The sequence below is a fragment of the Hypanus sabinus genome, chromosome 10, assembly GCF_030144855.1.
Source record: "Hypanus sabinus isolate sHypSab1 chromosome 10, sHypSab1.hap1, whole genome shotgun sequence".
NCBI classification, from domain to species: domain Eukaryota; kingdom Metazoa; phylum Chordata; class Chondrichthyes; order Myliobatiformes; family Dasyatidae; genus Hypanus; species Hypanus sabinus.
The window spans coordinates 79,511,091-79,583,179 of NC_082715.1; the positions used below are offsets into that span (position 1 = coordinate 79,511,091).

The 72,089-nt window shown below is 46.9% G+C and overlaps 1 long non-coding RNA gene across 3 annotated transcripts; it reads right to left on the minus strand.

Annotated features, from left to right (window-relative positions):
- Positions 1–1,650: 1,650 nt before the first annotated feature.
- On the minus strand, positions 1,651–37,295 carry LOC132400798 (uncharacterized). 3 transcript variants are annotated; one of them, XR_009514372.1, is made up of 4 exons: positions 37,009–37,295; positions 36,552–36,656; positions 27,532–28,594; positions 1,651–2,220 (listed from the first exon to the last, which is right to left on the minus strand). It is a non-coding gene; the product is annotated as an uncharacterized LOC132400798 (long non-coding RNA). The 3 variants fall into 3 exon arrangements; XR_009514371.1 differs by lacking the exon at positions 27,532–28,594; XR_009514370.1 differs by lacking the exons at positions 27,532–28,594; positions 36,552–36,656; positions 37,009–37,295 and adding exons at positions 11,068–11,190; positions 12,645–13,082.
- Positions 37,296–72,089: the final 34,794 nt, after the last annotated feature.

A 72,089-nucleotide genomic window follows, 5' to 3' on the forward strand; every position in this document is an offset into this window, starting at 1 on the left:
AAACAGACCGACTCTTACACACACACACACAGACCCACTCACTCACACACACACTCACACAAACACTCACACACACACAGACCCACTCACACACACACACACACACTCACACACACACACTCACACACACACACAGACCCACTCTCACACACACACACTCACACACACACACACACCCACTCACTCACTCACTCACACACACACAAACAGACCCACTCTTACACACACACACACACAGACCCACTCACTCACACACACACACAAACACTCACACACACACAGACCCACTCACACACACACACACTCACACACACACACTGTCCCACTCTCACACACACACACACTCACACACACACACAGACCCACTCTCTCACACACTCACACACACAGACCCACTCTCACACACACACTCACACACACACTCACACAAACACTCACACACACACAGACCCACTCACACACACACACACACACTCACACACACACACTCACACACACACACAGACCCACTCTCACACACACACACTCACACACACACACACACCCACTCACTCACTCACTCACACACACACAAACAGACCCACTCTTACACACACACACACACAGACCCACTCACTCACACACACACACAAACACTCACACACACACAGACCCACTCACACACACACACACTCACACACACACACAGTCCCACTCTCACACACACACACACTCACACACACACACAGACCCACTCTCTCACACACTCACACACACAGACCCACTCTCACACACACACTCACACACACACAGACTCACTCACACACACACACACACACACACACACACACTCACACACACACACAGACCCACTCTCACACACACACACACAGACCCACTCTCTCTCACACACACACACAGACCCACTCTCTCTCACACACACACACACACACAGACCCACTCTCTCTCACACACACACACACACACACAGACCCACTTTCTCACACACACACACACACACACACTCACACACACACACAGACCCACTCTCACACACACACACACACAGATCCACTCTCTCTCACACACAAACACAGACCCACTCTCTCACACACACACAGACCCACTCTCACACACACACACACAGACCCACTTTCACACACACACACACACAGACCCACTCTCACACACACACACACAGACCCACTCTCTCACACACACACACACACACACACACACACACACACAGACACACACTCTCACACACACACACAGACCCACTTTCACACACACACACACACACACCTCGACGGGTGAGGTAGCACCCGTGCAGGGGAATAAACAGTTGGTGTTTCAGGCCAAGACCCTTCATCAGGACTGGAAAGGAAGGGGGCTGAGGCCAGAATGAGGAGGTGGTGGCAAGGGGAGGGAGTGCAAGCTGGAAGTAGATAGGTGAGACCAGGTGAGGGGTGAAGGTGGGTGGGAATGATGTGAGAAGCCTAAGAGGTGATGGGTGGAAGAGGTCTACCCCACTTCCTTTGCAGTCCTGATGAAAGGTCTCATCCCAAAACATCAACAGTTCATTTGCCTCCACAGATGCTGAGTTACTCCAGCATTTAGTGTGTGTTGCTCTGGATTCCGGTAGCTCTGGTGTCTCTGTGTTACCAGTTTCTCAGCACCCTGGAATCTACGTGAGGGGCAAGTGACAGCCAACTGTAACATCGCCAACTGCTGCGGGAAGCTGCCCCTCATTGGGGTCTCACCACGTCCCAGTTAAACCCTGCTAAGATTCTAAATGATAACCAGGCGTACAAACTGACAAACAGAAGATCTTTATTGATAAAAGCACTTTGGAAAAGCACCGTCCCCCGTGGCAACCTCTTCTGCAGAGATAGTCAGATGTTGGGGCAGGCTTTAAGCTGTATGTCAACAACACACACACAGCAGCAGTTCTTAAAGGGATACACACCCATCTGAAGCAACGCACACAGGAGGCTGGGAGAGCTCAGCAAGCTGTAGTGTAGCAGCTAACATAGTGTTTTACAGCACCGGCAATCAGGGGGTCCGTTCCTGCCACTGTCTGCAAGGAGTTTGTACAGTCAGCCCACGACCACATGAATTCCTGAGGATGCTCCGGTTTCTTTAAGGAGTCCAAAGACCCACGGGTGAGGGTTACTGTACTGTGGGCATGCTACATTGATGTCAGAGGCTGCTTCCCGGCTCATCCTCGGACTGCCCCGGCTGTTGACACAAACAGCACATTTCAGTCACAGGAAATTCGACAAATGTTAGAAATCCACAAAATGCTAGAGGAACTCAGAGGGCCAGGCAGCATAGTCAACGTTTCAGGCCAAGACCCTAGATCAGGACTGGAAAAGAAGGGGGAAGAAGCCAGAATGAGAAAGTGGGAGGAGGGGAAGGAGTACAGGCAGGCAGGTGACAGGTGAGACCAGGTGAGGGGAAGGTGGGTGTTGTGGAAGGAGGAATGAAGTGAGAAGCTGGGAGGTGATAGGTGAGACCAGGTGAGGGGAAGGTGGGTGGGCGCGAGAGGGAGATGAAATGAGAAGTGGGATGGTGATAAGTGAATGAGATAAAGGGTTGAAGAACACCTGACAGATTTCACTGTATGTTTTGCTGTTCATGTGACAAATAAAGCTAATCCTTAATCTTTAATCTTTTAAAGGGAGCAAAGAAACAGGTGCCCCTGGTGAGTTTAAAAGGAACGCCTGAGCCAGATAATGAACCGTCAGGTTATCTGAAGAGTTGGATACTGGATTATTGGAATATATTGTTTCTTAAATAAGGAGACTAAAATTCCACACGTTGCTTCATGGTGTGACCTCACCAGTGCCATGAGCAGCTGTAGTAAGATGTCCATACTCCTTCAAGTCAATGATAATAAACTTAGATTGGACTTTGAACTGTCAGGCATCATCTATGGAGAGGGATAAACAGATGAGATCCTTCACCTGGAAGTAGGTGCCGCTGATACAAGTTCCCTACAGACAGTGGTGGGAATTGAACCCTGACTGGGGACATGGTAAAGCGTGCCATCTATCCCAGAGCCTTGATCCTGTATTCACCAGGTTCAATTCAATTGTAATATTGTGGAACTTTTGAAAAATAAAGTGAATTTTGCCCTGAAATGCCAAATGTTTATTCCCCTCCATGGATGCTGCCTGACCTGCCGAGTCTCTCCAACATTTTGCGTGCATAGCTGCAATTTGTTGGAATAACATGCAATCGGCTGGAAAACGTGCCCATCTGACACAGCTGTGTACTGAGAGTGCAGGATTACTGGAGGTCTATGGGCTCGGAATGGAGGCTATTCAGGAAGGAGCTTGGTAGATGATTCCTGAGCGAAAGGGTTACTTGGCGAGGATACGTTTGCCGGTGTGGACTGACCAAGACAGAGATGGCCGAAGGTCAGAGAATGGAAATGTATCGTGGAATTGGAGGACTGTCTGTGTGTGCGGGAGAGGGAGGAAAGCAGCTCAATTTGCTGTTGCATTCTGCCACTTGTTGAGCTCTGTGTTAGCATCGGACTGCGTGGCAACACGTGGGGGCTGGCTTCTGGCACATTGTTAGGTTGTGTTGGTTGTTAACAGAAATGACACTTTTCACTGCACGTTTCGATGTCTGTGTAATAAGTAAGTCTCAAATTGAATTAGAATCTGTCCAGCAGCGGTATTTTGCGGGATTTGAAAGCTGGAATTCTGGAACTGGATAGATTGGTAGATCAGAAATCTGGAGAAGAAGGTGAGAAGTCGTTCCCATGGATGGGTAGATGGAGAGGAAAGGTTTGGAGGGAATTGGACCAAACACAGGCATCTGGGACTGGCTGAGTTAGCCAATGGCTGGCATGGGTAATTTAGGCCGAAGAGCCTGTTTTCATGCTGTGCCCTCTGTAACTCCAGAGAAATCATGAAGTTTGGGGTCAAGAAGACAACAGCTGAAAGGAAGATGGGCCACCAACACTGGGCTGTTGAATTTGGAAAGAGGAAGATGGATAGTCAGGCGCTGTTGCCACACTTAAGATAAGTTTAGATACGCACATGGATGGGAGGGGAATGGGGGGCTATGGGCCAGCTGCAAGTCAATGTAACTAGGCAGAATAACAGTTCGCATGGACTAGATGGGCTGAAGGGCTCCGTAGTGCTCTGTGCTTTAAGTACAGAGGTCAGAAAGGTTCAGACAGTCATCAATGAGAAGCAACACATAACATTGATCAGAGACAGGCCTCTCACTCTCAACTCTGGTTCTTCGGCAAAGAGCCCCACTGAAACTCTCCTCATCTTTCCACTGGCTCTGCAGCAGGGCATCACCTGACCCAGACCTTGTCACAGCAAGTTTCCGTTCTCCCCCCTGTATATAAGCAGTAAATCTTACAGTGAACCAGAAGCAGCCTGGGTGTGACCACATCTGAAGCATACTCTCTTTTATTTGTTGGTTTAAGTGCAGGTTGCCAGGCAACGACTGCATCAGGCCTCTCCCTGGCTGCCTGTTGAGATGCCTGTGAGTGGTGGGAGATAAGGCCTCTGAAATCGATAAGCTGAGGGAAGTCTGCATCACAGAGATAAAGACAAGAGAACGCTGTGCACACATACCTGGGAAGAAGGCGGAGGCGACTGCACTCAGTAATGGTTCAGTCAAACAGATGAGCATAACAGAGCCGACGCTGTCCAAATATTGATTCCAGGCAACCACAGCAGCCTGAGGCCTTTACCCAGCTCACTGGTTCTGAGCGCAATCTGTCACTGAGGACCCTCACCACCTGGTACATGCCCTCTTCTCATTGCTGCCATCAGGAAGGAGACCATAAGACAATGGAGTAAAATAGGCCATTCAGCCCATCAAGTCTGCTTCATCATTCCATTATAGTCAATGACTTGGCCTCCACAGCCATCTGTGGCAATGAATTCCTCAGATTCACCACCATCTGGTGAAAGAAATTCATATCTCTGTTCTAGAGGGACGTCCTTGTATTCTGAGCTTGTTCCCTCTGGTCTTAAACTCCCCCACTATAGGAAACATCCTCTCTCCACAACCTCACTATCTTGACCTTTCAACATTTGATTAGTTTCAATAAGATCCCCCTCATACAATGAAGTACAGGAGTCTGAGAACCTACACTAAACAATTTAGCAACAATTTCTTCCCACCTGCCATCAGGTGGCTGAATGGTCCACGAACCCTTAGAAAATAACACACTATTCCTCCTTTGTACGTTTTCTGTAACATAGCAATTTGAATGCCTTGCACTGTGCTGCTGCCACAAAACAACAAATAGGCCAATAGGCAGGAAGCACATGAGTCCATGAGCCTTAGGTCTCATACCACCAGGTTCATCAAGAAGGAGTTATTATCATCAAGGAGGAGTTCTAAAACCATCAGATTCATCAGAAAGGAGTTACTATCATCAGGAAGGAGTTCCACACCATCAGGCTCATCGGGAAGGAGTTACTATTATCAAGAAGGCGTTCCACATCATCATGTTCATCAGGAAGGAGTTCCACACCATCAGGCTCATCAGGAAGGAAAGATGTGAAATACTGTATACATATTCCTCAGTATCCATTCAGCATTCACGTAAATGTCTTAATCTGGTTTTAAGCTGATTCAGAGGGCAGATTCTCCAGCACAAGAAGTTCTGGGGGATTCTGGAGTTGAATATCAGAGGCCAGACAAGGATTGTTCACAAGACTACTGATGGTTATGAGGATAAGTGCTAACAATCCACTGCCAGCATTTCTCAACAAGACCCTATCCCAAGTACCTCAAAACTGAATGAGCAAACAAATCACTTATATCCACGTCAGTCCATTGCCTCCTCCATAGTCACAATGAAGGGTCTCAGGTTCGAGGAGCAACATCTCATATTCCGTCTGGGTACATTGATTTCTCTAACCTGGTAATTTTTCACCCTCCTCCTTCTCTCTTTTTCCATTCCCGATTCTGGTTTCCCACCCCTTCTCTTCTCCTCACCTGCCCATCACTCTTACATGCCCCTCCTCCTTCCTGATGGACTACTTCCCTCCCCTATCAGCTCCCTACTTCTTCAGCCCTTTGCCACTTCCACCTATCACAGTCCAGCTATCCATCCCTCCTTCCCCACTCATCCTGCTCACCTGGCTTCACCTATCACCTTCCAGCTTGTACTCCTCCCCCTCAGCCTTCTTATTCTGGCATCTGCTCCCTTCCTTCCCAGTCCTGATGAAGGTTCTCGGCCTGAAACAGTGACTGTTCGTTCCTCTCCACAGATGCTGCCTGACCTGCTGATTTTCTTCAGCATTTTCTGTGTGTTGCTCTTTGATTTCCAGCATCTTCAGAACCTCTTGTGTCCATGAATTACTAGTCTGGCTTCCTGTATTTAATAGACGCTCTTGCTCAGATGTTTTACAGTCACCTGAGGCGGATGACAAGCCGTCAGGACTCCACCTCAACCGAGAGGTTGTTCATCTGACTGTGGCACTCCCTCACTCCTGTATTGGGAATGGCAAATAGATTGTGGGAATTCCCGGAGCAGGGCTCGAATCTTTGAGGTGGGAAAGCGCGACAACCAGCAGGCATAGCTGACATTCCAGTGGCTCCATCCATGGAGTTTCCTGGAATGTTTTCTCCCATTAAATAACTGTGTGGTATCCCTGTTGTAGTGAGAAAAGAACTTGAAACTGCTTTATAAAACAATTCTCATTTCCCACTTCAAATGGGTTATTTAAAGTTACTTCCATCTCACTCTGGATCAGAGAATGCAGCTTCGTTCTCCTTCCTCTGAAACTCTGGGGTGCTTGAGCTTTATCTACCCAGAGACTCTCTGATGACTCCTCTTCTACATGGCATCTGGGATTCTGCACCAAGCTCTTTATTGTCCATTTCCCATTATCTTTGGAAGGAGGTGCAAGGCCATGGGACCACGAGACATATGGGCAGAAAAAGGCCATTCGGCCCAATGAGTCTGCTGCACCATACCATCATGGCTGATTTATTTTCCCCAATTCTCCTGCCTTCTCCTCCTAACCTTTGATGCCGTTATTATCACCTATGACCCAATGACTTGGCCTCCACAGCCATCTGTAACAATGAATTCCACAGATTCACTACCTTCTGGCAAAATGCTCCTCATCTCTGTTCTAAGGGATATCCTTCTATTCTGAGGCTGCGCCCTCTGGATGCAGACTCTCCTGATATTGGAAACATACTCTCCATACTCTATCTAGGCCTTTCAATATTCAGTTTGTCTCAATGGGATCCCACCTCTTTCTCCTAAACTCCAGTGAGTACAGGCCCAGAGCCATCAACAGCTCCTCATTCCTGGAATCATTCTCACGAACTTCTTTTGGATCCTCTCCAATGCCAGCGCCAGCACATCTTTTCTTAGATAAAGGACCCAAAACTGTTCACAATACGGCAAACGTGGGCTGACCAATGCCTTATAAAGCCTCAGCATTACATCCTTACTTTTATATTCTAGTCCTCTGGAAATGAATGCTTACATTTCGTTTGCCTTCTTTACCATCATCTCAAACTGCAAGTTAACCTTTCAGGAATCCTGCACTATGACTCCCAAGTCACTTTGCAGCTCTGATTTCTGAATTTGCTCCCCATTTGGAAAATAGTCTACATCTTAATTTCTTCTGTAAAAGTGCATGACCATAAACTTCCATATACACTCTTCCATCTTCCACCCTTTGTCCATTCTCCTGATCTGTCCAAGTCCTTCTGCAGATACGCCACTCCCTCATGAATATTGGGCAAAAGGGTATCTTCACCCAATTACCATAAACACAAGAGATTCTGCAGATGTTGGAAATCCAGAGCAACACCCACAAAACGTTGGAGGTAGTCAGTGGCATCTATGGAGAGTAATAAACTTTACATATTTCAGCCAAAACCAGTGCATTATAAATTCTCAGCATTACCTCCTGATGAAGAGTTTTGTTTACACTCCTCCCCCCATCTTCTTACTCTGGCTTCTGACTGCTTCCTTTTCGGTCCCGTTGAAGAGTCTCGGCCTGAACCACAGGCAGTTTATTCCTCTCCATCTCTGCCTGATCTGCTGAATTCCTCCAACATTTTGTGTGTTTCACACGATTACTTGCTGAAGTTTTTCCAGTGCTGTATCTGTGCCTGCAGCTCCCTGATTGAAGCATTCCCTGGGCTAGTGACATACAAAAAAATGCTGGAGGGATCCAAGCTGCTGGATACAAATGGAATTATTTAAATTGCTCGAACTCAGATTGAGAAATTGGGGTTTGCTTTGAAGCAGCCTACCTTTTTTCATGATGACTGCTGCTCTTTGCAACCTGTACATCAGAGTTCTCTCAGTCCCTGAAAACAATCACAGCTACCTGAGCACCATAAGCACAAGGTGGGAAGTTGTGAGTGTGGATGCAAGGGACTGCTAAGGCACATTAGCAGCTTTTTTCTCTGCGCCATTACAATCAAGACATTTCAAACCCCAGACATACTTTTCCTCAAATTATAATAGTGTTGGAATACTCAGCAGCTTTAGAATATTTGTAGAACATAGAACTGTACAGCATTGGCCAGGCCATTAGGCCCACCTTGTGCCAATCCCAGTTCCAAACATCAGATGAGGTGCTATCTATCCAATGGTCATCCTTTGATCATTATATCCTCGAGCTAAATTTGCAATTTGCTCACCACTGAAACAGGCTCACGGCAGATGCCATCTCCCTGGCCCTACAATCGTCTCTGGAGTTCTGGACAGTAGCCACACCTATGTCAGACTACTGTGTATTGACTTGAGCCCCACCTTCAATATGACAACTCCAGGCAAACTTGTCACCAAACACGCACCCTGGGAGTCAATGCCTCTCTCTGCAATTGGATCCTCGACTGCCTAACCAACAGACCATCCGTAAGGATAGTCTTAGAACATCATAGGCCATTCAGACATCCAGTCCGTGCCAAATTATTACTCTGTCTAGTTCTATCGACCTACGTCTGGACCATAACCCTCCATATCCCTTCCATCCATGTATCTACCCTAATTCCTGACCTTTTCAACCTTTCCCTGTAACTCAGATCCTCAAGTCCTGGCAATATGCTCGTAAATTTTCTCTGCATTCTTTCAATGTTATTGACATGTTTCCTGTAGGTAGGGTCACCAAAACTGCATGTAATAATCTAAATTAGGCCTCACCAAATACTTATACAATTTCAACATAACATTGTAACTCCTGTACTCAATACAGAAAGGCCCTGTGGCAAAGTCTTTCCTTATGACTCTATCCATCTGTGACTCCACTTTCAAGGAATTATGGATCTGTATTCCCAGATCCCTCTGTCCTACCACACTCCTCAGTGCCCTACTGCTCACCATCTAAGCCCTACCTGGTTTTGTCCTGCTAAAGTCACGGCATCAAATTCCATCTGCCATTTTTCCAGCTGGTCCAGATCCCACTGCAAGCTATGTTAGCCTTCCTCTCTGTCCACTACACCTCCAGTCTTGGTGCCATCTAGAAATTTGCTGATCCAATTAACTACATTATCATCCAGGTCATTGATATAGCTGACGAACAACAAAGGACCCAGCTCCGATCCCTCGTCATAAGCCTCCAATCAGAGAGGCAACCATCTACAACCACTCTCTTCTGTGAAGCCAGTGTCTAATCCAACTTACTACCTCATCTTCAACGCTGAGCAACCGAACTTTCTTGATCAACCTCCCACATGGGACCTTGTCAAAGGCCTTCGCATGGATAGGCAGCAACACCCACTGACATGATTATTTTAAACATGGTGCTCCACAATGTTGTGCCCCGTACACTCATGACTGCATGGTCGGATTCCACTCGAACTCCATGATGCTACCATAGTAGGCCTCATCTCATGCATCAGAGAGTCAGAGTACAGGATGGAGATGGAGAGATGACATCATGACAACAGGCTTTCTCTCAATGTCAACAATCAAAAGAGCAGATCGTTGACTTCAGGAAGGGGGACAGTGCAGATCTTCCCCTCTACATTAACGATGTTGAGATTGAGCGGGCTGAGAGCTTCAAGCTCCTTTGAGTGATTATCAGCAATAGCCCATCCTGGTCCAACCACGTCAACACACAGCCAAGAAAACTCACCAGCACCTCTACTTCCTCAGGAGGCTGGAGAGATTCCTCACTGGTGCTCACTAATTTTTTTACTGCTGCGTCATAGAAGGCGTGCTGTCTGGATACATAACAGCTCTGCCCATGATCGCAAGACACTGCAGAGAACTGTGGACACAACACAATGCATCACAGGAGCCAGCCTCCCCTCCATGGACTCTGTCTTTACTTCTCTCTGCTTTGGTAAAGCAGCCAGCATAATCAAAGACCCCACTCACCCCAGACATTGTCTCCCACCGAGTAGAAAGTACAAAGCCTGAAAGCACGTAACATCAGGTTCAAGGACAACTTCTGTCCCACTGTCACCAGGCCCTTTAATGGGCCTCTTGTATGATAAGTTAGACTCTTGACCTCACAGTCTATCTCGTTACGATCATTTACCTTTGCTGCACTTCCTCTGCATTATTACTGTTTTACCTCATTCTACTTCAATGGAGTGTGCAATGATTGAGGGACGTCCTTGTATGCTGAGGCTGTGCCTCTGGGGTGGGTGGCAAGAGGTGATACCAGGCTCCATGGTTCTGGAGGGGAAGGGTACAAGCAGCAGGTGGGCTGTATCCTGTCCTTACTGCGGACTATCCGCACCTCACGCTCTCTCTGGCGAAGCATCCTTACAACACAGGGAGGCTGCTTCAGGCCAGCTGTCAACGTGTCACCCTTCAGCCTGTACGTTCCTCTTGGCTTAAAGGGCTGGAGTTGGCTCTGTTCAGGCTGTTACTCAACCAGTCAGAAGGGTGACTGGTGTAACCACTGTGCCACAAACGGTCAACCCTGAGTTACAACAGTCCTTGGTGCTGTGCCAAGACAGTGAGGCCAAGTCACGGGTTCCTGCTTCCCTTTCACTGGTATTCATACACAGCTCCAGTCAGAGGCAGGTTTATTATCACTGACATGTTGTGAAATTTGTTATAAATGGGCTCACTTTCAAGGACTCTACAACTCGTGTCCTCAGTTTACTTACTATATTTGTTTGTTTGCTTGCTTATATCTGTGGAGTTTGTCCTCCTTTGCGCATTGGTTGTTTCTCAATCTTTGTGTGTAGCTTTCCATTCATTCTATTGTATTTTTGTTCTACTTTGAATGCCTGCAAGAAAATTAATCTCAGGGTATATGGTGACATATACGTACATTGTTAGTATATTCACTTTGAATCTGGAACTGTTTTGTGGCAGCAGTACATGAACTAAACTATAAATTACAAGATGGCGCTACTGAACAGGTGCAACAGCTTTCTGGTGGTCAAAAAGCTGAAAAATCTGACTAAAAACATCATAAAAATGTTTTTGCTAAGGAAAGTTATGTTAAATTATTGCTGCAAACTGTGAAGGGGAGGCGAGTTCAGGGGAGGAGCTGAGACGGTGTATTGCAGAGCCGTTGCAGATGGAGTTCTGATACCCGTACAGCAGGCCCAGGAGCGAGGTTGGATCACCTTGGGTGCTGAAAGGAGAAACTGGGACCCCGGCAGAGAAGTTCCGATACTCATTCTACAGGCCTGGGTGTGAGGATGGATCACTCTGGGCACCGAGCTGATATGAAGAGCTTGAGAGCATCTTTGGGCTGGGTGACAGAATCTGAGCCCGGAGCGAGTGACTGAGCACTGTGATCTAGGCCCAGAGTGTTTCACAGCAGCGGAGCCTGAGTCCTAGTGTGAGGTACGATACATTGTTTAGACAACTTAAACACCAGACCCGATTTCACTCGCTGTCTGCAATTCTCACCCCTCTCTCCTGGGCACCAGAGCCTTTCACTGTTCCATTGTTAGGTCAAGTTAAACACCAGACCAGATAGACTCACAGACAAGGTGTCAGGATCTGAGAGATGATTTCACTCATTCTCCGCAATGGTTACTCCTCTCTCCATGATGCTGAAGACTACCGTGGCTGCTGAGCTCCATAGGCTCCATATCTCAGAAAGGATGTGTGATCATTGGGGAGGATCCAAAGGAGGTTAACGAGGATGATTCCAGGAATGAAGGGATTAACATATGAGGAGCACTTGGCAGCTTTGAGCCTGTACTCACTGGAATTTAGAAGAATGCAGGGAATCTCATTGAAGCCTACCAAAAGTTGAAAGGATTAGATAAGGTGGACATGGAGAGGATGTTTCCTCTGGTGGGGGTATCCAGAACTGGAGGGCACAGCCTAAAAATTCAGGGGATCTTTTAGAGCGGAAGTAAGGAGGAATTTTTTAGCCAAAAAGTGGTCAATCTGTGGAATGCTCTGCCACAGACCACGGTGGAGGCCAAGTCTGTGGGCGTATTCACAGCAAAAGTTGATAGCTTCCTGATCGGTCAGGGCATCAAGGGATATGGTGAGAGGGCAGATGTATTGAGTTGAATGGGATCCGGGAACAGACGTGATAACATGGCAGATCAGAATCAATGGGCTGAATGGTCTAATTCTGCTCCTGCATGTTACGGTCTTATGGCCTCCATGCCCGCTAATATGAGGAATTGCTAAGCCAGGCTTTGGGCCTACTCCGAGTTGCTCCGGGTTTCAGATCTGAGGTCTCAATTCGGTTCAGAATGCTGTTGTTTACCTCAATTGTTTGTATGATTTGTATTTTTTTCTCTTTTTCTTGCACATTGGGTGCTGGTCTTTTACTTTAAGTCTTATTTCTTTTTTTCTCTTTACTTGAGGTCTTTCGGGTTTCTTGCTTTGCAGCTGTAAGCAAACAAATCTACATATTGTATAATTTATACATTCTTTGATAATAAATGTACTTGAATCTTGAATATATTAAAAGTAATTAAATAGGCCAAGCATAAAGAAAACAATAATAGTGAAGTTGTGTCTATGGGTTCACTGTCCACTCAGAAATCTGATGGCACGGGGGAAGAAGATGTTCCTAAAACACTGAGTGTGTGTCCTCAGGCTACTGTATCTCCTCCCTGTTGAGGACATATCCTGCTGGGGAGGGGTGGGGATTTTTAATGACAGATGTTGTCTTTTTGATGCATCACCTTTTGCTTGGGAGGCTAGTGCCTCTGATGGATCTGACAGAGTTTACAACCCTCTGCAGCTTTTCTGATCATGTGCGATGGCCTCTCCATACCAGGCAGTGATGAAGTCCTCTCCCCTTGACACATCAGGAAACCGGGAGGAAGGCTCAGTCACCCACTTCCTTGGAACCCAACCTCCCCACTTCTCTCTGCCCTCCACATCCTTGGGACAAGATCAAGGATGCTTGAAGGCTTATCAAAGAAGATGTTGTTGGTTGTGGGGGAAGTTCAACCATAGGAGGAGTTTCTGGCTGCCTCGGTCCTAGCAGAATATATAAGTATTTCGATGGTCGAGGTCTGATTAGGGATATTCAACATAGCTCTGTGATTGGTAGATCATGTTCAACCAATCCTATGGAGTTTTTCAAGGAGGTTCCTAGAAAAGTTGATGGAAGGAAGGTGGTGGATGTTGTCTACATGAACTTCAGCAAGGCCTTTGACAGAGTTCCACGTGGGAGGCTGGTCTCAAAGACCATGAGAAATAGAAGGACTAGGTCATTTGAGTCGCCTCTGCCATTCAATCATGGCTGACTTATTACTTACCATCCCTCTCAACCCCATTCTCCTGCCTTCTCCCCATATCTTACGATACTCTTTTTAATTACAAAACTATTAATTAATTAAGATTTCTGGTAAGAATGGTGGCACATTTGTCCACGGTGGTTTCTACAGGGTCAAGAGAAGGTGCTATTTAAACGCATTATTAATGATTGCAAGCTGCTGCTATACGTTAAGAACTGAAAGGACTGCAGGTCTACAGCATCAGCAAGTTGCTCGCTGGCAGACATGATGAAGGAACTGCACAAAGGCTTATGCTCTAATTGCGAGTGGCTGCCTTGGTTGCTTTTCGTGTGATCGCAGAACTCTTTTGGACATTGTTAATGTGGAATGCCGTATGTTCAACTCACTGACTTATTGGTGGAGAGCAGGGGCGGATGGCGGGGGATCTGCGTGGCCTCGATCATAGTGAGGAATAGGGCTGAAGCCGCAGGGACGCCTGTTTGCAGCCGCTGAGAGAGGCGTCAAAGTCAGAGCACTCCACCGGGGACAGTGTGGTGTCCAGGACAAAGTAGATGCTGTTCGCTCGGCACTGTTGAGGTCGACTGCAGATTCTGGCAGCAGTCAGTGGCCTTGAGGCCTCAAGCCAGGGGGTCTCCTGTTTACAGCCATCAGCAGAGAGGTATCCATGCCGGTGTGCTCTGCCGGGGGTAGAGTGGTGCGTGGTGCCACACTCAGGCTGGCGTTGGAGCTGACTGTGGTCAGACAAGCTGTACTGTGGTCAACTGAAGATTTCAATGGACTGATGGGTCTGGACTATATTTTGTGCCATTGTACTTTGCTGATGTGTGTGTGCTCGATTGTGATACTGGTGGAGCTTGTGGTCTTCTGTGCTTTGTGCTGTGTGTGACTGTCGGTCCTGCACTTTGCACCTTGACCCCGGAATAACCCTGTTTTATTTGGTTGCATTAATGTATGGTTGAATGACAATTAAACTTGAAATTGAATTGAATATCAATCTTCACCTTAAATATACCCAGTGGGTTGCCCTTCACTGCCAGAAGGTTCAGTAAATCGGATTCGATATTGGTTTCACAGGAGAAACCGGAGAGTGACAGTAGATGGTTGCCTCTCTGACTGCAGGCCTGTGACTAGTGGTGTACTGCAGGGATCAGTGCCGGGTCCGTTGTCGTTTGTCATCTATATCAATAATCTAGATGATAATGTGGTTAACTGAATCAGCAAATTTGTGGATGATACCAAGATTGGAACGTAGTGAATAGTGAGGAAGGCTATCACATTTTCGCAGTGGAATCGGGATCAGCTGGAAACACAGGCTGAGAAATGGCCAATAGAATTTAACGCAGACAAGTGTGTGTCGTTTGACTTTGGGAAGACAAGCCAGGGTAGGACTTACACGGTGAGTGGTAGGCCACTGAGGAGTGCGGTAAAACAGATAGATCTGGGAATACATGTCCATTATTCCCTGAAAGGGGCGTCACAGGGAGTAGTGAGTTTCTGCAACTCTGACCTTCATAAATCAAAGTATTGTGTGGAGGATCTGGGATGTTATGTTGAAGTTGTGTAAAGCCTTGATGAAGCCAAATTTGGAGTATTGTATGCAATTCTAGTCACCTACCTACAGGGTATAAATATGACTGAAAGAGCACAGAGCAAATTTACAAGGATGTGGCCAGAACTTGAGGACCCGAGTTACAGGGATAGTTGAATAGGTTAGGGCTTTATTCCCTGGGTTGACAGAGGTGTAGGTAGATGGGACAAGACAGAATAATGGGGCGGCATGGGCTGAGGAGTCTATTCTGGGCTGCTGTGCTTAGTGAAGCTATGACTCTATGACTATAACAGCTTCTCTGTGGCTTACCCATCAGCAGGTCTCACCCCTTCCTGCGTAACAGCCTCGTGTTTCTACAGTACTAATGAGAGTTACCTGTTGCCAAGGTTACTATTTGCGTAGATCAAAGTCAAAAGTCAAAGTCGAGTTTATTGTCATCTGCCGAAGTACGTGTGTGCACAGGTGCAGTGAAAAACTTCACAGCAGCGCCTTCCGTCGTTTAAACTCCGCTCGCTAGCAAAACATAAATCATACACAATTTTTACAAGAAAGAAGACCATTAGAAGAGCAAAAGCACAGTCCATTTATACTGAACTGTAGTGATTAGGGTTGTGCCAGTTGAAGGGAAGTGATGGCCTGGGACTTCAGGCTTCTGTACCTCCTCTCCTGCCTGATGGTATCTGTGAGAAGATGGCATGGCCTGGATGCTGGGTATCTTTGAAGATGAATGCATCCTCCTGTAGATGCATGTGGTTGTGATGTATTGGGCTGAAGCCTCTAATCTCTGCAGTCCTCATGCGTTTGAATTGCTGTACCAGACTGTGATGCCTCCAGTCGGGGCACTTTCCACAGTATCTCTGCAGAGATTTGTTAGTGTTCAGGCTCTGTTGCTCCTGGCGGAAGGCAGCTGCAAGAAGGAGACATGACGGGGGTTCACAGTGCACGCGCTGTGTCTACCTGGCCGCCAGAAGCCAGCTTGGTCACTGAGGAGAAAGACAGACTGCCAGTGCTGCTAGAATCTGTTAGAGGATCAACCACCGCTATTGGGGAGTGGGGGGGGGGGGAGGAATTATCAACGTTTTGGGTCAAAACCCTGCATCAAGACTTGAGAAGACAACTCCTAAACTGAGAACTTGCGTTGTTGCAAAAGTAAACAGCAAACCGCCCTGGTGTTTACTGTGAAGCAAACTCCTATAAACACACAATGACACAACGCACAGTTTGTTTACTCCAAGCAAGGATCTCTTCCAAAAGGTTAAAAGTTCAAAGGGAATATACACTCAGCTAAAAATCTGAATTCATAGAACACATAATAGGACAGGCCCTTTGGCCCACAGTGCGGTGCTGACCTTTTACCCTACTCCCACATAGCCCCCCATTTCTCTATCATCCATGTGCCTATCTAGAGTCTCTTCATTGTATCTGCCTCTAGCACCAGCTCATTCCACACACCATTAGACCATTAGACATAAGAGCAGAACTAAGTCATTGTACTAATCAAGTCTGCTCTGCCATTCCATCATAGCTGAACCCACTACTCTCTGTGTAAGAACTTACCTGACATTCTCCCTGGACCATCACCTTAAAATCATGCCCCCTCATATTAACCATTTCCACCCTGGGGAAAAGTCTCTGGCAGTCCACTCTATCTATGCCTCATATCATCTTGTACATTTCTATCAGACAACCCCTCATCTTCCTTCACTCCAAAGAGAAAATCCCTAACTCGCTCCATCTATCCTCATAAGACATGCTCTCTAATCCAGGCAGCATCTTGGTAACAACAACACACACAAAATGCTGGTGGAACACAGCAAGCCAGGCAGCATCTATAGGGAGAAACACTGTCGACGTTTCGGGCCGAGACCCTTCGTCAGGACTATCGTTAGTCCTTCGTTAGGCTTGAGGCCTAGTCCCTCACTACAACCAAGGTGACACTGCTGCTTCGCCACCTGTGTTGTCACCAAACAAGGGAAGCAGGCCTTCAATGTCCAACAGGGTCTTGCAATCACAAAAGAAGCATCCAAGACAGTCACTACACACCACCTTCCGCCAACTGGAAGGCATGAACTCCAATGCTTCTGAGTAGCAGGCAGCAGCATGATCTGCACCAAGGCCAGCTCTTCTGAACCAGTCTGGCTCTTCCTGCAGCCCAATGGCCCAACTCGAATCCTTTGGCCCGAAGGCCTGAGGGGTTGCTATACCCCCCATAATCTTGTGTACCTACATCAAATATCCCCTCAATTTTCTATGTTCTAAGAACTAAAGTTTCAAATTATTTAACCTTCCCCTATAACTCAGGTCCTCAAGTCCCAGCAATATCCTTTTAAATGTTCTCTGTACTATTTCAATCTTATTTACATCTTTCCCATAGGTAGGTGACCAAATCTGCACACAATGCTCCAAATTAGGCCTCAATAGCATTTTATACAACTTCAACATAACATCCCAAATCCTGTATTCAATACATTGATTTATAAAGGCTAATCTGCCAAAAGCTTCCTTTATGACCCTATCTATCTGAGACTCCACTTTTGAGGAATTATGGATCTGTATTCTCAGATCCCTCTGTCCTTCTGCATTCCTCAGTTCCCAACCATTCATCGTGTAGGACCTACCCTGGCTGGCCCTCCCAAAGTGCAACACCTCTTTGGAAAATTCTCCCCACATCCTCATCATCTCACTGCAGATACAGTCACTGACATCCAAGGAGCAATTTACCTATTGAGCTACTGAGAAGTACGGTTTTGCGACGTGGGAGGAATACAGATGGCCAGAGGAAACTCATACAGTCACAGGGAGAACGTGCAACATTCCCCTGATCCTCCCTGAAGGCATTCTCTCATAGTTATATGCAGTAATGAAACACAGAGGAACTTTCTCACAAGCATGCCAGAAATGACTGAGCATTGTCCCTTCAACCATATGTGGAATAATTCAATTGGTTTATTATTGTCACGTAGAACACTACAGCACAGTATAAGCCCTTTCACCAGGATGTTGTGCTGACCTTTGAACCTACTCTAAGATCAATCTAACCCATCCATTCTACATAGCCCTCCATTTTTCTTTCATTAATGTGTCTATCAGAGAGGTTTTTTTAAATACCCCTAATGTACATACCTCACATGTACCAAGATATAGTGAAAAACTTATCCTCAATGTTGTTCACACATAAGGTAAAACAACACCAGAATGCAAAATAATGTGTAACAGATTAAGAGAAAGGGCAGTGCAGGGAGGGCAAGGTTGTAATGAGATAGATTATGAGGCCAAGAGCCTATCTTATCGTACTAGGGGACCATTTGATAGGCTTATAACTGCAGGATAAAAGCTGTCTTCTGGGTCATACTTTTGTATCCTCTACCCAGTGGAAGAAGGAAGAGAGAAGGTTCAGGTGTCTTTGATGAGAGTTAATGGAGGGGAGGCTGGTTTCCATGACATACTGAGCTGTTTCGACAACTTTCTGCAGTACCTCATGGTCACGAGCGGAGCAGGTGCCATAGCAAGCAGACGGGCATCCAGACGAATGCTTTTTTCTGTCAGATGGAAGATGTGGGAAGGAGTAGGTCGATTCTGCTGGCTGCCTTACTGAAGCAGCGAAGTGTAGACAGAGGTGCTGTATTAGTGATGAGTTTGGTCTCAGTCACTTCCAAACATCTTCACTGACCAAAGTTTAACTTTTCCATCTGCTAAGTCTAATTTTTTCAGAACTAAATTATTGGTTATTTTTGTGAAGTGACCTTTCTTTCATCTTTCTGTTTCTGTTTCCAATCACACCCCGAAGCCGTGTGGGTGGGTAGGTAAATGTCCGTTGCAAATTACCCGTATGTAGGTGAGTGGCAGAATCTGGAGATGTAATACAAAAACATATCATATTCCCTCATCTTCCCTCTCCCATCGGGCAGAAGGTACAAAAGCCTGAAAGCATGTATCATCACACTGAAGGAGAACTTCTGCCTCACTGTTGTAGGACTACCGAATGGTTCCTTAGTACGATAAGATTCAATGTTTTTGAAACAGCTTTTTCCCCTCTGCCATCAGGTTTCTGAACGGTCCATGAACCTGCAAAGAACTGACTCACTATTCTGCCTTTCCACCATGTATTTATTTATTGTAACTTACAGAAATGTTTATGTCGCACTGTCCATCACCAGCCAGGACATTTCTACCATCAGAGAGGAGGTACATGAGACTGAAGACGTACACTCAGCCTTTTAGGAACCGCACTCTGAGTGGTCGCAAAACTGCCTGACGTGGAGTTTCCCGTGCACAGGGGTGTGGATCAGCCAGCTCCATCACGGGCAGCAGCCTCCTCACCATCGAGGATGTCTTCAAAAGGCAATGCCTCCATTGTTAAAGACCTTCATCATCCAGCACTTGTCCTCTTCTCATTACTACCATCCTGAAGACCCACACTCAACAAGTCATCTTCCCCTCCACCAACAGGTTCTTGAGCGGTCCATGAATACTACCTCGCTATATTGTTCTCTTTGATTGTTTTATGTATCTTACTGTAACTTGTTGTAATATTTATGTACTGCTGCTGCAAAACGACAGCTTTCATGATGCGTGTCAGCAGTAATGAACTTGATTCTGGTTCTGATGGTGAGTGGATGGGAATGTGGGGGAGAATTAGTTCACGTAGGATTGGTTTAAATGTGTGGTCAGCATGGAGTGGCTTTTCCTTCATCCGTCCACTCTATCTGCCTCTTTCTCTCATGTGCTCGGGAAGATCTCAAGTCCAACACGTGCATATTTGAAATGTGGGGGGAAGCTGGAAGTCCCCGGGAAACCCAGGCAGCGCGGGGGGAGAATGTCCACACTCCTCACAGACAGCGAGCGGCAGGAATTGCTGGTGTTGTACGTCATCACACTCACCACTATCCTGCCGCCCATTACAATCCTGTGCCTCATCGTTTAGCTGCACTGAACTCTTTTGGTAGCTTATTCTGCAGTTATTGTTTCAGCTCAATGCACTGTGTAATAATGTCATATTATGAACAGTATGCAAGACAAGCCGCTCACTGTATTGTGTTAGATGTGACAATAATGAACCAATAGCAGACATCACCCCAAGGTCACTTCTCCACTTTCTGTGTAAGCACCCTCTCTGATAGGAGCCTTGAAGTAGGCCGAAATTCTTCCTGCACTTGCCACCACCATCCCCTTGAGCCACTGGGCCTCAAAGTAACCACAGGAAGGCCCAGTCAGCTGGAGAAGAACATCGGCAGCCGGGTGTGGGGATGGGTCTGACTAGTCAGAAACTGATCATCCCTTCAAATGCCAATGCCTGGTGATCTTCCGGACACTAAATACAAGGCGCTGGTTCACCATCACAGCATGCCCAGAAGATAAAGATTTGCTTTATTCATCACATGTGCGTTGAAACATCAAAACACACAGTGAACTGTGTTGTTGGCATCAACAGCCGACACAGTTCTGGGGCAGTCAACCTGTGCTGCCATGCTAACACAGCATGTCCACAACTTACTAACCCTAACCCGTATGTTTTTGGGATATGGGAGGAAACCAGAGCACCTGGAGGAAACCTGTACAGTCACATGGAGAAGGTACAGATTCCTTACAGGCAACGGTGGGAATCGAACCATGGTCGCTGTCACTGTAAAGCATAATGCTAACCACTACACTACCATGCCTTTCTTAAAGATAGTATAAAGCTGAAAGGTTAGCTTTATTAGTCACATGCGCAGTGAAGTGCATTGTTTGCTTCAATGACCAAGACAGTCCAAAGATCTGCAAGTGTGGCAATGCTCCTGGCACCAAACCACTTCCAAATGTGGGAGGAAACTGGGGCACCTGGAGGAAACCCAAACATTAACCCTGCACCCAACATTCAAGTAAATTTGTTATCAAAGAATGTATAAATTATACAACCTTGAGATTTGCTTGCTCACGGGTAGCCACAAATCAAGAAACCCGAAAGAACCCAGTTAAAAAAAGAATAAAAATAAAAGACCAACATTCAATGCACAAGAGAAAGAAAAAAAAATACAAGTGATGCAAACAAATGAAGCAAACGACAGAACTCCGAACCAAAAATGAGTCCTTAGATCAGAACCACAGAGCAGCCTTGAGTAGGCCCAAAGCCTTGCTTCTCTGTTCATCATATTGGTGGCATGGAGCAAAGCAGCATAAGCAGTCTTCACAGCCTCAACACCATGGAGATGACTACTATAGAGAGTGAGAAAAATCAGCTCTTGCCTCTGATCTGGGCCGGCTTTTAAATTATCCAAACAGCACGTTGTTCCTCCCACTAGGAGCTAGGCACCACTGCTTCAAAAGGCCTTGGGCCTAGACCACACTGCCCAATGACTCACTCTGGGCCCAGATTTCATCCCCCTGCCTGAAACTCCTCTCAAGCCCTTCAAATCAACTCGATTCAACCTTGCACCTGAACAAGTTATATGAGCATTGAAATCAAATTTCCCCTGACAGAACCCCGACTTCTTTTTACAGCACCCACAGTGATCCAAACTCGCTCCCAGGCCAGCTGTACGGCCAAGTACACCAATTCGTCCCCTGAACTCATCTCTCTGAATGCGGTGATAATTTAACACAATTTACCTCAGAGAGGGTATTTTTAGTGATGCTTTTGGTCGGATTTCTTTGCCTTTTGACTACCAGGAAGCAAGCTGTTGCACACGTTCTGTAGTGCCATCTTAACTGGAATGACAAACACAATCGATACAATTACAGAGAAGGCTGATGCACCATCAATAACTCACTCTGAGACGTAAGGCGAGATATCAGCTTTTATTGACTGGAAGAAAGAACAAGCAGTAGCTGACCACCATACTACATCCTGGAGACTGAGGCCGGGCTCAGGCCTCAATCGCCTTTATACAGGGGTCTGTGAGAGGAGCCACAGGAGCAGTCAGCAGGGGGCGTGTCCAGACAGGTATATGTAGTTCACCACAAAGGCAGTGGCTGTACTTCGATTGGAATTTGAGGAGAATTGATGTGTCAGCAAAGACACTCGCACATTTCTACACATGTACCACAGGGAGCATCTTAACTGGCCACATCACCGTCTGGTATGGAGGGGCCACTGTACAGGACTGGAAAAAGCTACAGAAAATTGTAAACTCAGCCAGTTCCATTATGAGCTCTAACCTCCCCAGCACCCAGGAAACCTTCAAAATCAATGCCTCAAGAAGGTGGTATCCATCAGTATGGACCCCCATCCCCCAGGACATGCCCTCTTCTCATTGCTACCATCAGGGAGGAGGTGCAGGAGCCTGAAGACACACACTCAATGTTTCAGTAACAGCTTCATCACATCTGCCATCAGATTTCTGAATGGATAGTGAATCCATGAGCATTTCCTCAGTATTTTTCCCTCTCTTTTTGCACTGCTTATCTGATTTTTTTAATATACAGTCTCTATTGTTATTTATAGTTTTTATTATCATGTACTGCTGCCGCAAAGCAACAAATTTTACGACTTACGCTAGGGATATTAAAACTGATCCTGAAACAGTTGTGGTGCAAACTCCTTACAGGCCCGGACAGTACAACCGGGGGAAACTCACACTGTCCCCAGCACATCCTCGCACTGTGTTGGTCGTTGACATAAACAATGCATTTCATTGTCTGTTTCGATGTACATGTGACAAATCTTTAATTCTGTTGTGATTCCTGCACTGAAAGGTGTGAGGAGAGGGGTGTACAATCGAGGAGCTGGTGGCCTGTGAAAAGCTGTGAAACAGCACCCCTCTCTCTCTAATGAGGGGCAGTCTAACAGAATCACCAAGGGTGCCTGCCACCCTGACAATCCCCTTCTCTCTGTTCTGGGAGAACATCCAGGAATGTGAAAGTCCGGCCGACCAGACCTAAACACACACACTGTAGTTCACAGCAGCTGACAGTGATGTCCACATCCAAACAGCGATAAATACGATGCCCAGAGTTTATTTTTACATTCAATGATTTGCAAAATGGAGTCAGGAAATAAGGTTAATTTGCGGTCAGACTTTGCATGTGTAGATGGAAACCCCCAGGTCTTTTTCGGAAGGCACACTGACAGCTGTAGTTTCCAGTGTAACTTCTGTACAGATCTTCAGGACTAAACAACTGCCACGTCCACAACGCCCTCGAGAAAGGCAGAGGTCTTCCTCTGACTCTCACAGTATCGATCAACAACTCCTGCAAACTTATGGTTTAAACTACAACCACTTCAGTAACCACCCACCAACCTACACTGCTCCCTCAGTAAACCCCTCCCCACACCCTTCCCTCTCTATGTAAACCCCCTCCCCTACACCCCTCTCTCTAACCCTGTCCCCTACACCCCTGTCTCTGTAACCCCCTCCCCACACCCTTCCCACTCTCTGTAACCCCCTCCCCTACACTCCTCTCTCTATAAACCCACTCCCCAAAACTCCTCTCTCTGTAACCCCCTCCCCACACTCCTCTCTCTATAAACCCACTCCCCAAAACACCTCTCTATGTAAACCCCCTCCCCTACACCCCTCTCACCAACCCTGTCCCCTACACCTCTCTCTGTAACCCCACCCCCTACACCCCTCTCTCTGTAACCCCCTCCCCACATCCCTCTCTGTAAACCCCTCCCCTACACCCCTCTCTCTAACCCTGTCCCCTACACCTCTCTCTGTAACCCCCTCCCCACACCCTTCCCTCTCTCTGTAACCCCCTCCCCTATACTCCTCTCTCTATAAACCCACTCCCCAAAACACCTATGTAAACCCCCTCCCCTACACCCCTCTCTCTAACCCTGTCCCCTACACCTCTCTCTGTAACCCCCTCCCCACACTCTTTCCTCTCCGTTACCCCTCCCTATACCCCTTCCCCTCTCTGTAACCTCTCTCCTACACCCCTTCTCTCTCTGTAAACCCATTCCCCTACACCCCTCCCACTCACTGTAACCCCCTCAGTGAATGTGTGTGTGTGAGAGAGCAAGATAGTCTGTGTGTTTGTGTGAGTGTGAGAATGTCTGTGTTTGAGCGTGTGAGTGTGAAAATGTCTGTGTGTTTGAGTGTGTGTGTGTGTGTGTGTGTGTGTGTGTGTGTGTGTGTGTGTGTGTGTGTGTGTGTGTGTGAGTGTGGGTGTGAGTGAGAGAGAGAGAAAGAGAGAGGCTAACTTTACTGGCAGTTTCACATTGATTATTTTGGTGAACATATTGTTCAGGGAACGACTATTTCCCAGCTAGCACTCAACAAATCTCCCGGCTGTAGAACAGCTGGAAATCCCATTCAGTGTTAATGGTTTAAATCACACACAACCAAACACGAAACAAATAACCAGAGGGGATGGTTCTATGGAGGGCTGTGCGTTGCCAGGGGAACGGTGACGCAAGTCTGTTCCACTTATACTCGCTGGCAGGCTGCCAAACCCGCTCTTGATGACTGGGGTAAAGACTAATCCTCGCCCAGGTTTAACCTTCCTCTGTCTCAGTTCTCTCAGCAATGTCCTTTCAGAACCAGCCATTCAAAGGGAAAGAGATTCCAATGTTTTCCCAAAGCAGAGTGAGATTTTGCCTGGAATCAATTCCCGGGAGTAACAACCTCAGTTGAGATAGGATGGGGGGGGGGGGGAATTAGAGAGAAGGGGAGGGGGGGTTACAGAGAGGAAGGAGTGTAGGGGAGGGGGTTACAGAGAGGAAGAGGTGTAGGGGAGGGGTTACAGAGAGGAAGGAGTGTAGGGGAGGGGGGTTACAGAGAGGAAGGAGTGTAGGGGAGGGGGTTACAGAGAGGAAGAGGTGTAGGGGAGGGGTTACAGAGAGGAAGGAGTGTAGGGGAGGGGGGGTTACAGAGAGGAAGGAGTGTAGGGGAGGGGGTTACAGAGAGGAAGGAGTGTAGGGGAGGGGGGTTACAGAGAGGATGGGGTGTAGGGGAGGGGGTTACAGAGAGGAAGGAGTGTAGGGGAGGGGGGTTACAGAGAGGACGGGGTGTAGGGGAGGGGGTTACAGAGAGGAAGGAGTGTAGGGGAGGGGGGTTACAGAGGACGGGGTGTAGGGGAGGGGGTTACAGAGAGGAAGGAGTGTAGGGGAGGGGGGTTACAGAGAGGACGGGGTGTAGGGGAGGGGGTTACAGAGAGGAAGGAGTGTAGGGGAGGGGGTTACAGAGAGGAAGGAGTGTAGGGGAGGGGGTTACAGAGAGGAAGGAGTAGGGGAGGGGGGTTACAGAGAGGACGGGGTGTAGGGGAGGGGGTTACAGAGAGGAAGGAGTGTAGGGGAAGGGGTTACAGAGAGGAAGGAGTGTAGGGGAGGGGGGGTTACAGAGAGGAAGGGGTGTAGGGGGTTACAGAGAGGAAGGAGTGTAGGGGGAGGGGGGTTACAGAGAGGAAGGTGTGCAGGGGAGGGGGTTACAGAGAGGAAGGAGTGCAGGGGAGAGGGTTACATTGAGGAAGGGGTGTAAGGAAGGGGTAACAGTGAGAGAGAGGGATAAGAGTGAGGGATAACCTGCCTTTTGGGGTATCATAAGGCAAGATGGAGTTCAGTGAGGTAGAAGCTGTGAGATCGGGATGGAGGGAGTGAGAAAGAGAACAACACGGCTTTTTAGTTTATTCTTCATTCCACTGGGATTGATATGGAATAGTAGCTGGCTCTCCAACCAACAATCCTCCCTTCACCAGAGAACACAGTCCCAAAGTTTCCCTAGTTTAGAGTGCTGAGACAAAATGTCTGCTGCCTCCATGGCCGCTGCTCAGCCCGCTGAGCTTTCTGGGTGTATTGGCCCTATCTGCCTCAGCTTGTTTCTGTGCTCAGTTAGACCATAACTTATCAAACCTTACATCACTGCCTTCACAGGGTTAAAGTCATGTTTACTGTCCTCACGCACGTGTGTGTGTGTGCGCACGTGCAGGTGGAATGAAAAACTTGCTTATATAGAACAGCACAGTACACAACAGGCCCTTTTTTTTAACCTACTCTAAGATAAATCTAACCCTTCCCTCTCACATAGCCCTTCATCTTTCTGTCACCCTTGTGTCCAAGAGTCTCTTAAATCTGCCTCCGTCTCTACTACCTCTCCTGTCAATACATTCAATGGGCCCCCCCCCACGCTTACCTACCTCCATCATTCCCTCCTATACTTCACCCAGTCATCTTACAGTTATGTCCCCTTCTACTCGCCATTTCTGCTCTGTGCCCTTCCTATAGCTTCCACACCCTTTCTTTAACAAGGCGACCAGAACTGAGCACTGTGTGGCCTAACTAGAGCTGCAACAGAACGTCACAGCTCTTGAACTCAGTCCCCCACCCGTTAATGAAGGCCAACACACCATGCATCTTTTTAACCACCCTATCAACTTGCACGGTAACTCTGAGGGATATTGATGTGAATCTCAAGATCGCTCTGTTCCCCCAACTGCTAAGAATCCTGCCGCCAACACTGAGCTCAGCTTTCAAGTTTGACCTTGCAAAGTGAATCACTTCACACTTTTCCAGACTGAACACCATGTTTGCATCAGTATCACAGGCACCTAAAATCGTATGAACAGCTTTCACAAGAAAAACGTGAATTAACCATAAATTATATACAATTTTACATCAGGAAGAATGCAAATAGAACAAAAAAATGATGCCCATTTTAGGGCAACGTTAACCCAAGTAACTCCTGCCAACCTCGTTACTGTCATGTTTAACTTATCCTTGGCCTTCACTGCCTCTCAGGGAAGAAATTTCAAGGTTTCCACAACATTTCGATCGTGTTTGGAAGCCTAAGATCTTGGGGCTCTGGAGATGAGCAGATCGAGGGTCGGTGTCACGGCCGGAGACTCGTGTGTCATCAGGGAGGCCAAAAAATCATTCGCTGTGGGCCTGAAGACCTGAGGTCTTTGCGATCTCTGAACACAGAGCTCATAAGAAGCGACGCAACAGACTTTTAACATTGTAAACCAGTGGGTTGTTGTTATGTCTCCCGCTCGCTGTGAAAATGGGGGACACCTCCCTCTCCCTTGCCAGGGAGAGAGAGAGAGCCTGTGGGTTGCCAAATGTCAGATGAAATCTGAAGCCATTGGGGTAACTTTGGTCTGTGTCTTTGCTATTGCTTAGCACACGCTTGGGCTCAGTTATGGTACCAATGCGAGTTTCTTTTTGCTGGTGGAAGAGGGGGGAGCTTGGGGGGGACTTTGGGGTTCTCACGTTTAACTGTCGTTCATTCTTTGGGGCACTTCGCTGTTTTTGTGGATGTTTTGCTAAGAAAAAGCATTTCAGGGTGTATATTGTATACATTTCTCTGACATTAAACTTGACCTTTGAACATTTTTGTGAAGAAGCACCCCCCGACATAACCACTCTAATTTCAGGGTTGCACACTTTGCCCCACTGCCCCCCACAGTCACCATCTGATGACATAGTTTCCATTTACCTTGGGAGAGCTGGGTTTAGTCCTGACCTCTGCTGCTGTCTGTGGGGAGTCTGCACGCACTCTTCTTGATTAAGTGGTATTCCTCCTGTCTCCTTCCACATCACAAAATTGTGAAGGATGATTCAGTTGGCCACTGTAACTTGCCCCTCATGTGTGGGTGGAATTAGGGTAAGGTATATGAGAGAAACATAAACACAAGAGATTCTACAGATACTGGAAATCCAGAGCAACACACACAAAGTTCTGGAGGAGCTCAGCAGGTTAGGCAGCATCTATGGAGAGGAATAAACAGCAGATGTTTTGGGCCAAGTCCCTTTATCAGGACTACGTGAGAGAGAATAGGTTATAAGGAAATGGAATTCTGACCATTGACACTGATCTGATGGGCTGAATGGCCTCCTTAATCTTGGGAAATATACCATTCACCCCCTCTGGGCCTGTACTCAGTGGAGCTGAGAAAATGGGAGAGAATCTCATTGAAACCTTCTGAATATTGAAATGTCTAGATGGAGTGGGTGTGGAAAGGATGTTTCCAATAGTGGGTGAGTCCATGACCAGAGGGCACAGCCTCTAAATAGAAGGATGCATCTTTGGAATTGGGATGAGGAGGAATTTCTCTTAGCCAGAGGTTGGTGAATCCATGGAATTCATTGCCACAGAGGGCTGTGGAGGCCATCACTGGGTATAGTTAAAGTGGAGGGTAATAGTAAGGGTGTCAAAGGTTACAGGGAGAAGGCAGGAAAATTGGGTTGAGTGGAAAAATAAATCTGCCACGTTCGAATGGCATAGACCGATTGGACCAAATGACCCTAATCTGTTCCTATGTCTTATGATGATATAGTCTTAATGATATTGAGCCCCTCAGTTAGAGGACGGTGTGGTTTTAAAGTCCAGGAAAAGGCCTGAGGTGGACAGGCAAACAAAAACAAAACAGCCTGCACACTCCACCACGTAATAACAGACCTCAGCGGCTGGCCTGCGGTTGGCACTGCAACTAAAGTCAATCTCAGCAATGATACGTGTGGACGAGGCTCAGGTAGTGTGCCGGACATTCCCCCGATACCTAAAGACACAAAAACACCAGAAGCACATGGTGAAAATTCACATAAGGTTCCTCCTTAAAAAACTTCCCAACTTTTAAACCCCACTCATTTCCTGTCCAGAAATCCTTTGGTTTGACCTGGTGCCACTTTATTGTTGGTGTGGAATGCCATTGGAATGTTCCAATCCAGATTCAGATTTATTTATCAGGTGTACATCAAAACATACGGTGAAATTCATTGCTTGTGTTAACAACCAACACACTGGAGGATGTACTGGAGGCAGCCCACAAGTGTCACCACACATCTACCACCAGACAGCAAGCTCAACAAGACACACAGCAACACCAACAACAGAACAAAACAAGCCCCTTTATCACCCACGCGCCCCTCACCCCCTACTCTCACACACAAAGACAGGCCTCCAGCTCCAGAACATGCTGCTTCTGGGCCGCCAGTCTTTGGCCTTGGACTTGCAGACATCAGGCCTCTGACATCCAGGCAAGCCAACGTGGGGGCTTCTATGTCCAAACTCGCCGACTACAGTTTTCAACCTTCAGGTTCCCACCTCTGGACTCGCTGTGCCCAGGGCTTTGGCCATCAGCTTTTCCCTCCGTCCTCTGCCAACGTCTGGGTGTCAACCCCAGGACTCGACAGTCAATGGGTTTGACCTTTGGGCCTTGATCCCAGGGCTCACCGATCACAGTTTTGCCCTTCGGGCCTTGACTTCCAGACTCACATGCCCCTCCAAGGGGGGGGAGGGTCACCAGCCCCTGTGACGCCCACCTGGGAGCCACATAAATGCAAGTAGACATATTCACCGATTCTAGGAATGGTTATAGCTGCTTCTGAAAAGGTGCCCAAGAAATTAGGAAGACACAATCTGCTGGAGGAACTCTGTGGACCTGTGGTGGGGGGAGGAGAGGAATTGTTGGTTTTGCCAACATATTGACAATTTCTTTTCCTCAGCTGAGTTCCTTCAATAGATTGTTTGAGGGTCCTCTCACGTTTTGGTTTCAGAATATTAACGGGAGATACAAAAAATGGAACATGGAGTGGCGCGGCACAGTACAGGCCCTTCGGCCTACAATGTTTTGCCGATACTTTAAACCATTCTAAGATCATTGAACCCTTCTCTCCCATGTAGCACTCCATTTTTCTTTCTTGAAGTTTTAAACATAATGAAGAAGAGAGGAATGATTCCCTAAGACCATGACATTGGAGCAGAATTCAGCCATTTGGCCCACTGGGTCTGTTATTCTGTTACATCAAGGCTGATTTATTGTCCCTCTCAACTCCATTCTCCTTCCTTCTTCCCATAACCTTTGACATCCTTACTAATCAAAAATCTCTCAACCTCTGCTTTAAATATAGCCAATGATTTGGCCTCCACAGTCATTGTGCATTGAATTTCACAAATTCATTACCCTCTGGCTAGAGAAATTCCTCTTTATCTCTGTTCTATTCTGAGGCCATGCCATCTAGTCTACCCTCCCCCAACCCCACTATTGGAAACATCCTCTCCATGTCCACTCTATTTAGACCTTGCAGTATTCAATAGGTTTCAATGAGATTTCCCCTCATTGTAATAAGGAGGCAGCAAGAGCTCCTTACTTTAACCCTTTGTTTTCCAAGATCATTCTTGTGAATCTCCTCTAGACCTTCTCCAATGCCAGCACATTAAGGTTCCCAAAAATGCTCACCTTAAGGACTCCAATGGATATCAAGCACCCTACAAGCCAAGAGAGTAGGACTAAAGTATAGTATGCAGATTAGTCCCAGCTGTCACTCAACAACTGCACACTTACGTGCCCCCACCCTACTGACTTGATCTGAGTGCCGGACGAGGAGGTATGCCCTAACCCATGACTAGGTGGGGATGCAGGGAGGTTTGAAGGTAAATTAAGTGGATATAGAAAGGAAGGTTCCACTAGTGGGAGAGTCTGGGACCTGAGGGCACAGCCTCAGAATACAAGGATGTCCCTTTGGAACAGAAATGAGGAGGAATTGCTTTAGGCAGAAGATGGTGAATCTGTAGAATTCATTGTTGTGCAGGCCAAGACATTGAGTATATTTAAAGTGACAAATATAAAATACTGAAGGAACTCAGCAGGTCAGGAAGCATCTATGGAGAGGAATAAAGAGCATTGATAAAGTGTCTCAACCCAAAACATCCATTCTTTATTCTTTTTCATAGCTGCTGCCTGACCTGGCTGAGTGCCTCTGGCATTCTGCACGTGTACTCTGAGTTTCTGCAGAATCCCTTACGGGATATTTAAAGCAGAGTTTGATAGGTTCTTGATTAGCAAGGGTGGCAAATGGTTCAGGGAGAAGGCAGAGGAATGGGGTTGAGGAGGATAATAAATAAGCCATGATGGAACGGTGGAGTAGAGTTGATGGGCCGAATGGCCCATTTTTGCTCTCATATCTTGTGGTCTAATGGCTTTAATTCCAGCACCCAGGCGCGTGGCAAATCACAGTTCCCGTCAGGGACACATTGGAAGTCAATCCTCAGAGCAGTTTGTAGATATCCGTGGGAAGTTTATGAAGAGGAGGTGGAATGAGGAGAATTTAATAATCATGAAAAAACAAACAGCATCATCAAGATTTTTTTCCTGAGATGTACCAGAGTAGAAGTTACGAATATTATGTTCTGGTTGCTGCTGGGGTTCTCCAGCAGATCGGGTCCTGGGCATCAGCATTTCCAAGGATCTGCCCTGAGTCCAACAGATTGATACAATTACAAAGAAGGCACGCCAGCTTTATTAGGAACTTGTCACCAAATTACTACAGATGTTCCGTGGAGAGTATTCTGACTGGTTACATCACTGTCTGGTATGTGAATGCCAATGTACAGGATTGGAAAAAGCTGCAGAGGCTTGTAAACTCAGCCAGCTCCTTGGCGGGCCCCAGTCTCCACAGCATCGAGGACATCCTCAAAAGCTGGCTTCCAACAGCAGGGACCATCACCATGCAGGGCACTCCACCTTCTCATTACCACCTACAGGGAGGAGGTACAGGAGCCCAAAGACACGCACTCAATGAATTATGAACAGCTTCTTCCCCTCCGCTCCATGAACACTACCTCACTTTTCCCTTTTACAGGATTTGTTTATTTGTTGGAATTTATAGCAATTTGCATGCCTGCCACAAGCCAACAAGTTTCATAACTCATGTCAGTGACAATAAACCTGATTCTGCTTATCTTCTAAACTGTGTGCATACTGCAGAGAGAAATATCAAAACCATCTGCTCCTGTGGCTTATTTATAAAATAGACCATAATCCATGATTTTTCACCACGTGCTTATGTACGTGTGTGTGTGTGTGGGGGGGGGGGGGCATGCTTATACGTGCTTTTATGTATGTGGGCAGATGTACATGTGTGTATGTGTAAATGAGTGTGTGTACACATGCATGCATGTGTATGTGGTGTATGTATGCACATGTGTGTGGTTTTTACATCTGCACTTGTGTATGTGCATGCGTGTGGTGTGTGAGTGCATATTTGTGTACAACTATGTGTACACACATGAATGTGTGTGTGTTTCTAAGTGTGCATACTTTAGTGTGTACAGCGTGTGCAGGCATGCACAGTACAATCCCACGACCTCATGGCTTGACTTCCAAAGGCTCTGCACAGGGAGCAGGCAGCCATTTGCCATTACATTCAGTGCTGTAGAGGAGCTTTGTGACACGGCTACTTTGTTCAAGAGAGGAAGTGGTTAAAATGTGTCACGCTGGTGTTGTTGAGACACAGCCTGTAACTCAGCAAAAACAGGGAAGCAGCCGCTTGCTTCGAAATAGGCTGAAACCTGAACCCCTCCCACTGCCAAATATGTTGAGAGGTGAATGAGCTGTTTTTAAACTGTAAATAAAAAAAGGGCCCAGTGACTCATGTGATTGGATTCATCATACTGACAGTCCAGGTTCGGAAGTGAAATTTGATTAACAACACAAATTTATTTTGTTTTACTTTCAAACTGTCTCTCCTAACCTAAACAATCACAGGAGGTAGTGGAAGAAAAAAATTGGGGAAAAGAAAGTTTATTTTTGAAGCTCTTTGATGAACTATGAACAGCCCCTTGTTTTAGCCTGTGAGAGTGACAGTGGATTAATAGGGGAAGGTTGAACAGAGAATATTCTAGAAGTGCCTGCCTACTGGCAACAACAAGCTAATGGAAACCCACATTCTTAGCAGCCTGGCTGCATGCCCAACAAGAGCGAGTGCGAGCGAGCGAGAGAGAGAGAGAGAGAGAGAGAGAGAGAGAGAGAGAGAGACCGGCATCAAAAGAAATCCAACCTTAATAACACATTGCTGACGTTGTAAAGTTTCCATGATGGTCCATTACACCTCAGCCTTGTTTGCTATTTCTAACACACTGCTGTTTCTGCTGTCTTTCCTGAACACAATGCCTTAGACAAGAGTTTACCAACCCTCCAGGGATTAGGACTTAATGTCTTGTAAGCATTAAAAAATATTTGGAATGTCAGAAGGAAATTCAGTGCAGAGCATTGTTACAGTATATTGGACACGTTCCTTCAATATTTTGTATGAGTGTCTCCCTTTATTGAAAACGAGGGAGGGATCAGATTTCAGATGTGGGTAGATGTGGTATGTCACCAAAGCATTTTATATAGATGTACTGTGGAGAGCATTCTGAATGGTTGCATCACCATCTGGTATGGAGGGGCCACTGCACAGGATTGGGAAAATCTCAGAAGGTCGTAAATTTAGCCCCCCCCCCCCCCAGCATTGAGCAATCCTTCCAGAAGGCGACATCCATGGTGAAGGACTCTCACCACCCAGGACGTGCCATCTTCTCATTACCACCATACAAGAGCCTGAAGACACGCACTCAATTTTTTAAGTCTTCTCCTCAGATTTCTGGATGGTTCATGAGCCCGTCAATACTACCTCATGATTTGTTCTTTTTTTGCCCTACTTATTTTTTACATTTCTTACTGTAACTTGCAGCAATTTTTTATGCCACAAACAACACATTTCATGACATAAGTCAGTGATGGTAAACTTGATTCTGACTCTCATCAAGATTCATTTATTTATCAGATGGACATTAAGATACCGAGTGAAGTGTGCTGATTGCATGACGGCCAACAAACCTAAGGATGAGTTGGTGGGTCACAACGCATTCCAGTATGCCTACCATGGTGGGTAAAACAACACAGAACACAACAGACGACAAAGCAAGCCCTGTTCCACCTCCATGTGAGGAGGAGGCACGCGGACCGGTGAGTTGACTAGGCCAGAGTTCGGGGTTCTGCCGTCGGCTTGTCCGGGAGTCAGTGGTGAAGACCGAAGGCCAAAGGTTGATTGGAAGTCGAAGCCAGGTGACACCACTCTGACCGGAAGGAGGGGCGGGAAGATAGTGCATCCAAAGCTCAAAGGAAGTTTATTATCAAAGGACATAGATGTTATCATCTACTACCTTGATTCATTTTCTTGCAGACAGTTACAGGAAAATAAAGCAATACAATAGAGTTTATGAAAGATTATACACCACACAGACTGACAGATGGTCAATGTGCAAACAAGGACAAATTGTGCAAAAACAATAAATTTAAAAATAAATAAATAACATTGAAGACATGAGTTATGGAGTCTTTGAAGGTGAGTCTCTCTAGGTTGTGGAGTCAGTTTGGTTATGAGGTGGATGAAGTTATCTGTTCTGGTTCAGAGGTCTGACGGTTGAGGGGTAGTAACTCTTCCATGCACTCCTAGAGCAGCCTGCAAGGCCTCCTCAGAGCAGATGGTCCTTTTTTTCGTAAAGCAATGGAAAGAAACAGGTGGAATTTACAGTTCACCTACTAACGGGTACATCTTTGGAACGTGGGAGGAAACTGGAGCCCTGGAAGAAATCCATGTGCACACAGGAAAACCATACAGACTTTCTTACAGAGGATGCTGGAATTGAACTCTGAAATCCAATGCTCTAATCGCATTGTCCTAACCACTACAGCCCTGAATATTGACTCAAAGTTTGCTTAGAGCTTCCCTGCTTTTCCCTGAAGTGGGGCCATTCTACTTAAGATGGTGCCTAGCCGCAACCTCAGACAACGCTGCGGCTCAGATTTGTTTTTTATTAGGTATGTAGGGATGGTATTGAGTTCAGGGACAGGAATGTGGGGGAATTGGAGGACAAGATGGAGTTTGTCCGATTGTACATGTTCGCAGGCCAGCAGCGTGGGCTGACCGGAGATTGAGGCCAAACTTTCAGGGTTCTGTTATCAGTGAGTCCGGCATTTGAGGCCTAGAATTCAGTCCCTCATGTGGCGGCCTCAGTCATCATCGGGATCTTAGGGCAAGGCCGAAGATCAAACCCCTAAGATCGATCAGAGGTCCAGATCGAAGCCCAAAGGTCCATCGGAACTCCAGTCGAGGCCTGATGGCCAAGACCCGAGTCTTTGAATCTCTGCGGGTCCAGCGGGGAAGTCGGGGCTCAGTGTCTGTGAGTCCACTGGAGGCTGGAGACTGATAACAGCCTGTCCTTGAGTTAGAGCAGTGGCCCCCAACCACCGGGTCGCGAGGAAACGATATGATTTGGCGGTATGAAGTGATATGAGTCCCCTGCACTACAGCTGACTTGTTTCACAGCTGTTTGTTGCTTGGTACGTTCTGTTCTGCAGTATGTGGGCTGCCCCAAGCACAACGTTGGGTGAACTGGTTGTTAATGCAAGTGGCACATTGCACTGCATGTGGCGACGTACGCATGATAAGTAAATGCGAATCTGAGGGAGAAGTTGCAGGCTCACACTCGAAAGGCACCTTAGGCAGAGTGGCACTCCTGCCGTACCGTTCTGAAGAGCGGGGCACGGTTTCTTTTACGCCGAAGGATCTGGACCATCTCTCGGAGCTGCCAACATTTGACTTAGGGATGAGTCAAACAACACTGTCTTCCAACGCTGGCAGAGACTCAAGAAACTGACTCCGTGGTTTTTGTTTTAAATAAAACATCTCCTGAATATTTGATGTTATTTTTCTTTCTCTCTCTTCCTAATGACTGCACAGGCATCTATCAACCTTCCCCCACCCTTTCAGATTTCACGAGCCCTCCACTTGATCTGCTGGAGAGACTTGAATTATACATTGTGAGCGCGCCACTGTGCCCAGCCTTGTTTACGAGGAATCCTGGCAGCGGACAAGTACAGGCTTCCTTTGAGGCCTTGAGCCCCCTCGACAGGGGCAGGGAGGAGGGAGCTACAGGCTGCTGGAGGAAGTGGCCTTGTGCCAGAGAGGCAGATTCAGAATTCCCTTGGCCCTTCCTAAATTCCCTGCCACAAAGCCATTTTCCAGTCCTTTTGACAACGCTCAGCATGCCAACAGGTAATGCAACTGCACAAGCCTAATCACCACCACACAGCAGCACCACGAGTGCAAGAGATGGGTCTCAATTAGGAACAGCCTCTTCCCCTCCGCCATCAGATTTCTGAATGGACCATGAAGACTGCCTCTCGCTTTGCTTTCTTTCTGGCACTGTTTGTTTGTTTATTTATTTGTTAAATCGTTTCTTGTTGTCACTCAATGTGATATTTTATGAATTGCCCTGTACCTCACTGCTGCTGCAAAACAACACGCTTCACGATAAACGTCGGTAATAATAAACCGAACTCTGACTCTTGGCCGGATACGCCCACCGTTTACAACATCCATAGATGCTGCCTGACCTGCTGAGTCCCTCCAGCATTTTAAAGGTAAAGATGAAAGATTTGCTTTCTCCGTCACACGCACATCGAAACATTCGGTGAAATGCGTTGCTTGTGCCTGTGGCCAACACAGTTAGTGTGGTGTGGACAGCCACACCACAACCATTTTGCACAAGAACCGACTTTGGTTTCCTCGTTCTCATAAAAAGGAGTGTGTCATTTAATTTCATTTAGAGAAACATCACAGTAACAGGGCCTTCAGCAAAATGAACATGCACCACCCAACTACACCCCTGTGACTAATTGACCTACTAACCTGCACATCTTTGCAACACGGGAGGAAACCAGCGCACCCAGAGGAGACCCACGCGGTCAGAGGGAGAACGCATAAACTTCATTCAGGAAACGGCCAGAGAAATTTCTATAAACAAATACTAAGTTAAATTTATATTTACCTTATGAGTACAGCCTATATGACGCTTGCCACAAGTAAGTATTTGATTGCATCCGTTCCTACTCGTGCATATGACAGCAATATTGACTTTGACCTTGAGGAGATGGTGAGGGAGTGCATTCAGGGACCCCACTCATCTCTTCCCCCTAAGCTCAGAATCTCTTACCATAGCTGGGTGTGTGTGGAGTTAACTGGCTCAGTCTTTCTCCAGGTCTTGCTGAACTAGGGACACAATAGTTAAATGGGAAAGTAGGGATGAAACACCCAAGTGTTCTATGTTGATCAATGCACCCTATCAGCTGATGTTAGCACTACATACCATAAATAATGACTCCACAAAGCCACTGCTGTCGCACTAAAAGGGCCTCTCTCAGCTGCTGGCCAGTGGCCAAAGGCTCACATAGGCACACCATTCAGTGCATAAACAAACCTCGCTCTCATCTCCAAGAGAGGCTGTCGCCCCAGTTCCCACTGTACGAACTACGAGGCATGCAATGCAGGAAAAAGGGAGAGAGACAGAAGGGGAGAGAGTGGTGGGGTTAAGGGATGCGAGGAGGGTAAAGAAACTCCCAGAACCCGAGGCGACAGTGCAGCTTTTATGGAAGATGATTCAGGCCTTTTTGTAGGTCATGGCTTTTAATGGTCTGATCCCTGTTGACAGGCGCTGAAGATAGATTTTTTTCCCTTCACAGATTAAATGCAGAAATGCTCTTCCAGTGCCCTCCCTCTTCCTTACAGCCACCACCACTTAGCAGAAATGCTAACAACAGTGAGATCAGCACCTAAAAATAGGAGCTGCTGATTTCTCCCCCTCTCTCTCACTGTGACTGATTCAGTGGGATGGGGGGCTGCACTGGGAATGGGATTAAGATTCTAAATGGTGTCAGGAAGGGCAGCTTTAAACTATTGATCCATCCCTTGGTCCTTGATAAACTGACCTCTGCAAAGAGGTCAAAGGTCTTCCCTAACAGTGCATTTCAGCACAAAAGTGCAGACGCAAATGCAAATGCTGGAAATCCAGCGTAATTCACACAAAATGCTGGCGGAACTCAGCAGGTCAGGCAGCATCAATGGAGAGGAATAAAGAGTTGGTGTTTTGGGCCGAGACTCTTCCTCAGAACTCCTGATGAAGTCATACCCTGATGAACTGCCTGGGCCCAAAACATTGACTGTTTATTCGTCTCCATAGATGCTGCCTGACCTGCTGAGTTCCTCCAGCAGTTTGTAGGAGCTATTCCATTGTAGAGGTGTTAGGGTAGGCGGAATGGAGTGCAGACCCTAAACCCAGTTTCTAACGAGTTTAACCTTTGTGTCATAAATGCACTTTATTATTTGTTAATATATTTGTGTAGGGTGTGTGTTATACGTATTGTGTTGTGCACCTTGGTGCAGGGGAACATTGTTTCGTTTGGTGGTGTACATGTGTCGGGTTCAACTTGAACTTACCTGGAATGTGTGGCGCTCTTGCGGGCTGCCCCCAACACACCCTCAGGCACATCTTCCGATCTACACGTGATAAATAAATCTGAATCTAAAAAGCTCTTGCATTAACAACTGATCCAAGATTAATGGAGCAAGGATTTAGAACGTTAAGATCAGTACACTATTAACTGGTTGGCACAGATCTCTCTCCGTGTCTTTCTACTCACTAATATGCTTCTGCTATCTGCCAATACCTGCGATTATGCATCTTACAGTGCACTTTCAGCACCCTATTATCCATCCTGGGTTTGCAGTCAGGAGGTGCTGTCAGCCGTACTCCCAGCTTCTTGCAGGTGGGCTCTGTGTCTCACGCTGGACAGGGGAGTCTACATCGCATGTCTGACAGATAGCTCCCTTCAAACAACCCTACAAAAGAGTCCTTTCAGAGACTCATAGAAATAATCGAACTGAACTCTTGCAAAATCATGTATTGAAAGCAAAACAGAGATAAACACAGACAAGATTTACAAGATCAAAGTTCAAACTAAATGTATTATCAAAGTACGTATACGTCACCAATGCAAGGAACATTTTCTTGCAGACATTCACAGTAAAACTAAGAAATACAACAGAAACAATGAAAAACTACACATGAACAAAGACAATCGAAGTGTAAAAATACAAACTGTAAATAAATAAATATAGATAAATAGACAGATGTAAATAGATAGATAAAGCTGAGAACATAAGCTGGCGAGTCCTTAAAAGTCAGTCCACATAAAGATTTAAAAAATTAAAATCATTTAAATTTTTAGTTTGACTACAATTAAATTGTGAAGTGTGGCACCACCCATGTTGAATTTTTTATGCAAAAAGCTTGGCAATAATTAGGACTCCTCCATTTCATTAAAAATTCACTTGCACCTGAATGCAAATCTTATTTTGATGAGCCCCTTCCTTCCCTGCATATCAATGCACACAGGATAACCTCCTTTCCAGGTAATCTACTTTATTTAAAATAAACCAACCTCGCAAGATGGCAGAGAGCATCTAATATTAAAACTGTTTCTCCAGCCCGTAGAAGGTTTCACCAAAATTCTTTGTCTACCAGTAACACAGTCAAAATGCTGAGGAATTCTGCAGGTCTGCAGCATTATTGGAGAGGAATAAACTGTTGATGTTTTGGACCGAGACCCTTCATCAGGACTGGAAAGGGAGGGCGAAGAAGCCAGAATAAGAAAAATGGGAGGGGGGGCAAGGAGTACTTGCGAGAAAGCAATAGGTGAAACCAAATGGGTGTGGGAGGGGGCTGATGTGAGAAGCTGGGGGTGACAGGTGGAAAAGGTAAAGGGCTGAAGGGGAAGGAATCTGATTGGGAGGAGAGTGGACCGTGGAGAAAGGGAAGAAGGAGGGAAAGTGTTAGGCATGCAAGGAGAAAAGAAGAGGTAAGAGGGGAAAATGGAAGAAGAGAGAAGAGGGAGAACGTACCAGGAGTTTCAGAAATTGATGTTCATGCCGTCACGTTGGGGGCTACCCAGATGGAATGTGAGATTTTGCTCCTCCACCCTGAAAGTGGCCTCATCTTGGCAGTCAAGGAGGTCATGGACTGACATGTCAGAATAGAATAGGAGTTGGAATTAAAGTGGTTGGCCACTGGGAGATCCTGCTTGCTTCAAACTTCTTTGTCTGTCAGTGTCATCCAGGGTATGTACCAGCTTCCAAACTCGCTGATGTTTGGTGGGGAGCGTGCACACGTCCTCAAAGCTGGGGCGCCTGTGTGTAAGTTTCCACATGCCCCTTTAGTTGGATGAGTATTGGAGTGACTGATGCCTCTGCCGTCATCATCGATGGTGGAAGCCTGTAGACTACAGCCCCGGAGTCCTGTCCTGGAGTTGACACATTGCCGTGTGTGTGACGGTATGTGGAAGGGAGGATCAAGGCCTGCTTCACCGTTCTTTTGTTTCTGGTTGTGTTTTGCGTTGTTTCCCCAAGCTTTGTGGGCACGCTATGCCAGAGCTGGTATGTGTGGCAACGCTTGCAGCTTGCCCCAGCACATCCCTAGCTTGTGTTGGTTAATAAAGCAAACTGTATGTAGATGTGAGAAATATCTGAACTGTCTGCACACACATTCCATCCCCTTCTGCCCTGTCTGGAAGTCCTCTACATCCAATCACCTCAACTTCCCTTGTGGGAGTTCCAGGTCACACTCTCACCACTTTCTGGTTAAAGAGGTTTCTCACTGTCCACGTGTCGTTACGGAGATCCAGCCTCACTCTTCTTTCCATGAGGCGCCAGTCCTGCTGATTGTCTAACAAAGCTTTTCAAAGTTCTAAGTTCAGTTCTTTAGACACCTCGCTGCCTAACCCTTCTAGATAAACAAAGCACCCAGCTACTCGTCTTCTCTCACCTGCATTCCTGGCACACGTAAATTTTATTGGGTACACCTGCTCATTAATGCAAATAAGAGAAAACGCTGGAAATCCAGAGCAACACACACAAAATGCTGGAGGAACTCAACAGGTCAGGCAGCATCCGTGGAAAAAAGTACAGTCGACGTTTCGGGCGGAGACCCTTCATCAGGACTGGAGAACAAAATGAGTAGATTTAGAAGATGGGGAGGGGGGAGATTAAGAAACACAAAGTGATAGATAAACCTGGGGTTGGTAGGGGGTAGGGAGGTAAAGAGCTGGGAAGTTGATTGGTGAAAGAGCTAAAGGGCTGGAGAAAGGGGAGTCTGATAGGAGAGGACAGAAGGCCATGGAAGAAAGGGAAGGAGGAGAAGCACCAGAGGGAGGTGATGGGCAGGTAAGGAGATAAGGTGAGAGAGGCAAACGGGAATGGGGAATGGTGAAGGTGGGGGACAATTACCGGAAGTTTGAGAAATTGCTGTTCATGCCTTCAGATTGGATGCTACCCAGACAGAATATAAGGTGTCGTTCCTCCAACCTAAATGTGGCTTCATCACAACAGTGGCCATGGATAGATGTATCAGAATGGGAATGGGAAGTGGAATTAAAATGGGCAGCCACTGGGAGATCCCGCTTCTCCTGGCGGATAAAACATAGGTGCTCAGCAAAGCAGCTCCCAATCTACATCAGGTCTCACTGATATACGAGAAGTCACACCGGGAGCACTGAACACTGTATATGACTCCAACAGACTCACAGATGAAGTGCCGCCTCACCTGGAAGGACTGTCTGGGGCCCTGAATGGTAGTGAGCGAGGAGGTGTAGGGGCAGGTGTAGCACTTGTTCTGCTTGCAAGAATAAGTGTCAGGAGGGAGATCAGTGGGGAGGGACGAATGGACAAAAAACTCACGTAGGGAGCGATCCCTGCAGAAAGCAGAAATTGGGGGTGGGGGTGGGAGGGAAAGATGTACCTGGTGGTGGGATCCTGTTGAAGATGGCGCAAGTTCTGGAGAATTCTGTGCTGGATGCGGAGGCTGGTTGGGTGGAAGATGAGGACAAGAGGAACCCTATCCCTTGTAGGGTGGCAGGAGGATGGAGTGAGGGCGGGCATGCATGAAATGGAAGAGATGTGGTTGAGGGCAGCATTGATGGTGGAGGAAGGGAAACCCTTTCTTTGAAAAAGGACATCTCCTTCATTCTGGAATGAAAAGCCTCATCTTGGGAGCAGATGTGGCAGATACGGAAGAATTGAGAGAAGAAGGTGGGATTTTTACAAGAAACAAAGGTGGGAAGAGGTAGCTGTGAGAGTCCATGGGTTTATAATAGACATCAGTAGAAAAGCTGCCTTAAAGTCAAGTCACTTTTTATTGTCATTTCGACCATAACTGCTGGTACAGAACACAGTAAAAACGAGACAATGTTTTTCAGGACCATGGTGCTACATGAAACGATACAAAAACTACACTGAACTATGTAAAAACAACACAGAAAAAACTACACTAGACTACAGACCTGCCCAGGACTGCACAAAGTGCACAAAACAGTGCAGGCATTACAATAAATAATAAACAAGACAATAGGCACAGTAGAGGGCAGTAAGTTGGTGTCAGTCCAGGCTCTGGGTATTGAGGAGTCTGATAGCCTGGGGGAAGAAACTATTCTCCCCCCATGCCCGAAAGCTCCGCTCTCTGCTCCCTTATCACATAGTCTGGTCGTGACAGCCGGAATGCTTCGGAGCCTTTTCCCAGATGGCAGGAGGGAGAAGAGTTTGTATGAGGGGTGCGTGGGGTCCTTCATAATGCCGTTTGCTTTGTGGATGCAGTGTGTGGTGTAAATGTCTGTAGTAGTAGAAAGAGAGACCCCGATGATCTTCTCAGCTGTCCTCACTATCTGCTGCAGGGTCTTGCGATCCGAGATGGTGCAATTTCTGAACCAGGCAGTGATGCAGCTGCTCAGGATGCTCTCAATACAACCCCTGTAGAATGTGATGGGGGGGGGGGGGGTGGGAGATGGACTTTCCTCAGCCTTCGCAGAAAGTAGAGATGCTGCTGGGCTTTCTTTGCTATGGAGCTGGTGTTGAGGGGCCAGGTGAGATTCTCCGTCAGCGAGATTGAGAAAGGAGAGGGAGGTGTCAGAAATGGATGTCAGGTGTCAGGTAATTTTGAGGGAAGTTGGAGGCAAGGTTGATGAAGTTGAAAAGCTCAGCAGGGATGCAGGAGGCAACACCAATGCAGCATAGGAAAGGTGTGAGAAAGACACCAGAGTAGGTTTGGAACATAGTCTGTTCCACGTAGCTGACAAACAGGCAGACATAGCTGGGACCCACGCGAGTGCCATGGCTACACCTTTTGTCTGAAGGAAGTGGGAGGAGCCAAAGGAGAAACTATTCGGAGTAAGGACGAGTTCTGTCAGATGGAGGACAGTGGTGGTTGGATCTGGTGTCCAGAAAGAAATAGAGAGCTTTGACACTTTCCTGGTGGATCAGGAAGAAACGGAGAGCTTTGAGGCCTTGCTGGTGGGCCAGTTCCTGAGGCGTCAGTCCAGCACTGAGGTTAGTGTTACATTATTACAGTGCCGGTGATCTCTGGTTGGGGGTCAATTCCTGCTGCTGTCTGTAAGGAGCTTGTACGTTCTTCTTGTGACCATGTGGGGTCACTCTGGGTGCTCCAGTTTCCTCCCACATTCCACAGACGTAAGGGTTAAGGTTAGTAAGTTATGGACTCGCTACGTTGGCACCAGAAACATAGCGATACCTGGTGCCAGCACAATCCTTGCAGATTTGAGTTGACACCAAACACACATTTCATTGCAATTTTGATGTACATGTGACAAATAAAGATGATCTTTATCTTTATTAATATTACCCTCCAGCATAGCCTCCGTTTTTTTTCATCCCTGTGCCTCTTAAAGACTCTCGTAAAAGTGTTTTTGGTTCCCAAAGTCCAAACTGTTAAAATAAATTATGGTTAACGGCACTTCAATGTTCCTCTGAGGCCCCGGTGTCCCACATTCTGCCTCTGTAAAGGCAGAACATCAGTCATTATGATGGTTACACAATTCCTGCCTTAGTTATCCAAGCCACGGAATTCCAGAGCAGGGAGACCCATTCCAGACAGTATAAAACATGTTGGGTCTGGACTCCCTTAACACCAGTCTCTGCTCTCTTCTTCAAGCCATCTCGTTGCTCCCTGCAGTACGTTCCATGACACTCTGCCCTGCCTGCGTTCACCGATATAAGAGTGTTCACTCTCATCAATGACCTGAGAAATCCAGACCAATTATTTCCACATTCCTTCCACTTGGAGCTTGTGTCTCAAGGTCACAGTCAAAGTAAATATATTATCAAAATATATTACCACACACTACCTTGAGTTTCATTTTCTTGCAGACATTTACAGGAAATAAAGAAATGCAATGGAATTCATGAAGAGCTATACTTAAACAAACAACCAAACGTGCAAAATAAGACAAATAGTGCAAATAAAATACAATAAATAAATAAATCCGAGGACACGAGTTGCAGAGTCCTGTTCTGGAAAGTGAGTCTGTAGTTTGAGGTGAGTGAAGTTATCCACACTGGCTCAGGAGCCTGATGAATGGAGGGTAACAACTGTTCCTGAACCTGGTGGTAAGTTCCTAAGGCTCTGTACCTCCTTTCCGATGGTAGCAGTGAGAAGGAGCATGGTCTGGATGCTGGGGGTCCTTGATGATGAGTGCTGCTTTCTTGTGGCACCACTCCACGTAAATGTGCTCAGTGGTGGGGAGGGTTTTCTATTCCTGGTCACTGGTGTTTCCAAAGCAGGCCAAATGATGCAAACAGTTAGGTTAGTCACGATAAAAGTTTGTCAAGTTTTAAATGACCTGTCAAATCTAAATGTAGGTCATGGAAAGCCCTTGAGGTGTCAGGAGGTGAGTCACTTGCTGTGGGGTATCTAACATCTTGTAAACATGGTGCCTACTCATTTGCTGGTTTTTAAAGACATGCTTACTAATCATCCTTGCAAGCCTACTGCAACCTATGACTATCTGTCACCTTTCTAGATAGCTGTGATGATGCCAAGTGGAGCAGAGTTGTTATTTCCCAAATGAATATATTCATTGAGAATTATGGACTGCTTTTTCAAGCACCGTTTATGCCCATCTCCTATTATACCTTTTAATCTAATTTTGCAATCCACTGTGGCCAAAGTAATTATTTGTAGATTTATAATACTTTTGTTTGTACATAAAAAAGTTCATTCACAGAAAATCATATCACATAGCAAGTTCTATGATACTGCCCATCTATCATTATTATTTAAAGATACAGCGCGATAACAATCCATTCCAGCCCAGCGAGCCCACGCCACCCAATTACACCCATGACCAATTAACCTACTAATCCGAATGCCTTTGGACTGTGGGAGGAAACCGGAGCACCCAGAGGAAACCCACACAGTCATTGCGAGAACCAACAAACTCCTTACAGTCAGTGGTGGGAATTGTACCTGGGTCACTGGCACTGTAATAGTGTTAGACTGACCCCTGGATGCTCTTCTCCAGAGGATCGATTACTATCATATTTTATTACCCCCACACCTCAATTCATGACATTCAATCTGAAATAACCTCTTCTGTTATTGGATCCTCACCATTGTCCGTGGAGGGGCATCTGGGAACTGCACTCTCATACTGACCTGACCAACAAAACAACCTCTTGTTAGGCTTGACTTTGACTTTCAGAACACTTGAAATATTGTGTTCAGTTCCAGTTGCCTCATTATAGGATGTGCAATCTTTAGAGAAGGTGCAGAAGAGGGCGTTGCCTGGATTAGAGAGCATGTTTAATTAGGGTTGTTCTCCTTGGAGAGGAGGAGGATGAGAGGTGACTTGTTAGAGGTCTATAATGCGATAAGAGGCATAGACTGAGTGGATAGCCAGAGACTTTTTCCCAGAGAGGAAATAGCTAATATATGGAGGCATAATTTTGAGGTGATTGGAGGTGAGTATAAGGGGAATGTCAGAAGTAAGTTCTGTACATAACGAGTGGTGGGTGCATGGAACGCACTGCTGCTGGTGGTGGTAGAAGCAGATACATTATGGACATTCAAGGAACTCTTAGATAGGATGATAGGAAGATGTAGGAGGGAAGGGTTAGATTGATCTTAGAGTAGGTTAAAAGGCCAGCACAGCATTGTGGGCCGAAGGGTCTGTACTGTTCTATAAGTCAGAGTATTGAGTACAGGAGTTGGGATGTCATGTGGAAGTTGTATAAGACATTGGTGGGACTAACTTTGGAGCATTACCTGCAGTCCTGGTCACCTAGCTGCAGAAACAATATCAATAAGATCGAAAGAAGGCAGAGAAAATTTACAAGGATGTTGCCAGAATTTGAGGATCTGAGTTATAGGGAAAGGTTCGGACTTTTTTCCCTGGAGCGTAGGATTAGGGCAGATTTGATAGAGGTATATAAAATTATGAGGGGTATAGATAGGGTAAATGCAAGCAGGCGTTTTCCACTGAAGTTGGTTGACTAGGACTCGAGGTCATAGGTTAAGGGAGAAAGGTGAAATGTTCGTGGGGGACCAGAGGGGGATGTGCTTCACTCCGAGGGTGGTGAGAGTCAGCAGAAGAGATGGATTGTAACATTTACCAGAAGTTTGACTAGGTACCTGGATGGGAGAGGCGGGGAGAGCTAAGAGCTGTACTGCTCTATAACTCTGTGACTTGCCATAATGCTGTGACAACATTCTCTATAATCGCCTCCTCTCATTTATGCATCAGGATGTCTTTAAGCGACACTCTGAACCAGAGTAACAGAAGGCAGAGGCATTTCCTCCAGGGTAAAGCTTTTACTAATAAAACACCTTCCCATCGCCTGACTCCCAAATTTATCAGTTGTTCACAACAAATTGTTCTTCCAACTGCATCAAATCATTCTCATTCCCTTTTCTCTATCCAAACCTCTTTATTAGGTACACCTGTACACCGCTTTAATGCAAATATCTAATCAGCCAATCACGTGGCAGCAATTCAAAGCATAAAAGCATGCAGACAAGGTCATGAGACTCAGTTGTTCAGACCAAACATCAGAATGGAGAATAAATGTGATCTAATTGTTGGTGCCAGATGGGGAGGTTTGAGTATCTCAGAAACTACTGATCTCCTGGGATTTTCATGCACAATAGTCTCTAGAGTTTGCAGAGAATGGTGTGAGAAACAAAAACAAAAAGCTCCAGTGAGCGGCAGCTGTGTGGGTGAAAACTGCATGTTATGGAGAGAGGTCAGAGGAGACTGGTCAGACTGGTTCAAGCTGACAGGAAGTCAACAGTAATTCAGATAACCACATGTTACAATGATAATGTGGGAGGAGCATCTCTGATCGCACAACACATCGAGCATTGAAGTGGATGGGCTGTGGCAGCAGACCATGAACATACCGTCAGTGACCACTTCGTTAGGTAAAGGAGGTGTCTGATAAAGTGGCCACTGAGTGTATATAAAATCAACTCGAACTCACACATTACTGTAGTGTGGATACATACTTTGTTCTATCTATTTATCTACTTGTGTGATAACCTTAATGAAAATGAGTTCGGCTTTGGTGAAAATCAGCCTTGCTTATGGTTTCATGACCTGATTTATTTATTCTCAGATCGTATCTTCAGACCTCGGTGTAATGTCAGTGCTGACATCACTGCACTACAATTCTAAGAATCACAGGAACCCATACAAATCTATGAATAATTTCCCACCTTCTAGACAGACTATCCTATTTTTTTTTAAATCCCAAACCAAGCTGCTAAGCACATCAAATTTTCCAGCCATGCCTATTAAATGTCAACCACATTATACCCATGCTAAGCTATTTACAATGACCCACTTTCCATCCAGACGCATTCAGCCATGCACACGGCAGCCCATTGACAATATCCCGCACACCAACTATACCAATTTATTGATGATATCCCCGTTTCCATCTGTAACTGACAATAGCCACAGCCCGCATTCCAGCCATACCAACTTAATAACTATATCCCATTTTCCATCAAACCCATCCATTAACCAGATCTAACTTTTTATGCGTACCATTACAAACAATATCCTATTTAATGTCCAAAGTAACCCTATTAATAACTCGCCTTTTTCCGTCCAGCAGCTCCTTCCCCTGGGCTGCTGGACTTCTGAAAACCCTGCCGTGCCCCCACACCCCAACTCACAGACACGCTTTCATCCTGCACCGCTCACTTCTCATCTTTTATTGCTGCTGGTTCACATAAGACCATGAAATATCAGAGCAGAATTAGACCATTTGGCCCATCAAGTCTGCACCGGCCTTCCATCAAGGCTGATTCATTCTCCCCCTCAACCCCAATCTCCTGCCTTGTCCCCCTAATCTTTGATGCCGTGATAATCAAGAAACGATTAACCTCTGCATTAAATATACCCAGTGACTTGGCCTTCACAGCATCTGTGGCAATAAATTCCACAGATTCACCACCCTCTGGCTAATGAAATTCTTTCTCATCTGTGTTCTAAGGGGGTGTCCTTGTATTCTGGGGCTGTGCCTTCTGGACCTAAACTCCCCCAGTATAGGAAACATCCTCTCCACGTCCACTCTATCTAGGCCTTTCAACGTTCAATAGGTTTCAATGAGATCCGCCTCATTCTTTTAAACTCCAGCGACTCCAATGCTCCTCCTATGTTAACCCTTTCATTCCCAGAATCAATCATATTTATATGACTGCTTGTTTTATTATAATAGTGTCAGTAACATTACACTGTCTTACATAATCATGCACCTCCCACTTTATGTCGACCTGTCAATCTTCAGACCATTCTGCTCAAGGATTTGTGCTAATATTATTTTGTGATTGTTTATTTTGGACCATAACTATATGTTCTTTGTGTAAATGCATCTGTGTTCTGCACCTTGACCCTCTATCTAACAAAAACACGTTTGTAACAATATCCCATTTTTAACTAGTATGAGCCTATCAGCATCCCAGTTCCTATCGGCAGCAGTTTGTTTCACTGTACCCCACATGCCAACCCTGTATGATATCCTTCCGTTAGTACTTTCAGAATGTTAGCTATATATTGCTTTTCACACAGACCACTTGGCCACCTATCCATGCCAATCCGTAAGTAATAACTTGCTTTACATCCCACACAATCTATCATCTCCCCATCCCACTACCCATCCATACCAAACTAGGAAAACTAGTCAATTTTCCTTCAATCCCCCAACCTTTTCACAATATTTCACTTTCCACCCTTATAATCAGTTTTTAAAAGATCACAGAAAGCTTACAGCGCAGAAGGAGAGCATTAAAATTTGTTCCACTCCCCTCAATCCAGCATTAGCCCACAAGAGATAGGAGCAGAATTAGGCTACTCTTATTCTCCTTCACTCTAAAGGAAAAAGCCCGAGCTTGCTCAACCATTTCTCATAAGACCTGCTCTAATACACACAGCACCCTGGTAAATCTCCTCTGCATCCTCTCTAAAGCTTCCACATCCAAGTTCAAGTGCAGGTTTAATTGTCATTCAACCATACACAGCTAAACGGCACCACATACCTCTGGGGCCAAGATGCAACTTTAGCACAAGTTCATGAGTGGCGTGGCCTGAAGAACAATGTTGTCCCAGAGAATAGTATCTGCAAAGATGGGCATGCAGCAGTTACTCATCTCGTGCTGACCTTTCTTGTAATCAGGTGACCAGAACTGAACACAATACTTCAGTGTGGTCTAACCAGGGATGTATAGAGCTGCAGCATTTTTCCTGATGTTAAATGTCTCTGTTAGTTATAACCATATAACAATTACAGCATGGAAACAGGTCATCTCGGCCCTTCTCGTCCGTGCCAAACGCTTGCTCTCACCTAGTCCCACCTACCTGCACTCAGCCCATAACCCTCCATTCCTTTCCAGTCCATATACCTATCCAATTTTTTTTTAAATGACAAAATCAAACCTGCCTCTACCACTTCTACTGGAAGTTCATTCCAAACTGCTACCACTTTCTGAGTAAAGAAGTTCTCCCTCGTGTTATCCCTAAACTTTTGCCCCCTAACTCTCAACTCATGTCCTCTTGTCTGAATCTCCCCTAGTCTCAATGGAAAAAACCTACCCACGTCAACTCTATCTATCCCCCTCATAATTTTAAATACCTCTATCAAGTCCCCCCTCAACCTTCTACACTCCAAAGAATAAAGACCTAACTTGTTCAACCTTTCTCTGTAATTTAGGTGTTGAAACCCAGGTAACATTCTAGCAAATCTCCTCTGTACTCTCTCTATTTTGTTGACATCTTTCCTATAATTCGGTGACCAAAACTGTACACAATACTCCAAATTTGGCCTCACCAATGCCTTGTACAATGTTAACATTACATCCCAACTCCTATACTCAATGCTTTGATTTATAAAGGCCAGCATACCAAAAGCTTTCTTCACCACCCTATCCACATGAGATTCCACCTTCAGGGAACTATGCACCATTATTCCTAGATCACTCTGTTCTACTGCATTTCTCAATGCCCTACCATTTACCATGTATGTCCTATTTTGATTAGTCCTACCAAAATGTAGCACCTCACACTTATCAGCATTAAACTCCATCTGCCATCTTTCAGCCCACTCTTCTAACTGGCCTAAATTTCTCTGCAAGCTTTGAAAACCTACTTCATTATCCACAACACCACCTATCTTAGTATCATCTGCATACTTACTAATCCAATTTACCACCCCATCATCCAGATCATTAATGTATATGACAAACAACATTGGACCCATTACAGATCTCTGAGGCACACCACTAGTCACCGACCTCCAACCTGACAAACAGTTATCCACCACTACTCTCTGGCATCTCCCATCCAGCCACTGTAGAATCCATTTTACTACTTCAATATTATTACCTAACGATTGAACCTTCCTAACTAACCTTCCGTGTGGAACCTTGTCAAAGGCCTTACTGAAGTCCATATAGATGACATCCACTGCTTTACCCTCGTTAACTTTCCTAGTAACCTCTTCAAAAAATTCAATAAGATTTGTCAAACATGACCTTCCACACACAAATCCATGTTGACTGTTCCTAATCAGACCCTGTCTATCCAGATAATTATATATACCATCTCTAAGAATACTTTACATTAATTTACCCACTACTGATTCAAACTTACAGGCTGATAATTGCTAGGTTTACTCTTAGAACCCTATTTAAACAATGGAACCACATGAACAATACGCCAATCTTCTGGCACCAACCCCGTTTCTAATGACATCTGAAATATTTCTGTCAGAGCCCCTGCTATTTCTACACTAACTTCCCTCAAGGTCCTAGGGAAAATCCTGTCAGGATCCGGAGATTTATCCACTTTTATATTCTTTAGAAGCTCTAGTACTTCCTCTTCTTTAATCATCATAGTTTCTATAATTTCCCTACTTGTTTCCCTTACCTTACACAATTCAATATCCTTCTCCTTAGTGAAAACCGATGAAAAGAAATTGTTCAACATCTCCCCCCTCTCTCTTGGCTCCACACATAGCTGTCCACTCTGATTCTCTAAGGGACCAATTTTATCCCTCACTATCCTTTTGTTATTAATATTATTAATATAACTGTAGAAACTCTTTGGATCTATTTTCACCTTACTTGCCAAAACAACCTCATATCTTCTTTTAGCTTTTCTAATTTCTTTCTTAAGATTCTTCTTACATTCTTTATATTCCTCGAGCACCTCATTTATTCCATGCTGCCTATATTTATTGTAGATATCTCTCTTTTTCCTAACCAAGTTTCCAATATCCCTTGAAAACCATGGCTCTCTCAAACTTTTAACCTTTCCTTTCAACCTAACAGGAACATAAAGATTCTGTACCCTCAAAATTTCACCTTTAAATGACCTCCATTTCTCTATTACATCCTTCCCATAAAACAAATTGTCCCAATCCACTCTTGCTAAATCTTTTCGCATCTCCTCAAAGTTAGCCTTTCTCCAATCAAAAATCTCAACCCTGGGTCCTGTCCTATCCTCCTCCATAATTATATTGAAACTAATGGCATTGTGATCACTGGACCCGAAGTGCTCCCCAACACATACCTCCATCACCTGACCTATCTCATTCCCTAAGAGGAGATCCAACACTGCCCCTTCTCTAGTCGGTACCTCTATGTATTGCTGCAAAAAACTATCCTGCACACATTTTACAAACTCCAAACCATCCAGCCCTTTTACAGTATGGGCTTCCCAGTCTATGTGCGGAAAATTAAAATCTTCCACAATCACAACCTTGTGCTTACTACAAATATCTTCGTCTCTCTGGGCTAAATGATCGCCTATCTCCAGTCTATCCAAGTCTTTCGCTCCGGGAATCTCTTCTCAGCCTTTACATCTTAGGAGCAACTGGAGAAGCTGCAACATTTCGCTTGGAGCATGGGAGGCCGAGAGGTGGCCATATTGAGGTTTCCCTTATCATTAGGTGTGCAGATAGTGGATGATCATAGGCTTCTTTCCAGGGTAGGGGGAGTCTAAGACTAGAGAGGAGAGGTTTAAAGTAACAGGGTAAACATTTAAAGGGGAACCTGAGGAGCACAGGGGTTGGTGAATATATGGAACAAAATGCCAGAGTAAGTGGTTGACCTGAGTGAATACAATATTTAAAATACTTTTGGACAGGAAACGTTTTGAGGGACATGGGCCAAAACAGGCAAATGGGACTCACTCAGGCAGAGACAGGCACCCTGGTCAGCACGGACCATGAGACGTGAGAGCAGAATTAGGCCATTCTGTTTCACCATTCTATCACAGCTGATTTATTATCCCTCTTTGCCACATCCTCCTGGGTTCTCCCTGTAACCTTTGACAGCGTTACTAATCAAGAACATATTAACCTCCATTTTAAATATACCCAATGACTTGGCTTCCACAGCTATCAGTGGCAATAAATTCCACAGATTCAACATTATCTACCTAAAAAAAGTCCTCATCTCCATGCTAAAGGTATGCCCTTCTACTCTAAGCTGTGCCCTTAGGTCCTAGACTCCCCTACTACAGAAAATGTCCTCTCTATTTGCATTCTCTCCAAGCCTTTCAATATTTGATGGGTTTCAATGAGATCCCCTCCTCTACTGTCCTTCTAAACTCTAACGAGTACAAGCCCAGAGCCATCAAACATAACGTTAGCCCTTTCGTTCCTGGGATCATCCTTGTGAATATTCTCTGGACACTCTCCGTGGCAGAGATGGATGAGATGAGCTGAAGGGCCTGTTTTCATTTTGTACAATTCTATGTCATGACTAGAACACAGAGACTGAAAGCTCTCAACCATTCTGGCCAAGTGTAAGAGCAGATGAGCATGAGAACATATTTGCCCTATAATGGGTGCTCAAAGCTGAACACTGTTACTCCAATAATGGCTGAGCCACTGTTTTATAAACGTTCCTGACTTTCTTGTACTCTGTGCCTCTGTATAAGAACAGGATCCCAAATGCCTTTTTAAACAATTCCTCAACTGGCTGGCCCTGCCTCTCTGAATGAACTCCATTGCTGTACCACCTGACTACTGTCTCACGCTGTTCCCATTCTCCCAACCAAAGTATAACATTTCTCAGCCTTCCTCTCCTGCACACCGTTGTTCAATGCCCTCACGAAGTGCCTTACATTATCCTCCTAGCAGTTAACTACACCTTCAAGCAGTGTGTCATCATCACATTTAAGAATCTGTAACCAAAACCATAAAGATATATGAAGACCAGCTGTGGTCCTGGTACCAAACGGAGTGTGCATTTCCCTCCTGTCTGAAAAGCAACTTTTGACCACTTTTGTATCTTGTTATTTCACCAATTCTATATCGACATTGCTACAGATGTTATCTTTTTCCACGGCCTTTAATCTTGATGACAAACTTTTTGCATGGCACCTTTATCAAAGTTTTTATATAAAGACGTGCACACCACAATAGACACAGTTCCCTTGTCGGTCTTTTCTGTCACTACAGCAAAAATCTCTATCAGGATGGATAGCTTCTGTCTTGAGCAAATGCTTACAGGCCATCACTGGGTCATCACCGGGCGCCATGACAACAACCTCGCACTCAGCGTCAGTGAGACCAAGGAACTGATTGTGGACTTCAGGAACGGGAAGTCGGGAGAACACACACCCGTCCTCATCGAGGAGTCAGCGGTGGAAAGAATGAGCACCTGCAAGTTCCTGGGTGTCAACACCTCAGAGGATCTGGCCTGGGCCCAACATATTGATGCAGTCTTGAAGAAGGCACACTAGCGGCTCTACCTCCGTTTGAGGAGAACTTTGTGATTTGTACAGATGTATGGTGGAGAGCATTTTAACTTGCTGCATCACCACTGGTATGGAGGCCGCAGTACAGGACTGTAAGAGGCTGTGTATGGTCGTAGATTCAGAGCACTCCACTCTCCCCACCATCTTCAAAAGGCAGCATCCTCACCACCCGGGACATGCCTTCTTCCTGTTACTACTGTCAGGGAGGAGGAACAGGAGCCTAAAGACACGCACTCGCAATGACGTAGAAACAGCTTCCTCCTCTCCCGTCAGAATTCTATGTCTTGCGTTGTACTGCTGCCACAAAACAACATATTGCATGGCATATGTTAGTGACGATAAACCTGATTCTGATTTTGATAATTCCCTTTCTTAAGGACATCCATACATACAAACAAACTCTTTTAATATTGTTAAATATAAAGGTCTTACAAACAGTATTTTATACGTTTATTCCTACAAACGGCAGGACTAGTTTCCTCTCTCCACTTTTAGATTTTTTATCAGTTTTAAATGGATTTGATAACATTACTTACAGTGCTGTGTGGAGATGTGATTGTCATATTCAGCGATTTTGTGTATTTTTTGACAAAGTTGAGGTTTAAACTGTTGTACAAAGAGAATCCATTCATTACCTGAGGGCAGACTGCACTCAGATTTGACACAACAATACACCTGTATCCAAATGCGAAGTCAGTCTGTGGTTATTGTTTCCAGTAATTTCCTCAAAACCAAAATAAAGTCAGTTTATACACAGTTCGTAGGCTAATCATCCAACCTTCCTTCAAATGTTGTTTTATTTTTATTTCAAATACTGAATTTGTGAGGCACCCAGTGCCCATTCACTAATGTGTGTGTCAACCACTGTGAATCCCTGTGAGAATCGAGATGCAGAGTGACTCCCTCTGGAGATCAGAGATGGGGAGTTACTCACTGTGGATATCAGAAATGGGGAGTTACTCACTGTGGATATCAGAAATGGGGAGTGACTCCTTGTGGAGATCAGAGATGGGGAGTTACTCACTGTGGATATCAGAGATGCAGAGTGACTCCCTCGGGAGATCAGAGATGGGGAGTGACTGCCTGGGGAGATTAGAGATGGGGACTGACTCCCTGAGGAGATCAGAGATGGGGAGAGACTCCTTGTGGAGATCAGAGATGGGGAGAGACTCCTTGTGGAGATCAGAGATGGGGAAAGGACACCCAGATGAGATCAGAGATGGGGACAAACTCACTGTAGAGATCAGAGATGTGGAGAGATTGCCTGTGGAGATCAGAGATGGGGAGTGATTCCCTGTGAAGATCTGAGATGGGGAAAGATTCATTGTGGAGATCAGAGATGAAGAGTGACTCTCTGTTGTGATCAGAGATGGGTAGAGAATCCCTGTGGAGATCAGAGATGGGGAGAGTATCCCTGTGGAGATCAGAGATGGGGAGTGATTCCCTGTGGAAATCAGAGATAGAAAGTGGCTCCCTGTGGAGATCAGAGATAGTAAGAGATACCCTGTGGTGATCAGAAATGCAGAGACCCCTGTGGAGATCAGAGATGTGGAGTGACTCCCTGTGGAAATCAGAGATAGGGAGAGATTCCCCGTGGAGATCAGAGATGGGGAAAGATTCCTTGTGGAGATCAGAGATGCAGACAGATTTGCTGTGGAGATCAGAGATGGGGAAAGATTCCTTGTGGAGATGAGAGAAAGAGAATGACTCCTTGTGGAGATCAGAGTTAGAGAGAGACTCCCTCTGGAGATCAGAGATGAGGATTGACTCCCTGTGGAAATCAGAGATGGGGTGGTGAGACACTGTGGAGATCAGATATGGCGAGGGACACCAGGTGGAGATCAGAGATGGCGAGTTACTCCCTGTGGAGATCAGAGATGGGGAGTGACTCCCTATGGACAACGAAGATTGAATGTGACTCCCTGCGGAGATCAGAAATAGAGAGCGACTCCCTGTGGAGGTCAGAGATGGGGACTGATTCCCTGTGGAGATCAGAGATGGGGAGTGGCACCCTTCAAATATCAGAGATGGGGAGTGACTCCCTTTGGAGATCCGAGAGGAGGAGTGACTCCCTGTGGAGATCAGAGATGGGGTGGTGAGACACTGTGGAGATCAGAGATGGGGACTGACTCCCTGTGGAGATCAGATATGGAGAGGGACACCCAGTGGAGATCAGAGATGGTGAGTTACTTCCTGTGAAGATCAGAGATGGGTACTGACTTCCTGTGAAGAACAGAGAAGGGGAGAGACACCCTGTGGAGATCAGAGATGGGGAGTGACTCCCTGTGAAGATCTGAGATGGGGAGTCACTCCCAGTGGAGATCAGAGATAGAGGGTGACTCCCTCTGGAGATCAGAGATATAGAGTGACACCCTGTAGAGATCAGAGATAGAGAGAAACACCCTGCAGAGATCAGAGATGCGGAGTGACTCCCTGTGGAAATCAGAGATAGGGAGAGAATCCCCGTGGAGATCAGAGATGGGGAGAGATTCCCTGTGGAGATCAGAGATAGAGAGATTCCTTGTGGAGATCAGAGATGGGGAGAGATTCATTGTGGAGATCAGAGATGAAGAGTGACTCTCTGTTGTGATCAGAGATGGGTAGAGAATCCCTGTGGAGATCAGAGATGGGGAGAGTATCCCTGTGGAGATCAGAGATGGGGACTGATTCCCTGTGGAGATCAGAGATGGGGAGTGGCACCCTTCAAATATCAGAGATGGGGAGTGTCTCCATGTGGAGAACAGAGATTGGGAGAGATTCAGTGTGGAGATTAGAGATGAAGAGTGATTCTCTGTGGTAGTCAGAGATAGGGAGACAATCCCTTGTGGAGATCAGAGATAGAAAGTAACTCTCTGTGGAGATCAGAGATGGGAAGCAATTTCTTGTGGAGATTAGAGATGGGGTGAGATTCTTTGTGGAGAACAGAGATGAAGAGTGACTCTGTGGTGATCAGAGATGGGGAGAGAATCCCTGTGATCAGAGATGGGGAGAGACTCCCTGTGCAGATCAGAGATGGGGAGAGACTCCCTGTGGACATCAGAGATAGAGAGAGACACCCTGTGGATATCAGAGATGGGTACTGACTCCCTGGGAAGATCAGAGATGGGGACTGACCACATGTGGAGATAAGTGATAGAAAGTGACTCCCTTTGGAGATCAAAGATGGGGAATGACTCCCTGTGGAGATCAGAGACAGGGCGTGTCTCTCTCTGAAGATCAGAGATGGGGAGAGACACCCTGTGGAGATCAGAGATGAAGAGTGACTCTCTGTGGTGATCAGAGATGGGGAGAGAATCCCTGTGATCAGAGATGGGGAGTGACTCCCTGTGAAGATCAAAGATGGGAAGAGTATCCCTGTGGAGATCAGAGATAGAATGTCGATCCCTGTGGACATCAGAGATAGAGAGAGACTCCCTGTGGAGATCAGAGATGGGGAGAGATTCATTGTGAAGATCAGAGATGAAGATTGACTCTCTGTTGTGATCAGGGATGGGTAGAGAATCCCTGTGGAGATCTGAGATGGGGACTGACTCCCTGTGGAGATCAGAGATGGGGAGTGATTCCCTGCAGAGATCAGATATGGGGAGTGACTCCCTATGCAGATTACTGATGGGAACTGACTCCTTGTGGAGATCCGAGATGGGGAGTGATTCCATGTGGAGATCAGATATAGAGAGGGAGACCCAATAGCAATCAGAGATGGTGAGTTACGCACTGTGGAGATCAGAGATGGGGAGCTCTCTTTCTGAAGATCAGAGATGGGGAGCCATTTCTTGTGGAGATTAGAGATGGGGTGAGATTCTTTGTGGAGAACAGAGATGAAGAGTAACTCTGTGGTGATCAGAGATGGGGAGAGAATCCCTGTGGAGATCAGAGATGGGGAGTGACTCCCTGTGGACATCAGAGATGGGTACTGACTCCCTGTGAAGATTAGAGATGGGGACTGACTCCCTGTGAAGATCAGAGATGGGGACTGACCACATGTGGAGATAAGTGATAGAAAGTGACTCCCTTTGGAGATCAAAGATGGGGAATGACTCCCTGTGGAGATCAGAGACAGGGCGTGTCTCTCTCTGAAGATCAGAGATGGGGAGAGACACCCTGTGGAGATCAGAGATGAAGAGTGACTGTGGTGATCAGAGATGGGGAGAGAATCCCTGTGATCAGAGATGGGGAGTGATTTCCTGTGAAGATCAAAGATGGGAAGAGTATCCCTGTGGAGATCAGAGATAGAATGTCGACCCCTGTGGACATCAGAGATAGAGAGAGCGACTCCCTGTGGAGATCAGAGATGGGGAGAGTATCCCTGTGGAGATCAGAGATGGGGAGTGATTCCCTGTGGAGATCAGAAATGGGGACTGATTCCCTGTGGAGATCAGAGATGGGGAGTGTCACCCTTCAAATATCAGAGATGGGGAGTGACTCCCTGTGGAGATCAGAGATGGGGAATGACTCCCTATGCAGATTACTAATGGGAAATGACTCCTTGTGGAGATCAGAGATGGGGAGAGTATCCCTGTGGAGATCAGAGATAGAATGTCGACCCCTGTGGACATCAGAGATAGAGAGAGCGACTCCCTGTGGAGATCAGAGATGGGGAGAGTATCCCTGTGGAGATCAGAGATGGGGAGTGATTCCCTGTGGAGATCAGAAATGGGGACTGATTCCCTGTGGAGATCAGAGATGGGGAGTGTCACCCTTCAAATATCAGAGATGGGGAGTGACTCCCTGTGGAGATCAGAGATGGGGAATGACTCCCTATGCAGATTACTAATGGGAAATGACTCCTTGTGGAGATCAGAGATGGGGAGAGTATCCCTGTGGAGATCAGAGATGGGGAGTGACTCCCTATGCAGATTACTAATGGGAAATGACTCCTTGTGGAGATCAGAGATGGGGAGTGATTCCATGTGGAGATCAGATATAGAGAGGGAGACCCAGTGGCGATCAGAAATGGTGAGTCACGCACTGTGGAGATCAGAGATGGGGAGCTCTCTCTCTGAAGATCAGAGATGGGGAATGACCACATGTGGAGATAAGTGATAGAAAGTGACTCCCTTTGCAGATCAGAGATGGGGAAAGTCTCCCTGTGGAGATCGGAGATGGTTAGTGACGCCCGGTGGAGGTCAGAGATGGGGAATGACTCACTGTGGAGATGAGAGACAAGGTGTGTCTCTCTCTGAAGATCAGAGATGGGGAGAGATGCTCTGTGGAGATCAGAGATGGGGAGTGTCTCCCTGTGGAGAACAGAGATTGGGAGAGATTCAGTGTGGAGATCAGAGATGAAGAGTGATTCTCTGTGGTAGTCAGAGATAGGGAGACAATCCCTTGTGGAGATCAGAGATAGAAAGTAACTCTCTGTGGAGATCAGAGATGGGGAGCAATTTCTTGTGGAGATTAGAGATGGGGTGAGATTCTTTGTGGAGAACAGAGATGAAGAGTGACTCTGTGGTGATCAGCGATGGGGAGAGAATCCCTATGGAGATCAGAGATGTGGAGTGATGCCCTGTGCAGATCAGAGATGGGGAGAGACTCCCTGTGGACATCAGAGATGGGGAGAGACTCCCTGTGGAGATCAGAGATGGGGACTGACCACATGTGGAGATAAGTGATAGAAAGTGACTCCCTTTGGAGATCAAAGATGGGGAATGACTCCCTGTGGAGATCAGAGACAGGGCGTGTCTCTCTCTGAAGATCAGAGATGGGGAGAGATTCAGTGTGGAGATCAGAGATGAAGAGTGACTCTCTGTGGTAATCAGAGATGGGGAGAGAATCCCTGTGATCAGAGATGGGGAGAGATTCCCTGTGAAGATCAGAGATAGAAAGTGACTCCCTGTGGAGATCAGAGACAGGGCGTGTCTCTCTCTGAAGATCAGAGATGGGGAGAGACACTCTGTGGAGATCAGAGATGGGGAGTGTCTCCCTGTGGAGAACAGAGATGGGGAGAGATTCAGTGTGAAGATCAGAGATGAAGAGTGACACTCTGTGGTGATCAGAGATGGGGAGAGAATCCCTGTGATCAGAGATGGTGAGAGACTCCCTGTGGAGATCAGAGATGGGGAGTGATTCCCTGTGCAGATCAGAGATAGAGAGAGACTCACTGTGGAGATCACAGATGGGTACTGACTCCCTGTGAAGATCAGAGATGGGGAGAGACACCCTGTGGGGATCAGAGATAGAGATAGACTTTCTCTGGAGATTGGAGATGGGGAGTCACTCCCAGCGTAGATCAGAGATGGGGAGTGACTTCCTGTGAAGATCAGAGATGGGTACTGACTTCCTGTGAAGAACAGAGAAGGGGGAGACACCCTTTGGAGATCAGAGATGGGGAGAATATCCCTGTGGAGATCAGAGATAGAAAGTGGCTCCCTGTGGACATCAGAGATAGAGAGAGACTCCCTGTGGAGATCAGAGATGGGGAAATGACTCCCTGATGAGATCAGAGATGGGGAGAGACTCCCTGTGGAGATCAGAGATGAAGAGTGGCTCAATGTGGTAATCAGAGATAGGGAGAGAATCCCTGTGGAGATAGGAGATGGGGAATGACTCCCTGATGAGATCAGAGATGGGGAGAGACTCCCTGTGGATATCAGAGATGGGGGGAGATTCCTTGTGGAGATCAGAGATGGGGAGAGATTCCTTGTGGAGATCAGAGATGAAGCGTGACCCTCTGTGGTGATCTGAGATGGGGAGAGAATCCCTTTGCAGATCAGAGATGGGGAGAGAATCACTGTGGAGAGCAGAGATGGGGAGAGAATCCTTGTGCAGATCAGAGATAGAAAGTGACTCCCTGTGGAGATCAGAGACAGGGCGTGTCTCTCTCTGAAGATCAGAGATGGGGAGAGACGCTCTGTGGAGATCAGAGATGGGGAGAGATTCAGTGTGAAGATCAGAGATGAAGAGTGACACTCTGTGGTGATCAGAGATGGGGAGAGAATCCCTGTGATCAGAGATGGGGAGAGACTCCCTGTGGAGATCAGAGATGGGGAGTGATTCCCTGTGCAGATCAGAGATAGAGAGAGACTCCCTGTGGAGATCAGAGATGGGGTAGACACTCTTTGGAGATCAGAGATGGGGAGAGTATCCCTGTGGAGATCAGAGATGGGGAGAGTATCCCTGCGGAGATCAGAGATAGAGAGAGACACCCTGCAGAGATCAAAGACGAGTAGTGGCTCCCTGTGGAGATCAGATGTGGTGACTGATTCCCTGTGCAGATCAGAGATAGAAAGTGACTCCCTGTGGACATCTGAGATAGAGAGAGACTCCCTGAGGAGATCAGAGATGGCGAGTGACTCCCTGTTGAGATCAGAGATGGGAAGTGGCTCCCTGCGAATATCAGAGATGGGGACTGACACCCTGTGGAGATCATATATAGAGAGGGACACCCGGTGGAGATTGGAGATGGTGATCTATTCCCTGTGGAGATCAGAGATGGGGAGAGATTCACTATCAGAAATGAAGAGTGACTCTGTGGTAATCAGAGATAGGGAGAGAATCCCTGTGGAGATCAGAGATGGGTACTGACTCCATGTCGAGATCAGAGATGGAGAGTGACTCCCTGTGGGGATCGGAGATGAGGAATGACTCCCTATGGAGATCAGAGATGGGGAGAGATTCAGTGTGGAGATCAGAGATGGGCAGTGATTCCTTGTGGAGATCAGAGATGGGGAGTGACACCCTGTGGAGATCAGAAATGGAGAGTGAATCCCTGTAGAGATCAGGGTTAGAGAGAGACTAACTGTGGAGATCCGAGATGGGGAGAGACTCCCTGTTGAGATCAGAGACGGGAAGTGGCTCCCTGTGAATATCAGAGATGGGGACTGACACACTGTGGAGATCAGATATAGAGAGGGACACCCTGTGGAGATCGGAGATGGTGAGTTACTCCCAGTGGAGATCAGAAATGGAGAGCGACTCCCTGTAGAGATCAGGGTTAGAGAGAGACTCGCTGCTGAGATCAGAGATGGGAAGTAGCTCCCTGCGAATACCAGAGATGGGGAGTGTCTCCCTGTGGAGATCACAGATGGGGAGTGATTCCCTAGGAAGATCAGAGATAGAAAGTGACTCCCATTGGAGATCAGAGTAATTGAGAGACTCCCTGTGGAGATCAGATGGCAGTGGATCCCTGTGGAGATCAGAGATTGGGACAGACTCCCTGTGGAGGTCAGTGATGGGGAGAGATTCCTTGTGGAGATCAGAGACGTGGAGATCAGAGATGGGGAGAGAAACTTTGTGGAGATCAGAAATGGGCAGTGACACCCAGTGGAGATCAGAGATGTGGACTGACTCCCTAAGGAGGTCAGAGATAGAGACTCCCTGTGGAGATCATAGATGGAGAGGGACTCCCTGTGGAGATCAGTGATGGAGAGTGACTCCCTGTGGAGACTGGAGAAGAGGGGTGACTCCCTATGGAGATTAGAGATGGGGAAATACACCCTATGGAGATCAGAGAAGGAGAAAGACTCCCTGTGGAGATCAGAGATGGGGAGAGAATCCCTGTGGAGATCAGAGATTGAGACTGACCCCTGTGGAGATTAGAGATGGGGAATGACTCCCTGTGGAGATCAGAGATGGGGAGTGACTCCCTGTGGCCATCACAGATAGTGAGTGATTCCCTGTGGAGATAGAGATGAGGATTGTCACCCTATGGAGATTACAGCTGGGGAATTACTCTCTATAGGGATTGGAGAAGGAAAAAGCCACCCTGTAGAAATCAGAGATACAGACTGACTTCCTGTGGAGATCAGAGATGGGGAGTGACTCCCTGTGGCCATCACAGATAGTGAGTGATTCCCTGTGGAGATAGAGATGAGGATTGACACCCTATGGAGATTACAGCTGGGGAATTACTCTCTATAGGGATTGGAGAAGGAAAAAGCCACCCTGTAGAAATCAGAGATACAGACTGACTTCCTGTGGAGATCAGAGATGGGGAGTGACTCCCTGTGGCCATCACAGATAGTGAGTGATTCCCTGTGGAGATAGAGATGAGGATTGACACCCTATGGAGATTACAGCTGGGGAATTACTCTCTATAGGGATTGGAGAAGGAAAAAGCCACCCTGTAGAAATCAGAGATACAGACTGACTTCCTGTGGAGATCAGAGATGGGGAGTGACTACCTGTGCGGATCAGAGATGTGCAGTGAATCCCTGTGGAGATTACAGATAGAGAGAGACTCCCTGTCGACATCTGTGATGGGGAGAGATTCATTATGGGGATCAGAGATGGAGAGAGAATCCTTGTGGAGATCACAGATGGGGAGTGACCCCCTCTGGAGATCAGAAATGCAGAGTGACTCCCTGTAGAGATCAGATGTGGTGACTGATTCCCTGTGGAGATCAGAGATAGAAAGTGAATCCCTGAGGAGATCAGAGATGGCGAGTGACTCCCTGTTGAGATCAGAGATGGGAAGTGGCTCCCTGCGAATATCAGAGATGGGGACTGACACCCTGTGGAGATCAGATATAGAGAGGGACACCCGGTGGAGATTGGAGATGGTGAGTTACTCCCTGTGGAGATCAGAGATGGGGAGTGACTCCCTCTGGAGATCAGAAATGGAGACTGACTCCCTGCGGAGATCAGAGATGGGGAGAGATTCACTATCAGAAATGAAGAGTGACGCTCTGTGGTAATCAGAGATAGGGAGAGAATCCCTGTGGAGATCAGAGATAGGGAGAGAATCCCTGTGGAGATCAGAGATGGGTACTGACTCCATGTCGAGATCAGAGATGGAGAGTGACTCCCTGTGGGGATCGGAGATGAGGAATGACTCCCTATGGAGATCAGAGATGGGGAGAGATTCCATGTGGACATCAGAGATGGGCAGTGATTCCCTGTGGAGATCAGAGATGGGGAGTGATTCCCTGTGGAGATCAGAGATAGGGAGTGACTCCCTGTGGAGATCAGAGATGGGGAGTGACCCCAGTGCAGATCAGAGATGGGGAGAGTTTCCCTGTGGAGATCAGAGATGCGGAGCGACTCCCAGTGGAGATCAGAGAAAGGATGAGATTCCCTGTGGAGATCCCAGATGAAGAGTGATCCCTATGGAGATTAGAGATGGGGAATTACTCCCTATGGATATCGGAGAAGGAGAAAGACTTGTTGTGGAGATCAGAGATGGATACTGACACCCTGCGGAGATCAGAGATGGGGAGAGATTCACTGTGGACATCAGAGATGAAGAGTGACTCTCTGTGGTAATCAGAGATAGGGAGAGAATCCCTTCTGGATATCAGAGATGGGGAGAGATTCCTTGTGGAGATCAGAGATGGGGAGTGACACCCTCTGGAGATCAGAGATATGGACTGACTCCCTAAGGAGGTCAGAGATAGAGACTCCATGTGGAGATCATAGATGGAGAGTGACTCCCTGTGGAGAACAGTGATGGAGAGTGACTCCCTGTGGAGACTGGAGAAGAGGGGGGACTCCCTATGGGGATTAGAGATGGGGAAATACACCCTATGGAGATCGGAGAAGGAGAAAGACTCCCTGTGGAGATCAGAGATGGGGAGAGAATCCCTGTGGAGATCAGAGATTGAGACTGACCCCTGTGGAGATTAGAGATGGGGAATGACTCCCTGTGGAGATCAGCGATGGGGAGTGACTCCCTGTGGCCATCACAGATAGGGAGGGATTCCCTGCGGAGATAGAGATGAGGATTGACTCCCTATGGAGATTACAGCTGGAGAATTACTCTCTATAGGGATTGGAGAAGGAAAAAGACACCCTGTAGCAATCAGAGATGCAGACTGACTCCCTGTGGAGATCAGTGATGGGGAGTGACTACCTGTGCGGATCAGAGATGTGGAGTGAATCCCTGTGGAGAATAGAGATAGAGAGAGACTCCCTGTCGACATCTGTGATGGGAAGAGATTCCTTAAGGAGATCAGAGATGGGGAGTGATTCCTTGTGGAGATCAGAGATGGGGACTGACACCTTGTGGAAATCAAATATAGAGAGGGACACCCGGTGGAGATTGGAGATGGGGAGTGACTCCCGACAGAGATCAGAGATAGAAAGTGACTCCATGTGGAGATCAGTGACTCTCTGTGGAGATCAGAAAAAGAGAAAGACACCCTGTGGAGATCAGAGATGGGGAGTGACTCCCTCTGGAGATCAGACATGGGGAGTGACTCCTTGTGGAGATCAGAGATGGGCACTGATTCCCTGTGGAGATCAGAGATGGAGACTGACTCCCTGCGGAGATCAGAGATTGGGAGAGATTCACTATCAGAAATGAAGAGTGACTCTCTGTGGTAATCAGAGATAGGGAGAGAATCCCTGTGGAGATCAGAGATGGGTACTGACTCCATGTCGAGATCAGAGATGGAGAGTGACTCCCTGTGGGGATCGGAGATGAGGAATGACTCCCTATGGAGATCAGAGATGGAGAGAGATTCCCTGTGGAGATCAGAGTTATAGAGAGACTCCCTGTGGAGATCAGACAGCAGTGGATCCCTGTGGAGATCAGAGACTGGGACTGACTCCCTGTGGAGGTCAGAGATGGGGAGAAATTCCTTGTGGGGATCAGAGATGGGGAGTGACTCCATGTTGAGATCGGAGATGGGAAGCGGCTCCCTGCAAATATCAGCGTTGGGGACTGACACCCTGTGGAGATCAGATATAGAGAGGGACACCCTGTGGAGATCGGAGATGGTGAGTTACTCCCTGTGGAGATCAGAGATGGGGAGTGACACCCTGCAGAGATCAGAAATGGAGAGTGACTCCCTGTAGAGATCAGAGTTAGAGAGAGACTCCCTGAGTAGATCAGAGATGGGAAGTGGCTCCCTGCGAATATCAGAGATGGGGACTGACACCCTGTGGAGATCAGATATAGAGAGGGACACCCGGTGGAGATTGGAGATGGTGAGTTACTCCCTGTGGAGATCGGAGATGGGGAGTGATTCCCTCTGGAGATCACAGACAGAGAGAGACTCCCTGTGGAGATCAGAGATGGGGAGTTACTCCCTGTGGAGATCAGAGATGGGGAGTGACTCCCTGTGGAGATCAGAGATGGGGAGTGACTCCCTGTGGAGATCAGAGATGGAGACTGACTCCCTGCGGAGATCAGAGATTGGGAGAGATTCACTATCAGAAATGAAGAGTGACTCTCTGTGGAGATCAGAGATAGGGAGAGAATCCCTGTGGAGATCAGAGATTGAGACTGACCCCTGTGGAGATTAGAGATGGGGAATGACTCCCTATGGAGATCAGAGATGGGGAGAGATTCCATGTGGAGATCAGAGATGGGGAGAGAATCCTTGTGGAGATCAGAAATGGGGAGTGACACCCTGTGGAGATCAGAGATGAAGCGTGACCCTCTGTGGTGATCTGAGATGGGGAGAGAATCACTTTGCAGATCAGAGATGGGGAGAGAATCACTGTGGAGAGCAGAGATGGGGAGAGATTCCTTGTGGAGATCAGAGATGGGGAGTTACTCCCTGTGGAGATCAGAGATGGGGAGTGACTCCCTCTGGAGATCAGAGATGGAGACTGACTCCCTGCGGAGATCAGAGATTGGGAGAGATTCACTATCAGAAATGAAGAGTGACTCTCTGTGGAGATCAGAGATAGGGAGAGAATCCCTGTGGAGATCAGAGATTGAGACTGACCCCTGTGGAGAGTAGAGATGGGGAATGACTCCCTATGGAGATCAGAGATGGGGAGAGATTCCATGTGGAGATCAGAGATGGGGAGTGATTCCCTGTGGAGATCAGAGATGGGGAGAGATTCCATGTGGAGATCAGAGATGGGGAGTGATTCCCTGTGGGGATCAGAGATGAGGAATGACTCCCTATGGAGATCAGAGATGGGGAGAGATTCCATGTGGAGATCAGAGATGGGGAGTGATTCCCTGTGGAGATCAGAGTAATTGAGAGACTCCCTGTGGAGATCAGACGGCAGTGGATCCCTGTGGAGATCAGAGATTGGGACTGACTTCCTGTGGAGGTCAGAGATGGGGAGAGATTCCTTGTGGAGATCAGAGATGGGGAGAGAATCCTTGTGGAGATCAGAAATGGGGAGTGACACCCTGTGGAGATCAGAGATGTGGACTGACTCCCTAAGGAGGTTAGAGATAGAGACTCCCTGTGGAGATCAGTGATGGAGAGTGACTCCCTGTGGAGATCAGTGATGGAGAGTGACTCCCTGTGGAGACTGGAGAAGAGAGTTGACTCCCTATGGAGATTAGAGATGGGGAAATACACCCTATGGAGATCGGAGAAGGAGAAAGACTCCCTGTGGAGATCAGAGATGGGGAGAGAATCCCTGTGGAGATCAGAGATTGAGACTGACCCCTGTGGAGATTAGAGATGGGGAATGACTCCTTGTGGAGATCAGAGATGGGGAGTGACTCCCTGTGGCCATCACAGATAGGGAGTGATTCCCTGCGGAGATAGAGATGAGGAGTGACTCCCTATGGAGATTACAGCTGGGGAATTACTCTCTATAGGGATCGGAGAAGGAAAAAGACACCCTGTAGAAATCAGAGATGCAGACTGACTCCCTGTGGAGATCAGAGATGGGGAATGACTACCTGTGCGGATCAGAGATATGGAGTGACTCCCTGTGGAAATCAGATGTGGAGACTGATTCCCTGGGGAGATCAGAGATAGAAAGTGACTCCCTGTGGAGATCAGAGTAATAGAGAGATTCACTGTGGACATCAGCGATGAAGAGTGACTCTCTGTGGTAATCAGAGATAGGGAGAGAATCCCTTCTGAATATCAGAGATGGGGAGAGATTCCTTGTGGAGATCAGAGATGGGGAGTGACACCCTCTGGAGATCAGAGATATGGACTGACTCCCTAAGGAGGTCAGAGATAGAGACTCCCTGTGGAGATCATAGATGGAGAGTGACTCCCTGTGGACATCAGAGACAGAGAGACTCCCTGTGGAGATCAGAGATGGGGAGTGACTCCTTGTGGACATCAGAGATGGGGAGTGACTTACTGTGGAGATCAGAGATGGGGAGAGATTCCTTGTGGAGATCAGAGATGGGGAGTGACTCTCTGTGGAGATCAGCGATAGGGAGAGAATCCCCATGGAGATCAGAGATAGAAAGTGACTCCCTGTGGAGAACAGAGATAAAGAGAGACGCCCTGTCGAGATCAGAGATGGGCAGAGATTCCATATGGAGATCAGAGATGGGCAGAGATTCCTTATGGAGATCAGAGATAGAAAGTGACTCCCTGTGGAGATCAGTGATGGGGAGAGACTCCCTGTGGAGATCAGAGATGGGGAGTGACCCCAGTGCAGATCAGAGATGGGGAGAGATTCCCTGTGGAGATCAGAGTTGGAGACTGACTCCCTGCGTAGAACAGAGATGGGGGCAGTCTCCCTATGGATATCAGTGATGGGAAGTGACTCCCTGTGGAGATCAGAGGTGGGGAATGACTCATTCTGGAGATCAGAGATGAAGAGTGAGTCCCTGTGGTAATCAGAACAAGGCAGAGAATCCCGTCTGGAGAACACAGATAGGGAGATTCTCCCTGTGGAGATCAGGGATGGGAAGTGATTCTCTGTGGAGATCAAAGATAGAAAGCGACACCCTGTGGAGATCAGAGATGGAGACTGACTCCCTGCGGAGATCAAAATGGGGTGAGATTCACTGTGGAAATCAGAGTTGAAGAGTGACACTCTGTGGTAATCAGAGATATAAAGTGAATCTCTGTGGAGATTAGAGATAGAGAAAGACTCCTGTAGAGATCAGAGATGGAAACTCAGTCCCTGTGGAGGTCAGAGATGGGGAGCGAATCCCTGTGGAGATCAGAGATGGATACTGACTCCCTGTGGAGATCGGAGGTGGAGAGTGACTCTCTGTAGATATCAGAGATGGGGAGTGACTTCCTGTGGAGATCGGAGATGCAGAGTGACTCCCTGTGGATATCAGAGATGGGGAGTAACTCCCTGTGGAGATCAGAGGTGGTGACTGATACCCCGTGGAGATCAGAGATAGAAAGTTACTCCCTGTCAAGATCAGAGATAGAAAGTGACTCCCTGTGGAGATCAGAGATAAAGAGAGACTCCTTGTCGAGATCAGAGATGGGCAGAGATTCCTTATGGAGATCAGAGATGGATAGTGACTGCCTCTGGAGATCGGAGAAGGAGAGTGAAACCATTTGGTGATCAGAGATGGGGAGTGACACCCTGTGGAGATCAGAGAGCAGGAGTGATTCCCTGTGGAGATCAGAAATGTGGAGTGGCTCCCTATGGAGATTAGAGCTGGGCAATTACTCCCTATGGAGATCGGAGAAGGAGAAAGACTCCCTGTAGAGATCAAAGAAGGAGACTCACTCCCTGTGGAGACCCGAGATGGGGAATGTGGAGTGACACCCTGTGGAGATCATTGATGGAGAGTGTTCCCTATGGAGATTAGAGATGGGGAGAGATTCACTGTGGACATCAGAGATGAAGAGTGACTCTCTGTGGTAATCAGAGATGGGGAGAGAATCCCTGTGGGGATCAGAGATGAAGAGTGACTCTCTGTGGTAATCAGAGATGGAGAGTGATTCCCTGTGGAGATCAGAGATCGGGAGTGATTCCCTGTGCAGTTCAGAGATGGGGAGTGACTCCCTGATGAGATCAGTGATGGGGAGAGATTCCTTGTGGAGATCAGAGATGGGGAGAGATTCCTTGTGGAGATCAGAGGTGGGGATTGATTCCCTGATGAGATCAGAGATAGTAGGTGACTCCCTGTGGAGATCAGAGATAGAGAGAGACTCCCTGTGGAGATCAGAGATGGGGAGTGACTCCCGGTAGGGATCAGAGATAGGGAGAGACACCCATTGGAAATCGGAGATCGGGAGTGAATCCCTGTGCAGATCAGAGATGGGGAGTGACTCCCTATGGAGATTAGAGCTCCGGAATTACTCCCTATAGAGATCAGAGAAGGAGAAAGACTCCCTGTTGAAATCAGAGATGGAGACTCCCTCCCTGTGCAGATCAGAGATGGGGAGAGACTCCCTGTGGAGATCAGAGATGGAGACTGACTCCATGTCGAGATCAGAGATGGGGAGTGACTCCCTGTGGGGATCGGAGATGAGGAATGACTCCCTATGGAGATTACAGATGGGGAATTACTCCCTATGGAGATCTGAGAAGGAGAAAGACTCACAGTGAAGATCAGAGATGGGGAGAGATTCACTGAGGAGATCAGAGATGACGAGTGACTGTCTGTGGTAATCAGAGATAGGGGGAGAATCCCTTGTGGAGATCAGAGATGGGGAGAGACTCCCTGTGGACATCAGAGATGGAGAGTGACACCCGGTGGAGATCAGAGATAGGGAGAGATTCCCTGTGGAGATCCCAGATGAGGAGTGACTCCCTATGGAGATGAGAGATGGGGAATTACACCCTATGGAGATCGGAGAAGGAGAAAGACTTACTGTGGAGATCAGAGATGGGGAGAGATTCCCTGTGGAGATCAGAGATTGACTCCCTGTGGAGATCAGAGATGAAGAGTGACTCTCTCTGGTAATCAGAGATAGGGAGAGAATCCCCTGTGGAGATCAGAGATGGGGAGTGGTTCCCGGTGGACATCAGAGATGGGGAGTGATTCCCCGTGGAGATCACAGACAGAGAGAGACTCCCTGTAGAGATCAGAGATGGGGGAATGACACCCTGATGAGATCAGAGATGGGGAGTGACTCCCAGTGCATATCAGAGATGGGCAGAGATTCCCTGTGGAGATCAGAGATGGAGTCTGACTCCCTGCGGAGATCAGAGATGGGGAGAGATTCGCTATGGAGATCAGAGATGAAGAGTGACTCTCTGTGGTAATCAGAGATAGGGAGAGAATCCCTTGTGGAGATCAGAGATGGGGAGTGACTCCCTGTGGAGATCCCAAATGAGGAGTGACTCCCTATGGAGATTAGAGATTGGGAATTACTCCCTATGGAGATCGGAGAAGGAGAAAGACCTGCTGTGGATATTAGAGATGAAGAGTGACACCCAGTGGAGATCAGAGATAGAAAGAGACTCCCTGTGGAGATCAAAGATAGGGAGAGATTCGTTGTGGAAATCAGAGATGAAGAGTGACTCTCTGTGGAGATCAGAGATGGGGAGAGAATCCTTACGGAGATCAGAGATGGAGAGTGATTCCCTGTTGAGATCAGACATAGAAAGTGACTCCCTGTGGAGATCAGAGATAGAGAGAGACACCCTGTGGAGAACAGAGATGGGGAATTACTCCCTGTGCAGATGAGAGAGCAGGAGTGATTTCCTGTGGAGATCAGAGATGGGGAGTGACTCCCTATGGAGATTGGAGCAGCAGAATTACTCCCTGTAGATATCGGAGAAGGAGAAAGACTCCCTGTAGAAATCGCAGATGGGGACTCACTCCCTGTGGCATTTAGAAATGGGGAGTGACACCCTTTGGGGATCAGAGATGGGGAGTGAATCCCTGTGGAGATTAGAAATGGGGAATAACTCCCTGTGGAAATCAGAGATGGGGAGTGACACCCTGTGGAAATCAGAGATGGGGAGTGACTCCCTGCGGAGATCAAAATGGGGTGAGATTCACTGTGGAAATCAGAGTTGAAGAGTGACACTCTGTGGTAATCAGAGATATAAAGTGAATCTCTGTGGAGATTAAAGATAGAGAAAGACTCCTGTAGAGATCAGAGATGGAAATTCAGTCCCTGTGGAGGTCAGAGATGGGGAGCGAATCCCTGTGGAGATCAGAGATGGGGAGAGATTCCCTGTGGAGATCAGAGATAGAGAGAGACTTCCTGTGGAGATCGGAGATGCAGAGTGACTTCCTGTGGAGATCAGAGGTGGTGACTGATTCCCTGGGGAGATCAGAGATAGAAAGTGACTCCCTGTCGAGATCAGAGATAGAGAGAGACTCCCTGTCGTGATCAGAGATGCGGAGAGATTCCTTATGGAGATCAGAGATGGATAGTGACTGCCTCTGGAGATCGGAGAAGGAGAGTGAAATCATTTGGTGATCAGAGATGGGGAGTGATTCCCTGTGGAGATCAGAAATGTGGAGTGGCTCCCTATGGAGATTAGAGCTGGGCGATTACACCATATGGAGATCAGAGAAGGAGAAAGACTCCCTGTAATCAGAGAAGGAGACTCACTCCCTGCGGAGATCCGAGATGGGGAAAGTGGAGTGACACCCTGTGGAGATCATTGATGGAGAGTGATCCCTATGGAGATTAGAGATGGGGAATTACTCCCTATGGATATCGGAGAAGGAGAAAGACTTGCTGTGGAGATCAGAGATGGATACTGACACCCTGCAGAGATCAGAGATGGGGAGAGATTCACTGTGGAC